A 67,496-nucleotide genomic window follows, 5' to 3' on the forward strand; every position below is an offset into this window, starting at 1 on the left:
GTGCAGAGGGAACCTGCCGGTCTCCGCGCAGGCACCGCGGCCGCATACACAGCCGCCCAGAGTTCATTACCTCTGCCTGGACTGAGGTGGTAGGGGCTCCAAAGGTGGGGAATACTGGCCGCCTGTTTGGCCCAGGGTTCCGGCCCAAATCCGGGAGCCCCAGCCCCAGAGGTGAGCATCGGACCTGGAGACCCTTCTGTGAAGCAGACAGGGGCCAGCACGGCATCCGGAAAAGGCACTGTGTTAGAGTGGCGGGCGTGGGACCCGTGTGCCCGTTCGTTCGTATTCCCGCCTCGCGGATCACGGTGCTGCCGTTTGGTCAGGTGCCCACAGAGGGACCGTGATTTCCGTGAAAAGGAGCAGAAAAGATGTGTGCGGTTCTAGGAATAAAAGTACAGATATAGTTACCAAGTAGACACCCAGGGAGATGTCAACAGAAAATCTCTCTCCAGCCCATGGGTGTTGTGACCAAGCGGGCACGCTAGCCGGACCTCTGTGGCGAGGTCTGGGGTGACTGGTGCCTTGGGAGCTGCGTGGGGAAAGGCTGGTTTGTGGGGAAAACCCACAATTATCAACTGTGTTTGACAATACATTATCAAATCAACAAAAAGGGATATTTTGGCAGCCTCGGGGATGAACTCTGGGGTAAAAGACCAGCTGGACCGGGTCCCAGAAGTCCTGGGTCTGGAAGGGACCCTAGGGTATAGCAGCACACGAGTGGTGGCCAGATATGTGGCCAATGGCGACGGCAGACCCTGACCCCAGGCAGGCGTCGGGACACACAGACCCTGCTGGGCGAAAACACAAAGCTGTGCGTGCCCTCTCCAGACCTGCTCCACCCATGGCCCCTGAGAACCATACCAGGCAAGGGGCAGGCAAGGTTACAGATGTCCAACTGGATTGCCAGGGACATTCATTTTGCAGGAGAGAAGAGGAGAGAAGAGATGTTCACGTGCACACACACAACTCCATAGGTTTGGAGGTCAGTCATTGTATGTGAGAGCCACAGACGTGGGCAAGTGCATAGCTCAAAAGGGAAATGCTAGTGAGTCCCTGTCTGGAATGCTGGGTGGTTGGAGGCCGGGTCTCCACGGGACAGCCCTGGGAGGGGGTCCAGCCACCGTCCAAAGACTCCAGATCCAGGCAGGGGGATATGCCTGCTGAAGCCGCCGATCCATTCGCCAGTTTCTGGACTGAGCCTGAACAGGCAGATGTAAGGGCCACGTCCCAGGTCGCTAACGTGGGACAGAGAAAGGCAAGCTGGGCCCCTGGGGCCGGCTGGCTGTCAGCCTCCTGGTCTGCCCTGCCTTTGACTAGCTCCTTGGTGCCTTTCTTGTAGGTGTTGGTCTCTGCCTCTCTGGGCTCCTCTCTCTGCTGGGTGTGTGTGTGTGTGTGTGTGTGTGTGTGTGTGTGTCTTTCTTTCAGTCCCTCTTCGGCTCCTTCACTGTTGTGTATTATACGCCAGAAGAGCAAACAGACCCAGGAGGACACACAGAGACAAATGCATTTCGTAGACGTGGAGGTCATTGGCCATAAAGCCCGTCCATCGTGCTGGTCTCTATATACTTGATGTGATCACACATTTTCGTGTTTGTGTAAAAATCTAAGTGCAGCCTCGACATCTTGTTTCCCTGCAGGCTTCTGGCTACTGTCTCTTTGGGTGTCTGTCTCTGCCCGCTTCTTTCAAAGATCCTTCCCCTTCTTCATTCCACCACAGCTTAGGTCATCTCCCCAGTATGGCCTTCTTTGAAGTCGGCCTCAGGTGGGCAAAGGTTCTGTTGAGACGGGGGGAGCTAGATGGCCACTTTAGCAGTACCTAGAGGGGGACATTTGGAATTGCTGGGGCTGCGGGTATCTCTGGGGACGTGAAAAGGCCTTTGTGGCCACTCAAATGGAGAAGTCCCCTTGATCCACTCGGGGGTGGAAGGGCTCTTCCGAGGGGAACGGAGGAAAGGACGTCGGTGAGGCTATGAAGTCCGTGGCTCCTGCCCGGCCAGGCAGAGGAAGGGGGACCCCGAGTCGGTGGGGCGAGTCCTGGGAACAATTGTAGAAAAAGGAGAAACCCCTCCGGTCCCGCTTCCCAGCCCGAGAGGCGGTGTACAGGAGGCCTGAGTGAGACAGGGCCGGAGCTGGGGAAGGGAGACACTGATGTGGGTCTTTAGAACCCGAGGCAGCAGGGGACATCTAGGTGGGGAGCCCCACGGAGGCCGGACACCCTGGGGGAGGGGAGGGGCTCCAGTGGGACTCTATCCTCCCCGTGGGCGCTCACCCAGCAGCTGGACCGAAGCAGGTGCCAACACCCCGTGCTTAGTGCCCTTGACTATTTACTAGGTGGGGCAAACAGGGCGGGCACAGGGCCTGGGAATGGGGTGGGCTTTGGCAGCAGCTGGGAGAGCGCCCAGCCCCAGGCCTACGACCAGAATGTCCGGGATGAGCCCATGCCCCCCCCCCTCCAGATAGGCAGGCCCTCGTTTTCTCCCCCAGTCAGGACGCCCCCTCCGTGTGCCCTCCCGAATGTGTCCCCGCTCCCCCACTCCCTTGAGCCGTGCGTCTGTCTCTCCACCTCTGTCACTCTTCACAGCTTCCCTGGCTTCGTCCGCCCCCCTCGGTCCCAGGTCTCTGTCTCTCCACCCTCACCCCACCCTACCTTTGTTAATTCAAAGACTTCTTCCCAGCCCCTCCCTACTCTTCCCAGAAGAAAGCTGAGCAAAATGTCCCCCTCCCTCAGCCCCCTCCTCCAGGCCTGCGGCCCCTCTCCCAGTGTCAGATAATTGCTGGCGTGCGGCTCTGATGCCAGAGCTGGAAGGAGAGGGGGGAGAGAAATAAATAATAATTTGCTTCCATTCAGCGTATATAGGTTACTTGATTTGCATATATGCTAATAATGCTATAATTACCCTGCTGTTCTGGCCTAGGATCAAGTTCTATAAATACATGGGTAGCAGAGTTGGGCCCAGCAACACCACCCCAAATTATAAAGTATGTGTCCCCTAAATCCACAAGCCTCTCTTTGTTACAACACAGCCCTCGGAGGTCCTGGCTCCCGGCCCCTCCTGTGTTCGGAGGAGGGGAGACCGGCCTGGATGAGAAAATATTCTAGATCACATGTGATTTGTATGTACTGATGTTATGAATCAGGTGTGACCAGTTTTAGGAATATCGAAGATCTCCCCCCCCACACCCAGTTGTTGAATTAGTCGTTATTACCCGGATGCCCTCACCTCCTGGGGGGGCGCCGTACTTTGGGGCGCAGGTTGGGGCACAGGAAGACGACACCTCCCTACCCTTGGGTCTGTTGAGATGTTTAGGAAAGTGCCGGCTACTGGGTGCCCCCGCACCTCAGCCCCCCCACCCCACCCCACCCCCCACCCCCATCCCCCCCCCCCCCCCCCGCACGTCAGGGGGACGGTGCTCACGGAGCCGTGCAGATGTTTGGGGGACGGCAGAGGTGGGAGGAGGCGTGGGGAACATAAACGACGAGATCCACAGCTGTCTGCTTTTAATTATAATTATCCCCTTTCGCTTCCTTTCTGGCTAATGAGGGGGGGGATTCGATCTTTTTCTCCCTTTTCTCCCCCTCCCTCCTGTTCCTGGAATTGAGGGGTGGAGTGAGTTCAGGGTCCTCCTCCCCGCCCCCCAGCCCCCCCCCCCCCTGCTTACTGGGAGAAAGGCAGACTCCAGAGCGTGGGGATAGTGTGAAGAGATTTGCGGAACAAAGGGAGGACAGGTTTGGATTGCTGGACACGTCCCTGAGTTGGAGAGACCCCCTCCGCCCCACTGGCACCCTCCCGCCAGCCCCCCAGCCCCCTAGACAAGGAACTCAATGTCTTCCAGCCGGTGAGAAAGGAGCTGAAGGGAGCCCAGGCCTGGAGGGAAGGAGGAGGGAAGGGGTGGGGAGCTGGGGGCGCAAAATTAGTCTCAAAGGATCTTTATTTCTGAGCTAGTGAAGCAGATGTAATCAAGGGGAGAGCAAAATAATCATAATGGGAGGAATGAGGGGAGGGGGGCCGAGGCTGGAGTGGGGGGCAGTCTGGCCTTCCCCCACCCGCCCGCTCGGTCTCCCTGCTCCCTGCTCGGGGCGCGGAAGGAAGCTCCGGGCCTGCGGACTCTGACCTGAGCCCTCGGAATCCCGCCTTCAGAGCTCAGGGACACAGGCCGGAAGGTGGCTGGGAAGGCACCGGGCAGGAGAGAGGCCCCCGCCCCGGCTCAGGGAGGCAGTGGGCAGGGGGGACACTGAAAGCAGTGGGGGAGGGTGAGAGAGGGGAGCGGGCAGGGACTCGAGTGGCCTCCAGGTCTGTGGGACAAAAGTTGGAGGGAGATTTGTGTATGAGAGAGGAGGGGAGGGGGCCTTGGGGAAGGGGGGGTTTTGACAATGAACTTGAGACAAACTTCATTAGCATGCAGGCCTGCTGTCTGTCACGTCGAGCTCAGACTGAGTTCCCAGGCCGGGCCGGGAGAGTGGGAGGGAGGGGGGGGAGGGGCGGGGTGGGGGTGACAGAGAAGACGCGGCCATTGTGCCATCCTGGGCGCCCCCCCTCCGCGTCCAGCAGATATTGGGACCCCGGCCCTGGAAACCAGCCCTCGAGTGGCTCTCCCTGCTCTGAGAACAAGATAATTTATCTCCCACTTTGAATCTGTGGTCCCACCCCTCCCGTCTCCCGTCTAGACTTCCGAGCGCTGGCCTTCGCCGCCCCCACCCTGCTCCCCCTCCCTCAGCCCCCAAGTGTCACTTTGTCCTTCACAACTAAGATGTGGACTTGTGATTCGTCCAGCTGACGGAGACGGGGGTCGGGGGACACCCTGAAACGGCAAAGTGTCCTTCTGCCGTCACTCCTCACCCCCCAATCCGGGACGCTCCCGAGTCCGGAGGTCAGTTCGACCTGGCGGGAGACTGGGGACCGCGCGCTCCTGTCCCAGCCTGTCTCTCTCTTCCTCTGGGGATGAGGGTGGCCGGGAGGAACAATAGCTTCCCTCGCCCCTTCTTCCTGCCTCAGGTTAGAAAAGGCGGCGGGAGGAGGTGGGGACGGACGAGTGACAAAGACCCCTTCCCACACAGGCATGGGAGCCGGAGAGGAAGGGGGCGTCCTCCGGGCGGGCTGTCATTTCGGTGGCCGTGGTGTCTCCAGACAGGGGCAGCACCCCCTCTTTGCTGCCTTCCAGGGAGAGCAGCAGGAGAAAGAAAGAGCGAGGCGAGCGGAATTCCTGAATGGACGGACCGATGCTACGTCACCGTCACCGGGCCGCACCCCCGCGCCACGGGAGGCTGGGAGCCGCGAGAGAGGCAGTCGGGCGGGCGGCAGGGGCCACCGAGCCGCCTCTCCTCCTCCCAGAAGCCGGGTGAGTGGCCATGGGAGAGGGTCCTTGCTGCCTCGGCCATGCGGGCTGGGGTGGGATGGGATCCCCTGAAATCAGTCGGGGAGCCCCACCTGGCCCAATGGCTAATGGAGGCGGGCGCGATCATCAGAGAAAGGAAAGGCTGATGAAAGATTTAAGGGGGGGACCAGAAGGGGTGGGGCGGGTGCGTGCAGGGGTGGTTGGCAGAGCGGGGTCTCCCCTCTTGGGTCCAGGGCGACCAGGGCAGCGAGCCGAGGCAGCGGCCCTGCCCCGCCTCCAGAGCCTGGGGTGGGGGGGCCCTCCTTCCGCTCGCCCCGGGCGACCACGAGACAGCTCACCAAGTTTGTCAATGGGATTCAGGGGAGCTTTAGGGTCACGGTGCTACTGATCCCATTAATCTGCCCCTCCCTCTCTCCAGCAGACGGCCAACATCTTAATGCTGGTACCAGAGGAGGGGCGGGAGGGGAGAGGAGTGCGGATGGGAGGGAAGAGAAAATGGTTCTGTATCTGGACTCCTGACCTTTCCTTTCCTGACTCTGGGCCTCTCCGCCCTTACAGACCTCAGCTCTTAGGAAAGGACAAAGTCTGAGGGGCTGGGGGCACGAGGGGGAAAAGGAGCCACGTTCCCACACAGGGGGAGACCAGAATTAGGAAAAAAATCCAAGAGCATTTTGTAGGATTTAGATTAATTCAATTCCCCCTTCGTCCCCGCTTTTCCCAAGAGCTGGCAGGTGGGAAAGGGGCTGAGGGGAGCTGAAAGGCAAGTGAGGTGTTGGGGCCCGAGCTGTGGGGAAGGAAGGGGTAGCAGCCCTCCCCATCCCCTCCCCTGCCCATCTGATGCTGTCCGTAATCTCTTGTTTTTTTCAGAAGGGCCAGGGGATGTAGACAGAAGGCACTGGTGTCCCCACCTGCACGGGGCTTCCTGGGGGCAGGCTGGGACCACTGTGTGGCAGTGGGGGCGGGAGGCCCCCAGACCACTTCTGGTCCCCCAGAGGCCAGATTTCTGGGAGAAGCCGAGGCTGTGGGTCACCAAACATACACACGCTCCATGACCCCCGAGCACGGACCTTGTCACCGTGTTTCCCTGGGCACTGTGTGTATGTTTTGGGGGTGGGGTGGGGTGCAGGGCAGGGCTCAGCAGGGAGAGGCACACACAGGGACCCCGCGACTCTCTCTGAAGAGGGCGGAAGGAGCCGGAGGCCCCCAGCTGTGTCTGTGTCCATTTTCCAGGGGGTCTGCAAGCTGGAGGGTTGGCGCCTCTTTGGCTTGAGGATCATTTCAGAGGAAACATCCCTTTATGCATGGGTGGGCTGGCAGAGCTGAGGCTGGGAGCAAGGGGGGGGGGGCATTCCAAGCACTCCTTCTAGAAATCAGGCTTGGAGGTAAGACTTACTCCTGACCCCTTGCCTTCCTTTTTATGGTTTCCTCTGCATTAAGGTAGATTATCTTCCTGATTAAAAAAAGGAAGGTGAGGAAGTTGTGGAATTGAGTTTGAGGCAGAAGGATTCACCACCTTACCCCCCCCCCTACACACACACACACACACACGCACACACAAATACACTTCCCTTAGTGTTTTAGGAGCCGGGTCACCCAAGTCATTCCCCTAAATAAAAATTCAGCCTGAAAGCAAAATACTGGGCCGGGAGAGTAGGTTCCACACCCAACATCGAAATGAAAAAGCTGCTTTGTATTCTCACCTCTTGTGTGTGTGAGCCGGGGGGGAGCAGAGGAGGAGAGGGGAGGCCAGCTCCAGGATCTGCTCCTGCGGATAGGAGCTCTAGAAAGCTCCCCCGCGATATCCTGAGGGCAGGGCGCTTTACAGCGGATCTGGATGGAAAAACAGAGGCTTGCCCCCGGGTCTTCCCTTCTGTCCTGAGCAGAGGGGGCTGCGAGGAGAGAGTGTCCGGCTGGGCGAGGGGCTCCTCCTCCGGGACGAGCGAGCAAGCGAGGGCCCTTGCTTCGCTTCGGACCGAGGCACAGCAGGCTGTGAGTGGGGGCTGAGGACACGGCGTCCAGGCAGCTTGGGGCTGGAGAGTCCCCGGGCTGCCCAGGGCCCTGCCCTCCTGCACATCTAGGCATTTCTCTCCCAGCTGCCGCCCTGTGCTGCCCGGAGGGCTGGTGATGGACGAGGGCAGGACTGTGGAGGAGGGAGAGATGGGAGGGGGGAGGGTGGCAGGGAGATGGGGGGGGGGGACGGAGAGAACCGAGCCACTCCGGGACTGTAACCTTCGCATTCTCCTCCTTGACAGGGCTGGGCGTCCGGAAGCAGCGGCCTCGGTCCTGTGTCATCGTCGTCGTGGGCGACCACCTTGGCTTTTAGGGTATTTATCTTATTTGTTTGCTTTCAATGGAGGGGCAGGCGGGGGAGCTGGCCCTGTATGGCCTCTGTGTCCTCTCGTTCTCCCCACCTCGTCAGGTCACCCTGCCTCTTCCAGCTGTGGGCTCTGACTTTGCTCCACTCTGATGGCAGTAAGACCTGTGGAGCCTTGATGATGGGCGGGAGCGAGGGCATGAGGGGCCCCCCTGCGCCCAGTTCCGGGGACCCCGGGGAGGCCCGGAGATGTCTGTACCTGGTGACAGGTGAGAGAGGAGAGCGGTGTGGGTTTTGCTGAGCGGGATCCGGGAAGCAGGCACGTGAGGGTGTAAGCCTCTGGGAGCATCCGACGCTCCTGCTGGGAGGGCCGAGGACATACCCTGGCATTTGCCTGTGCGTGTGCACAGGCTTCTGGGCGTGTGTGTGCAGGCACAGCGCCCTTACACACCCACACTTTTGCCCCTCAGGAGGCCATTTGCTGATGTTGGACCCTCTGCCACCTCTGTCTCCTTGTCCTCACCTCCCCGGCTCCATAGGGCTCGGAGCGCACCGCCTGTGGGTTTAAGGGGGGACCGGGGGCAGGAGGGGGCAGCCCTCACAGAGGCCGGAGGAATTCTCAGGCTGGCCTCTCACCACGAGAAAAACACTGTCTTGGGGGCAGGGAAGGGCGGCAGCCCCAGCGACAGGATCCTGCAGATTGTGTCCCCAAGCCCTCAAACCTCCTCTGCCCTTATGGAGGTAGACGGATTGGTGTCCCCCAGAGCATCAGCATTTCTTTTCGGGCCAATTCTTGCTTTCCGAGTCGCTATCCCACAGACAACGCAAATATTCCATAGCAAAAGGATAATGGGCGACAATGTTCATAATAAGGATGCACTTAAAAGGCAGAAATAAATACCTGGACCCACCTCCTCCAACCGCCGCTTCTATCTGTGTCCTCAAGGCAAACTCCTCTGGGGACCGAGACAAAGAAAAAATATGCTTTTTATTTAATTACCTGAATATTTCACGAGCGTGGCCTAACGCCAAAATGTATTCTGGACCCAAAGTACAAAAATCTGTCCCAAAGCTGCATCCAGAGAGCACAATTGAGGCCACGTTTTTCTCTACGTGGGCTCTTCAGGCACAGACAATGGGTGGGCATCGGGATGGGGACCGTGGCGATGGGGGTGGGGCAGGCACTGGCAAGGGACAGGCTCCAAGCTGACTGAGACACTTCCAGACTCAGATCAACGCCGGGGACTTGGGGGGCTCTCCCCGCAGCACCCCCAGAATCTCCCTGGAAGGACGGGGATGGGGTCTGCAGGCCATGGCTCTAGAGAACAGCGACCGCAGCGGAGAGAGCTGTGGGCTCGGGTGGAGGCCTTTTTGGGGACACTGAGGCTGACAGGCCAAGCAAAAGGGGACCTCAGGCCCCCTCTTGCCCTAGCGGCCGTCTCCCTCAGGCCTGCTGCATCCGGTCCGAGATGGCGGAAGGGTCCCCTGCGGCCAGAGGAGCCGACACACGCGGCGAGGTGGCCCCACCCCTCCCCTCCCACGCGGATCCCACTCGGGACACGCATTTTGGCAGCACCCTCCCTCTCCACCCACAGCGCGTGAGAGCAAACCCAGACTGGCAGGCGCACCCACAGGTGCAGGCCGTCACTCCTGGGCGCCCACCCCGTGTCAGACCCCCGAGACCCCAATGAATGGGTGTGACGTCGCCTCTGTCCCAGAGGGCGGTCTCCTCTGCTCCCCTTCAAGTGGTTTCCTTTCGGAAGCTGGAATGCGGGCGCTGGCTGTGCAAACCAAGCCTGGCTAAGGTGCCAGTGGAGGTGGGGGGGGGGTGTCTCTGCTTCCCTCAAGGCTTACAGCCCCGTGTCCCTGGGAATGAGCCCGAGGGGACCCCACTCGCCGCCACCCCTGAACGGGAGTCCTGGGAGTTCGAGTCTGCCCACACAAAACCGAACAGAACGTTGCTTCATCCGGAATCTGGACAGATAGGGTGATTCCGACTTAAACTAATCTCCATTTTCTTTTGTGGGGGACTCCTTAAATGTGGACGCTGTCGGGGTTGAGGTGCTTCTGTAGAACCCACGGCAAGAGGCAGAGGACCTAGCTCTTTATCTAGCTATTTGGGGGAGATTGGGAAACGTACCCATTTCTTCCCAGACCTCAGTTTTTCAGAAGGTCCAGCTGAGTCTGATGTTGGCCAGTAGGGGTGGGGGTGGGGGCTCTCCACGGGGCAAAGAAACCTTTCTGTGTCTACCTCCCCCATCCCCACAAAATTATAGCAGTGGCTGAAAGAGAAGGAAGGTTCGTGCTGATCCCCTCTCTGAGCTCACAGCGCTGCTGGGTGGCTCTGGGGTGGGGGGTGGGGTGGGGCTAAGCCTGGGCCCACGGAGGGGAGGGGCCCCGCTGGCATTGGTGATAGAAGAGAAGGGAGCAGAGCCTGTTGGCTAGCGGGAGAGCCAGCTCTTTCCCACCTGCCGCCCGGCCTCGCAGGCACTGGGCGAGGGGGCTGGGAGGCCGAGAAAGTTCGCCTAAGGTGCTTTTAAGGGACCTTGCGGGGAGGGTGGGGGCAAATGCGGAAATATCTGTAGGGCAAGCTGGTGTGTGTGTGCGAAGTGTAGGCCCTATTTAGGGTTACTGGAACGTCTGGAGGGTATTGGGTATCTTATAAGGGGGTGTGAGGTCGTGTACCTAGAAATATTGGGGGAGGTCTGTAGGTGGGAAGCTGGAAGGCTGGAGGGGCCTATAGTTTCTCTGGGGCCTGTTTTGGAGGGTGCATTGAAGGAGTGCGTCTAGCAGCACGCCAGTAGGGTAGGTTTATCTGTGAGTGTTTGGGGAAGGTTCCACTTTTCTGCCACTGAACTGAGGCAACAGAGACCCCAGTGCACGCCCCCCACCCCCATGCTCCATTTTGAGTTCGAGGGGCACCTGGGAGGGGCAGGTAGAAAGAAAGCAGGCAGTGGGCACTTGATCTCTTTTCTTCTTTCCCCACTGTTGGCTGCTGTGCTCCCAGTTCTGAGAGGGTAAAGAATTGATGCTGTGGAAGCTTCTAGAAAGCCTTTCCCTTAGGTAAGGGTCCTGAGACCCTCTGGAGGCTGACAGAGGGGGGAAAAAAAAAAAAAAAAAGCTGTGCCAAGCACAGTCCCGAGACCTGGGGAAGTCAGGCCGTCTGCTTCAGCCCCATACTGCCGCTTGGGTAGGGAAACTCAGGCCCCCGGCCTTTATCCTATTTCGAAATGTCCCCCACCTCACAGTAATGTAGTGATTATTCAGACATTCTCCAACCTTTGAGGGGTGCATAAAATGAAACCCATTGGCCACTGGCTTGCATCTAACCAAGGCGAAAGGTGTTCAGGCTCGGCTTTGTCCTAGACTGTGCAGAGAGGCGAGGCCTTAGAGTGGATAAAACAGTCTGGCTGGGCCTGCTGGGGAGACCCCAGGTCCCCTGGAGCGCTCCTCTGTTGGCATAGTGTTCAAGGACGGCAGGTGATAGGGATCGGCCCTTACCAAGCAGACACACAGGCTCTAGGTATGTAAGTCGTAGGAGTTTTTAGCAAAGGGACCGAGAGTAACGTGGTTGGAGGGGCGTGACAACTCCGGAAGGGAGTTCGCAGAGCCGAGGACCAACGCGACTCAGCTAGGGCCCCGCAGCTCTCCCAGAGAGCTCCGCCAGGCACGGAGAATCCGGACTCCCCCTGCGGGGAGACGAGAGGTGCCCGGGGTTGGGACGCTGCGTTTTCTGATTCTCTGGGCCAGATGGGGAGCCAGGTCAGGGAAGCCCGGAACTTCAAACCCCAGCTCTCCAGACACCCGGAGCTGGAGCGGAGGTGGGGGCGCAGGGCTCGCCGTTGGAGGCGCACCAGGAAGGGCAAGGGAGAGAAGGCGGTGGCAAGGGCCTCCGTGGCTGGGTCAGATCTGTGGGTGCTGCCAGGGTTAATGCCAGCTGGGTCCCTCCAGCCTCCTCCACCCGGAACCTTGGTGCAGCGAGCAGGTTCCGAGAGATGCCCGTCCCCGCACAGCAAAGAGGGAGGCCCGGTCTCGCTCAGACTAACTTCCAGAATCTCTCCCTCCCTGTTTGGGGTTGAAAACCAACAAGACAGGTTTCCGCCCATCCTAAAAGGTTAGGATCCCAGTCTGGAAGGGATCAGAACACAAGCACAAAGGATATCCTGAGCGGAGGCGGCAGGTGGGGGTAGAATCTCCAGTTATCTGGTTCCTTTTGACATTTCACCGATCTCTTTTCCCGTCTCTGCCCCCACCCCCACCCCCGGACCTGGTGCAACGTGTCTGGGGCCCGAGTGGAAAATGTAGGACCTCCAGAAAGAGGGAGGATTGAGATCAAAGCCCCAAATGGCAGCGGATGGGAGACGGCAGGCGGGTCTCGGGGTGGGTGAGGCCGCAGGAGGCTGGGAATCCGCACACAGAGGTAGTAGTTCCTCCCCCACCCCGTTCTGGGGGGGGAGGGGCGCCCCAATTGCGCGCTCCAGCTCTTCCAAGGCAGGGGAGGGGCGGGGCCGGCGGGGAGACGAGGTGGTGACGTCAGACGTGGCGGAGCCAATCGGAGGCTGGCCTGGGGAGGGAGCGTGAAAGGATGAATGAAAAGTCCGGAGCCGGAGCGCGCCCGGGCCAGAGCAGCGGCCGCCGAGGAGGCGGGAGCTGGGGAGGCGAGGCCCGCCCGGCCGTGCCGGCCGCGGCTCGGCGGAGGCTGAGACCCGCGGGAGCCTGCACCCCGCGCCCGATGAGCCCTGGCGCCCCGGACCCGGGCCGCGGCTCTCCGTGGCGGGAACGCGCCGGGAGGACGGCGCGGGAGAGCTCGATGGGCGCCCTGGGCTCCATGTAAGTGGCCTGGCCGGCTCGGGGCCGCAGGTGGGCGAGCGCCAGCGTCCAGCGTGCCGGCGCGCCCGCCCCGAGGGGCCGGCCGAGCCCCACACCCTCCTCCGGGCTGCCCGCCGGGACCTCCGTGACGATTCCCGTTCTCGATCGGAATCCCCGCCAAGCCCCAGGGGCACCTCCCGCCTCGGGCCCCCGGCCATTTTCACAGCCTTGGGGGCTTTGTGGACCTCTTTGTGCAAAGCCATTTCTGGGGGGGGGGGGGTGAGGTGGGGCCTGGGGCTCGCTCACCTGCACCGCCTGCCCCATCTCGTGGGTGCTCTCCCGGAACCCCTCCCGGGTGGGGTCTCTGCCCTTTTCTTCTCTCCCCGAGGCGCGCTTGGGAGGCTCTGGGGGCGCCCACCCCGCACCAGCCTGCCTCCCTCCCGGTTGCCGGGATTTCCTGTTCCCTGCCGGGACGCTGCCGGGGCTTCCCCCATGATTCGCTGCTCGCCCCCCCCTCCCCCCCGTTTCAGCGGGCAGCGGGGTTCCAGCCCTTGGCGAGCTGGGGGTCCCCGCGGCTCCCACGCAGAGGCTTGGGCTGTGGGGCGCGCCCCGCAGCCTCCAAGGGAGGGCGGCGGGGACCCCGTGGGCTGGCCGAGGCCTCCGCCGCGGTCCCTGCGGTCTTCCCGGGTGGCGCGAAAGCCCGCGAGTCCCTCTTCGTGCGGAAGGACCCGCCGAACTCGCGCTTCTGGCTCGGCTGGGGAAATCGGGCGTTCGAAGCTTCTCGGGTCCGGGGGCGATCCCTGGGCCTCCACGCCGCCGGCGCCGCGTCCTTCCCACGCCCTTTTCGGAGTCCGTGGTGCCTGTGTCCTGTACTCCGGGTCCCTTTCCGTCTTGGGCTCCGTTTCTCTCTCCGCCCCCACCTCCACCCCAGTGCCCTCTCCCACCTCCACCGGCGGGCGTCCGGGGGCGGGGGCGGCGGCGGCGGCGGCGGCGGCGGCCGGGAGGCTGCGTGGAAGAGGCGGCGGCAGCAGCCAGGAGGCGGGGTTGGTTGTTATCTTTGGTTATCTAGCTGTATGAGTGGTGTGGAGTCTTCATAAAGCTAGATAACCGAAAGTAAAAATAACCCCATACACTGCGCAGAGGGCCCCGGGAAAGCTGGCCGCACGGACGGGCGGGGGGCGGGCCAAACGAGGGGCTGGGGGCGCGAGGACCCCCGGGCCGCGCGGGCGAGAGGAGGAACCGGTGGCCCGCGGGCCTCAAGACCGCACCCCAACCCCGGGCGGCGCAGAGGCGCCGCGCGATCTCACGTTAGCAGGGTGCTCTGGGGGGGGGAAGGCGAGAAAGGGGCGGGGTGGTTACTCAGGATGGGGCGTCTCCCCCCCCACTCCCGGCCAGCCGTCTGCGGAGTGGGTCAGTGCGAGGGGAGGGGGTGGTGGGAGGGGGGAAGCCGCTCCAAGGGAGGGATCTGTTGAAATCTGGTTGCAGGGTTATTTGGGACAGTGCCTCAGGCTCCGGGCCCAGGCCTCTCCCGGGGGCGCTGGCTTATCCACAGCTCTTGCTGGGGTGGGAGCTTTGGGGGAGCGCCCCCCCTCAAGGAGAAAAGGAAAGAACAGGGTCTTTGCTTAAATCGGTTCCTTGAAGCCACATAGGTCTACCCAGCTGGGCTGGGAGCTGAGAATGGCGAGGTGGAGACCAGGGGAGGTTGAACGGGAGGTACAGCCTGGGTTCTGGTCCGGTGGGGTGCACGCTGTGTCTCAGCCTCCTCGTTTCTGCATTCGTTACTCCTTCCCACCCAGGACCTGAGTCTGGTGTCTTGAAAAGCTTCTCGTGCCAGCATTGTCTTCACTGACCAAATGGCTTGAGTTGGGGTCTTTCAGGACACCCCACCTTCCCACGCCATCCTGGCTCTTAGAAATCATCTCCAAGAGCACATAGCCTGGAGGAGCTCGAACACAAAGGAATTTGTAGCTTAGTATTTATGCTGCCCAGAGAAAGCAAAGAATTAGAGAGATTAATCAGGGCCTTTCCTCAAAGAATCCATTTATCTGGCCTGACCTAAATATTTTAAGCAAAAGTGTTTTGGTGCAGCTGAGAGGAGAGTGGTCCAGAGTGACTTGGTAGAACAAAAGTGAACAAACAAAACTAGATAAAACTAGATAAATGCCTTGCTGCATTTATCCCCCCCTTCCACCCCCCACCACCTGGCCTTCCAGAACGCGGGACAACTGGACAAAATGACCTTGTACTGTCCAGTTCCCGGTGTAAATTTACAGCTTCCTCCAGGAAATGATTTTACAGCTCGGAGATTATGATTCAATTACATATTATGTGGGAGAAATATTGGGGAATCCGAACGGAAACAGTCAGGCTTCAGAGAGCCTGGGCACACGTTTCCTCCCTTCAGAGATCTGGAGGAAGGAGAGATGAACCGCCTCTCGCCTCTCCCTTTTTCAGCTGTTTGAAATTTGGTGTTTTCGGAGGGGGGCAGCGGAGACAGGATTAGGGAGAAGAGAGCGGGTTCAGGCAGGGACCGGGAGTCCCTAACACCACACCGCACCCCCCGGTAACAGCCTCCGTCTACGAGCCTCTCTTGGATCCTCAGATGCCGTAAGGTAGCTGTCACTAACCCCATTTTACAGATGAGGAACCATAGACCCCCGTGCGTTGCTAATGTCGCTCCGTAGTTTCAAACCCCGGGGGAAGGACTGGAAGGTAAGGTGGGGATGTATCAGAAGAGAGGGGATTAGCGCGGCAGGGAAAGGGAAGGCCAGGGAGAGAGGAGAAAGGAGAGAGCCTCGGGCCTGGTTGTGACCGGGGGAGGAGGGGAAGGAGGAAGAGGAGGAAGGTGAAGCACGAGAAAGACAGGTGCTTTTTTTTTTTTTTTTTAAACTCTTCTTGCAGCTGGTTGGAAATGCGTATTTGGATCTGCTGAGACTCATGCGCACAAGACTTCCAACTTCTGTTCTAACCACAGTGGGTTTATATTGTTATCGTAGGGCCTCATTAGCACGTCTGACCACAGGGTCTCCGAAGGAGGACGGGAGGCCTGAGGAAGCTGGCGGGTGGAGGGCTTACACCCTGCAGAACAAGGATCTCCGGGGAGAGGGGACGGAGGCCGGGAGGGACGTGGGGGTGAGTGCGTGCTGCCTGCCTTACGGGTACATGTGGTGGTGCGCGTGGGTGTGTGGGCAGGGCTGCGGGAGAGGGGTGGGTGGCTGTGCTGGGGGCTGTGTCTGCTCATGAGGGTGACAAACTCAGTAAATGCTGTGAGGCTGGGTGTGTGCGACCCCCGTGGGCAGGAGGCTGGGCTGTCAGATCACGGATGCCTGGCTGCACATAGGTTTAAGTCCACCGGAGGAACAGACACTCTGGGATCCGGGAGGCTCCTCGAAATGCAGACATCGCTGTGACACCACGGAGTCCTGCTGCCTGCCTCCCCCAACCTTTATGGCAGCTGAACCCGCTAGGAGCACTGGTGGAGTGGGGGTGCAGGGGCCTCGCTTGAAAGGGGTTCACAAGGGCCTCACCGGTTACCGGTTAGAAAATTTCTTTCTGGCTATCAACACACTTCTGTCTGTGTCCATGAGTTTTTAGTTTTATTCTTCAGATCTTGCAACATCCACCCATTCCTACTGGGAACCAAGTTCTAGGCTGGTTTCTTTACCCATTTCGGTCCCCTGCCCTCATTCCAGCACCCTCCTATTGAATTCTGAGTCCCAGAGTTCAAAGGCAATTTTCTCCTCAGTATCTGACTCAAGTTTTACCTCATCACTCACACCCTCACCTGGGTCAATTTTTCCCCAACTCGAGGCATTGCAAGGTCTCTCCAGTCATAAGCATCATCACCATCAGCAAGCCTCGGGAGGGACAGAAATGGAAACAGCCTGTGTGACTGAATGGGGGTCTGTGCTTCTGTGTGTCATTCACCAGCTACGATATCTCTGAGCTTCAGTGGGATGTTCACAGAAGGGGGAGAAGAAGATGTGCGCTCGGGATTGTTACACGGAGCAGACAAGGAATTGTGTGTAAAAGATCTTGTAATATGTTATGGTGTCCATGCGCAGAGAGTAATTCTCAGGGTACAGCAGGGTTAAAGGCCACAGTTTGGAACAAGGATTGGAAAGCATACGGTTGATCTCAGAATGCAAACAGGGTAGCTCTTCAGTATGTTCTTGACCGAGGGTCTCACAACATTTAAACTTGAGGAAGTTCCTCCTTTTCCAGCTTCGGAGTTGAGGAGGGACTCCTGGGGACCTGGGTAGGCAGTGTCTGAAGCGTGGGGAGAAGGAACAGCCCTCGAGAAGCCTGTTAAGAGGCTAGAGTCCACAAGGGCAGAAGGGCCATTGTGTTTTCTGTTCTTTACGGATCTTACCACCTACTGGTGGAGAACTTACAACTGGTAAACTGAGTTATGGAGATAGAGAATGTGGCATGGGTAAATGATAACTCCAAGTGTATTCCATTAAGTTTCCAGAGTGACAAAAAACACAGGTGTTAAATTGAAGGACCGGTTAGGTAGTGGGTAGAATTAACCAACCAAATAGAGACCCGCCTACCAGCATACAGACTGAGCAACTTTAAGAAGAGGTGTTTTCTCTCCTCTTGCCTCCCAGCCCCCACCCCTACCCCAACCCCCAAGTCAATTCCCAAGGCTAGTAACCCACCAGAGAAGCATAGGCCCCTCTGCGTTCTTCTGGGTCTGGAAGTCCTTCTTGAAGTCTGCAATTCCCAAGGTTTGGGAATTGGAATATTCTGATATTTATTTCTTCCCCACCTTCCCACCCCAATGCTCTGGGGACAGATTGACCTTTCTGCCTTCCTTCCTTTGCCATCAAGACCTCAGAGATCATGGGGGGTTATGGCGCTGGCTCATCCAGGGGCAGGTGTGCCAACTTCCCTGCAGGATAAATGAATTTAGGTTAACGTTTTAAAAATCATTGGAGGGAAAGAGTAGACAAAAGTATGAAAACCATTCTTGGAGCTTTGAGGAAAATGAGAAGCAGGGTTATAGAAGGTAAAGGTGAGTAGCTGCATATTCAGGTGGGAGAGAGCTGGGAGAAACAGGGGAGCCCTTCATTGCCACCCAGGCTCTCCCAAGGCTCTGAGTGACACCCCCCTCCTCCTGCCCTAATCCCCCCATTAAGGCTGCTCTGAGTTTGTTATGACAGCGGCTGAAGGCAGCTGAATTGCTGTTTGCTGTGTCTGCTAATTGGACTGAAGGGTTGGAATCTGGACACTGAAAGAGACCATTGTTGCTGTTTACCTTCTACAACTGCCTCCCTGGGGACCTTCTGGGTGAAGGGGAGCAGCATGCCCCCAGGGTCATTGCACCCATGCCCTGTCTCTGCACAAGGGCCTGGGATGGGGACACAGTTCGTCTCCCTGCCTCGTCTCATTGGGACGGTTTGAGCTTCCACAGCACCAAAGAGACAAGCTCGATGCCTTAGTCGGTCTCCAATCCAGATCAGGCCTGGGGCCACCAGGAGGTCCCAGGAGATCTTTCCTTCCTGCTTATTTCCTTCCTCTTCAGGGGCCCTGGCTTTCCCTCTCCCTCCGGCTCATCAGGCTTAACCCCTGTACTTTTTCGTATGTGCTTTCTTCCAGGCCAGTGATTCTCAACTTGGTTATGCACTAAAACCACCTGGGGAGCGTTAGAAAAAAAAAACATGTTGGGGTCCACCTCCAGGCCAATGAAATCAGAGTTTCTGGGACTGAGGCCTAGACATTGGTATCATTTAAAAGTTCTCTCCGTGTTTCTAATGTGCAGCTAGGGTTAAGAACCACTGATGTAGGCTTACCTCTCTGCCCTGGGACACACACACACACACACATACACACACACACGCACACACGCACCTGTGCACACATACACAGGCACACACATGCCCTTTCCTATTTCCCTGCCTTTCCTCTCGAGCTCTTGATGGTTATAATACAACTGAGCAGATTGCGTATCTTCAACTATGCATCTTTCCCAACCTTATTTCTAAACTCCTTGTAGGAACCTTAGAATTTAGGATGGAATTTAGAGGTCGGTACCCTGTCAACTACCTCAACCCGAGCTCTTCCCCAAGAGCAGGAACGATGACTGTATCTCCCTGTGGATTTCCAAATAGGATCCAGATGGAGACTGAGTTAACCTATGACCCTTAAGTCGTTAGGGATGAAGGGGTGTGAGGTTCAGAGTTGCAGGGACCCTTGGGCTCCTCCTCCCCCCAAGCAGCACTGGCAATTTGGACATCTTCCCAGAGGAGAGACTTTCCTCGGGGGTGTCTGCGCCCTTGCTTACTGTTTCCCAATGTTTCCGCTTCTTCTCTTCCTTTTAGCTTCTCACCTGGGGCGGGTGGGTGCTCGTCACCCTCCCGCCCGCTTTCCTCCACTCCTGGGCCAGAGCCGCGTCCAGCACCACGGACAGCTCCCGGGCGGTGAGTAGCCGGCCTGCAGGCCCCCTTTGGGAGGCTTACGAGGGGGTCTTCTCTCGGTCTCTAGATTTTGTAATCTGTGGGGACTGTTTGCAGGCAGCTGCGGGGTCTCAGGAAGAGGGAAAAGCTGAGGGCAGTTGGCATTCCATCTCCAGGAAATTGGGTCTGTCCTCTTCGGGGAGTGGGAACTGAACGGTGTGGGGGTGGGGTGCTGTTGCAGCGGTGGGAAGGATGAGAGGTGGATGCGGGAAGTGTGTACCCTAACCTAAACTCATGTAAGGTCAGGCAGAGCCAGGATGAGCCTCCGCCCTATATCCCTCATTTTACAGATCCCAAGAGAGTGGAAGAGTCATGCCCAAGGTCACTCAGCTGGGTGGTGGAAATGCCAAGAGGCAGCCTCCTCAAGTCCAGCCCGGCCCTGCCCACTGTGTCTGATGTGTCCTGTAGGAACCTCCCTGCCTGACTCGCGTGCGTGCGCAGGCCTAATGCTGGTCGGGAGGGTCACAGGTTGTCCTTGCACGGAAGGGGACAGAGCACGTGTCTGGGCGTGTGAGGTGTCCACACAGGCCGGGAAGAGGTGGGCCCAACTGCTCTCTCTGTCAGAGGTTTGCAGGGGAGGCCTCAGAGAGAAGCACAGGGGAAGGCATACCTAGCAGTGGCTGGCAAGCCCACGGGGAAAGGGGCAGCCATCTGCCAGGGCACAGAGGCCAGCGGATGGCCACAAGGAGTCTCCAGAGGCCAGCAAGAGCCACGCAAACTGGAACGGGGCCTGGGAAAGGCCCTTCTGTGTGCCCAGGCCTGCTCCTCCGACACCGGGAGCCCAGAAACAAAGGGGCTATTCTCGCTAGGATGTGATGCCGCCATCTCTGGCTGGCAGTGCCAGGTGGTGGGGGCATCAGGGGGTGTCAGTCTATTATGCCCCCCCCCAACTCTTAGGTCCTCTGGGGCTGGATGTTGGGGAGGTGGGTGTTCCATGCTATGTTGCCATGGCAACCGCCCCAGCCCCCACCTTCCAAAGCACAAAGAGAGACAGCTTTCACCCCCACCCCCAGGAAGAACCTGGGTCTGGTTGGGAATCTTCCCTTGGGAATCCTCCTTTCTGAATCACAAGCCTTGGCATGCATGAGCATCAGCCTCCTTTCAGCACTGGAGCCGCACAGGCAGGGAGGCTGGTGCATCCAGAGACTCTGGGAAGGTTGTGCGAGGGAGCCGGAGTCCCCTGTACTTAACCCTCTCCACCCTCAAGCTCTCCTGTCCCTCACCTACAGCCGAGGCCATCCTCAGCCTTCTAAGGTGATGGGGCCTTGACCTTCTGCTCTTTCCCAGAAGCGAGGGACACCCTGCTACCCCCAGCCAGCCTCCAGGCTGTGGGAACGGGAGAAGAGGAGGGGGGGGTCATTCCTGCCACCCTCCACCATTACTCATTAGGCATTCTGCCCCCTCCTTCCGCTCGTTAAGCCTGATTTGCATACATTTGCATAATACAACTCATTTGCATTCCAGGAGGCTCATGGTAGGAGCCAGAAAAAAAGGGGAGGGGGTTGGAGAAGAGAGAAAAGGGGAGAGATTTTGTTTTCATCAAAGTGTGTGTGGGGGGGGAGGTGGCAGGAAGAGGACAGAAATAAAAACTCACACTACTTTCTTTCTTCCCTTCTGCCGTCCCTCCCTGAGCCGGACTCAGATGCCAAAGAGAGATGCCAAGGGGCCGGCTTTTCTGTCCTTTTTTGTCTTGCTTCCTCCGGCCTTGGCTCCCCAGCCTGGCCCCCCACCTTGTTGGGCTCGGGCTTCAGAGAGAGAGAGAGAGAGAGGCAGGGGTAGGAGGCAATGCTGTGGGAACGGAAGCGGAGGGCGGGTGAGGGCGCCATGTTAGGCAGCTGGCACCCCTACGATGGTGGCCTCTGACAGGTGGATGGACGTGGCAGGGGCTGAGGCCCCGGGAACCCAGGAAGGACTTGCTGGCTGGCCGGGAACATGGCTGAGTCTCCTTGCTAGTAGAACTGGGGAGAGCGGACGGGAGGGATGAGGCATGGCAGTCCCAGAGGAGAGTGAGGCTGGCACAGGAGCAGGGCTGACGGGGCGGCCTCCCGTTCACTCACAGACCCCGTGAGCACCCGGTGGTCAGAGGACTTGACGGGGATCTTATGGACTGTGGGTGATGCACAAAGACTGGGGGGGGGGGGTGAGAACTGGGAGGAGGGTAAGTTGTGGGCAGGCAGGACCGCCTGCCAGTTTGAGGGTCTCTCTGGGGCCTTGAAGGACTGTCGTGTCCTCGAGGTGGAGCTCCAGGTTTTCCCTGCTCAGCCTGGCGGTCTGGCTTCCCTCCTCACGGCCCTTGTGAAGCTTGGCCCTTGGGAGACCACCCACGGCCCCGCCAAGGGCCCACCGCCCACCCCCACCTCAGGCCAGGAGACCTCTGCAGAGCAGTCCCCGCTGGGCCCGGTCCTGCCTCCTCCTGTGGCCTTTGGCCCTCCTGTTACATCCTCGCTCATGCGTCCTGGGTTCTGCTCATTCAGTCTTCCAGGTCTTCATTTGTGAGTGCTCCCCAGGGCTCCACGGTCCTGCTACATTTATCGCGTCAGCCATCGTGGGCTCTAGACTTCTAGAAACCTGCCCGCTTCACAGGTTCTGGCCTCTCTGAACTCCAGATCTGTGTGTGCTCCTGCCCTTAGCTCCTGGGGCAGAGGCTGGAGAGGTGCCCCTGCTTGGGTTCCACCCAGGCCCGAGCAGCAAGGAGGGCGGGGAGCATCCTGTGCTTTTGGCTTCCCTGGTGGCGAAGAAGCCAGCCTCCCTCCCAAACCGCAAGGTGGCCACTCCCCAGATGCGGTACAGGGTCCCGGTGCTCACTGGCTCAGCATGTGCTCCCGCCTCCCCCCTCCACCTGCGGTGTCACCAAACTGCTAGGCCCTCGGGTCCCTCCCCCTCCACATCACCCACGTGAGGACCATCCCTTCCTCCCGGGCAGCGCCTCTCGCACCCACACCTTCCTTTCCCTTGGCTCCTGCCTCCGTGGCTCATTCCGTCAACAGGCGTGTGCCGAGTGCCGCTGGGTGAAGGCGGAGGTGGGGTTTGGGGCTGCTCTGCGGAACCAGCAGTCTGGCAGGGAGGGCAGACGGGCACCACGGGACACCGGGAGGACCGTTGTCCTGAAGACCTGAGCCAGGCTCCGGGGAGCATGGGGCTGGGCAGGCAGGGAGGGCCTCCTGGAGGGGCCAAGGGGCAAGTGGTACGGCAATCAATCGGATGGAAGTGGTGACAGGTGAGCAGGAGGTCGTCAAGTCCAAGGTGTGAGGGAGTGGGCAGTGGTGCGGGGCCAGCTGATGTGAGGGGAGGGAAGAAAGATAGGGGACGGGGCTGTCGTCACAGGGACTCTGGGCTGGGAGGAGATGGGGCACGGAGGCTGAAGTTGGTTACCGAGAGAGCCTCATGTGCCCCAGCAGGGGGGCTGGACTTGCAGAGTGCTTAGCTGACAGCCTCAGAGATGCCATGTATGGGGGGGGGAGGGTTGGACGGCGAGCAGCACACAGCCCCTCCCAGGAGGGACAAGGACACGGCATCCAGCTGCCTGCTTAGCCCAGTGCCCAGCCGGAGGTTTCACTGGCTCCTGCTTAGTTCTGCAAATGAGGGAACGGAGGCCTGGGAGCCCCCCAGGAAGAGTCTCTGCCCCTCCCCCAGACTCACCCCACCGTCCACATGCGTGCCCCCGCTTACACAGTGGGTAGGCCAGTGGGGGCTCCCTGGGAGAAGCACGGGTGCCCCGAGGGCAGCACAGGAGATGGGCAGCTGGGGACTGAAGATCAGAGAGGGGGCTCAGCCCTGGAAAGTCCCTGGGAGACTGGGTGAGGGAAGGGGTGCGGGCTATCAGGCGGGGAGATCCTTCCTGGGGAAGGTGGCGGAAGGCTGGAGAGGCATCTGAGGAGCTGCTGTGGCCACCGGGGGGAGGGGGAGAGGGAAGTGGGGGGGCCGCCCCCCGCCCCTCCCCCAGGCCCAGCCTTTGCACAAAGGCTTCTCTGTGAGTGGCCACGGAAGTGGCCTTGTCAGGTGAGGGGGCTTAGCTCCCGGGGCTAAGGGGTGGGTGGAAGGGGATTGGAGGAGGGGAGGGCTGAGGGGCAGCCTCAGGCTTTAACCAGATCTGGGAAGGAAATGGAGAAGCTGACACCTAGCCAGAGCCTCACAGTGAGGCCCTGTCCGAACCTTCCCAGGACAGGCTCCTCTCCACGGTCCTGTCAGGCCCCGCGGGCCCCCAGCAGCAGGGTCCTGCTGCCCGCCTCCTTCCTTGCTGTAACTCCCTCCACCCCGGCCCCTCTACCTCCCTTCCCGCCCTTTCACGGGGCTCCCCAGGTCCTGCACGGGGCTCCCCGCTCGCTGGCTCGGGGAGGGCTGTGTTGGGAAGGTAGAGAGAAGCCAGGGCCCAAAAAGAGGCTCGAGGCTGCCTTAGACTCCACACCCAGTCTCGTCCTCCCCCGGGAAGGTTTCTCTCGTTGCCTGACCTGAGTGCTGCCTGCTGTCAACCAGCATGTGGATAGACCCCTGCCCCACCCCCAACGCCTTGTTGCATACACTGTTCCTTGTAATAAGTGTGTGGCTTTGGGCCCCGGGAGCAGCAGACGGGCAGCGGGCACCTCGTCGGGCTGCAGGCTGCTCACAGATTGGATAGCGGGGCTCCGTCCACAGGACGGACAACAGAAGGAGGTTTTGGTTGTCGACTCTGAATCAGACAGGCCGGTCAGGAGACCCTGGCTTCCCTCCCTTGCCAGCTAGGTGACCTTAGGCAAGTCACTTACTGTCTTTGGACCCTAACTTCCTTCCACGGTTACTCCGAGGGATCAGTTGGGTCGGTGTGAATGAGGGTGAGGCCATGTGCAGGTGGACAGTGCTAATTCTAGAGGGACACAGAGTTAGAGGGGCCACTGAGGTGGGGACAGTCTGGAAGGGCTTCCGCGGCTTGGAAATGAGGGCACGGATCGCTGGGGAGGAGGGGGCCAGGAGGGACTCGGTGCAGTCCGTGATGAAGGCCTGTCTGAGGGCGGGGCTGGGCTCCGGGCGCTGCCCAGGGCTCTCGTGGGCTCAAGCAGGCAGGTGTCTTGGTGGCCATCCTCCTCAGGAAGAGCTTCCCCTTAGGGCCGGTGTAGACACCGTCCAGCAGCCCTGGGAAGAGCGAGGGTGGGGTGAGGGTCCCCCACAGTGTCCTAACCCTGCTTGCTCCCCGCAGCCCGCATCTCGTCGTTCTCCAGAGGGAGCGCTAGCCGGACATCGTGACGCTGCAGGGAATGAGCCCAAAGTGGTCCCTCCAAGCCCTGCCGTCCAGCCCAGGACTCTCTCAAGTCCCTGATGATCTTATGCTCCTCAGCATTGTCAGGAGTGAGCTGAATTCAGACTTACTGAGGTCCCTCAGCCTATGGGCCAGGGAGACTTTGAGCAACAGGGGCTTTTGTCTCCAAGCGGTCATTCCTTGTTGTACAAGCAAGAGCTGGGAGGAAGGATGGTTTGGGCATCATCCCCCACTGGTAGCAGTGGAGCCTGTAGGCCTGCAGGGAAGGACCAGGCTGAGGCTGGCATATGGAGGGAGAGCCCTGGGCACAGGGGCATGAGCCTCACCCGGCCAGGGCTACCTTCTGCCGGGTTTGTCCATCTGGCACCAGCTGGCTTTCCAGCGCGGCCCCCACAGCCAACCGGACTCCTTCTGCTTCTGTTGCCATAGCAACTGGCTGCCATCTTGTACTCAGGGCACTATCTCCTATCTGGATTTTCCCATGGGGTTCCTGGAGGATGGGACGTAGGTCTCCAGCGATGTATCCCTTCCTCCTGATAGCCATCCAATAAGAATGGCCACGATGGGGGCCAACGACATGTCAGGCTCTATGCTAAGTACTCCCTATGTGTTATTTAATACGGCAGAGAAAGCATCCATGTGATCAATTTAAAAGGTTCCCAGTTTCTTGTTTCCATGACAGACCTTTCCTCTCTCCAACCAGGAAACACCACGATCTTGCTTATTCTGTCTTGCAAGGTCCTTCCCAGTGTCTAACTGAGACCTGTTCTGCTGAAGTACCAGTTCTCTGACCCTGGGCTTGACATAGCTAATTTGAGAGGTAAGGAACGGACTGTCACCTGCTTTAGTCACTTTATTGGGCTTCGTGGACTCCAACTGATGGCCTAAGGAAACACACATGGGTACCTTGGTGAGGTCTGAGTGCCCCTTAAAGACTTGGGGACACAAGTCTGCAATCTTTTGTTCAGAGGGGCACCTGGCTGGCCCAGTCAGTAGAGCATGCGACTCTTGATCTCAGGGTCATGAGTTCAAGCCCCACATTGGGTGTGGAGGCTACTTAACAATAAAACAATGATAATAATACTTAATGAATGAACAAAATCTTGTTGAGAGAAGGGGAGTCAGTGTCACAAAACGCTTTGAAATTTCCCTTCCTTGCCCCCATCCCCACCCAAAGAGAAAAGCCAGAACCAGAGGCCATCGGAAACGGCTGGTCTCTCAGGCCCTCAGCAGGGGGGGAGTCCCCTAGGAAGGCAGGCTCCCTGCTCCTGCCACTGGGGAGGTTCCAACAGGGTCCCTGAGAGATCCTGAGATGGTGAGAATTCCCTCCCTCTGGAGCTCCAGCACAAGGCAGAGAATGGTCACCTTGACCTAGAGGGGCATCTCTAAGGGGCACTGAGCAGGGCCAGCTTTGCTGAGGGAATCTCCAATGAGGGGCAGGTGGGGAGAGAAAGGAGGCCATTCTCAACTGAGGCAGGGTGGGCTGGCAGGGAGGGGCTGGGGATAATTTATGATATCATTGTTTCCCCGCCCCGCTTTCCCAGCCCCCCTTCCCAGCCCCCTGCTACTGTACTGTTGCTAGGAGATGCTGGCTGTCCGTGTCTGGGCTGGGAGGGCGGAGCCGACAGACCCTGCTCCGTCTGGACTCCTCCTCCCCCCCTGCGGGGGAGGGCCTGCTCTGAGCTTCGCCCACCACCCCTCCCCAGGCCCCCACACGCACCTTCTCTTCTGTTGTCCCCCAAATCTAGCCAGCCTGGGGCTCGTGGGGCTCGTGGGGCCCCCCGGGCGGCCTGAGGATCTGGGGCAAGGAATGGGACAGTGAGCAGTGGAGGGGGAGGCTGGTAGACTCAGCGGGGGTGCTTAGGACTGGCCGGCTCACGTCAGGGCCTCTGGGAGCCAGCCCGGGTCAGGACGAGCGCCAGGAGAAGTCGGAGGCCTCGAGGAGCCCAAGTTCGAGGGAGACAAGTCTTTCCCTTTGGGGAGCTACCAGTACAATGGGTGAGGCAGACCCCATCCACACCCCTCCACGGTACCGCCCCAGTCAAGGTCGGGGGCCTGTAAAGACCATGTTTAGGGGCAGGGGTGGGAGCGAGAATGGAGGTAGGGCAGGCAGGGACGTAAGGCTGGGCCTTCTGGTCTGAGCGGAGCTGGGCAGCGCAGGGGCTCGGACCCCCCTCCTCTTCCGGAGATTCTCTTTTCAGATTTTAAAGCCCTTGGAGAAGTCAGATGGGGTGCACCCCAGGGACTCCCGAAGCTGCTGGCTCCTGACTCCGGCCGGGGCAGGGGAGGGAGGCCGTGGCCACGGTTGTGCCCCTAACGCAGGTTTCTGTGTGGCCCCTGCTCGTCCTGTTCATTCCTAGGTGCTGAGGCTCCTAGGTCTCCCCACCCCAGGAAGGAAGGGGCTGACCTCGATTCCACAACCACTTGCTCACGCGAGCCCTCTCGCAGCCGTCTTCTCTGTCAATCTGCTGACAGGCCTGGAGTGGCTCTGTCCCCCGCTTGGCAAAGCTGCAGTCAGGGCCCCACGAAGGATGTGTGGGTCACCCCGTGTCACGGGGCTGGTAAGTTGGGCTTCAGATGGGGCCTGGTGGGTCCCCCGCACAGGCTGCGTCCCTCCCCTGTGCCTCCAGCAGAACACCTCCTAACACACTCTGAGTGACTGAGGGGCAGAGCCCGTGGGCAGGGACCCCGCGGCAGGTGGGAAGCCGCAGGATGCTACGGCCGTCTTTGGGGGTGAAGACGGGACTGGAGAAGAGACCACAGTTGCTGCAGAAATCACCCAAACCTTCCCAGGTTTGTTCTTGGCCAACGGAAGCATGTTCCCCACCTGGTGCCGAGTCTCTTGGGCCTTTACCTCTCCCCTGCTGGGGACCTGAGTCCCTCGCCCTGTCATGGCCTTGGGCAGAGCTCCTGGAAGACATGCCCAGGCTCAGCCCTCCCCAGCCCCCTGCCTTTCTGGTGGAGGGGAGCCCCGAGGGCCGCTGGACACTCTCCCTGGAATTCTGTCCTCTGCTTCCTGCTAAGGTCTCCATCCAAAGAGAACCTTTTTCACTCTTGCCATTTTTTTCTTTTCAGACCGAAAAGAAGGACTTATTGTGCCCGGCTGGCATGGGTTCCCTCTGAGAAGCCCTCCTGGATTGATCGAAGTGGCAAGACCCCAGCTCCAGCCTGGGCTGCCCGTTACACCCGGAGCCACCCGGGAGAGCACTTCGTCCCACCCTTGCTCCCGTGGCCACCGCTCTCCACCCTGGTCCATCCCAGTTCCTGTGGCGTCCGAGCTGAGAGTCCTCTGAGATGGCGGTCCCGTCTCAGATCTAATAAAGACTCCTGAATGTTGAACCAGTCCGGGTGGTGGTGATGTACCTGGGCAGGGTTGGGAGGGGAGGGCTCCCTCGGAGAGACCCTTGCTGGGGGAGCCCCTGTTGCAGCAGAAGGGGGAGGGGAGCCTCACTAAGACAGAACTCCCCGCTGTGGGTGTGGGCGGGGGGAGTGAAGACCTCCTCAGGTCCTTCCACCTCTCTCAGCCGTCCCAGGGCTCCTGGCAATGCCATCGAGGCTCTGGTCAGTCCCAGCTCAGAGTGCTGGGCAGATGCTCCCAGCAGCTCTCCAAATTGCAGTTTGAAACCTGGATTTTTTTTAAAAGCTTATTTATTTATTTTTTGGGGAGGGAGGGACAGAGAGAGAGGGAGAGAGAGAATCCCAAGCGGGCTCCGTGCTGTGAGCGGAGTCCTACGTGTGGCCCGAATTCACAAACCGTAAGATCATGATCTGAGCCAGAATCAGGAGTTGAATGCTTAACCGACTGAGCCAGGCAGGCGCCCCCAAACCTGGAATTTTTCTAAATAAAAAGGCTTAAGACCGTGTGCATGGCACACTCTCAACAGCACAAAAGGGAAAGTATGTCTCCTTCCCACCCCCGTCCCCGGCCACCCACCTCCTGTCCCCAGAAGCAACCACTGGTCCCCTGTCCTCCCGGAGACAGTCCATATGCATCTAAGCACATATGTCTACAACCTCCCCCACCGCTTTCATTTAAACACTGACCACAGCATTTTTAGCCCCCTAGGCCAGGACTCCTAGCCTGAGGTCAAGGTGAACCTCAGAGGAGGCTGGCATCTGCTGAAATTGCATCCAGAATGCTGGCTAGGCACCTGTACCCTGTTTCTTGGAAGAAGGGACACATTAAAGCCACCTGGTCTAGTCCAGCTCTCCATTTTACAGAGGAAACTGACGTCGGGGAGGAGAAGGGCTACGTCCAGGGTCCTCAGCATGGTGGGGGCCCGTCGGAAGAATGCCAGGCTCCCTGCACCTGCGCACCAAAGAGCCCCAGGGTCTCCTGCCAGGACAGGGTCTCTGAGGGCTGACTCAGGCCCAGGATGCAGCCAGGAAGAGGCATTTCCATTTGTATCATAAATGTGGCTTATTTAAGAGACTGAGCTTGGGCCCCCCAGGCCTGGCTAGTGCTTCTGAGGCTCCCAACCCTCCCTTTGAGACCCTCCATGCTGTCCAGCCTTGCAAGGACCCCCTGCAGCCCCCCACCCCCACCCCGCACCGGGTCAGTCTCTGGGGAGGAGGGGTGAACAGGGACAGAGTCTGGCCTGGGGTCAGCATGATGTGCCCAGTTCTGGCCTGAGCACCAGTCTTCACAGCCTCCTTCTCCTCTGGGTATTGGGGACCCTGTGCGGGGAGAGGCAGCCAGTGGCCTCCCGGCTCACAAAGGAGGTTCCCGGTGAAGGCAAGGCGCTGGGACAGACCGGGTGGGCTGCCTTTTGGAAACAGAAAGACCCAGACCCAGACAGGGGCAGAGCGGGTGGGGGCTCTCCTTCGACAGGGATGCCAGCACTGGGGTGGGAGGGTCCAGGCGGGACACTTCGGAATGTGCTCTCAGAGTCCCACCGAGCTATGCAGATGAGGCCTGTCTGTATGCAGATGAGACCGTCTGTATGCAGATGAGGAGAAAGGGCATTCTCTTCTCAGGGTTACCATAGAGCCCAGCCCACCCCCGGCCCTCCGGGCCCCAGCTGCAGGGCAGCCTGGGAAGAGGCCAGGCTGGGGAGAGACAACCTGTGGTAGGTTAGACTTCGGGAAGGACTGACCCAAGGAAAATGGGCTGTTCTGGGGAAGGAGCTGGTGATAGAACTGAGAAGGCAAGAGGGACGGCTGGGAGAGCCGGGCCGAGATGATGGGGCGAGCCATGACAGAACCCGGCAGACAGCTGCGAGCAGGACAGGAAGGAAGGACCCTGGGCTGATCTTCCACTCCACGCCAGGTCCGCTGGGTCTCCTGGGGTCCTGGCGATGCTCCTGTGAGCCTTTCACAGACAGAGAGGCCCCGACAGGCTGACGGACGCGTCTAGGACACAGTTTGCAATGGCGGGGCCCTGGCCCGTCCAGCTCCGTGGCGGGCAGCCACAGCCTGGAACCCTCCTACTCCTTCCGGGCTGGCAGGCAGGCACTCGGACGGTTCCCTCTGCCCCAGGGGAAGGGGACAGTGCTTAGGGTTAGGGGGCTGTGCCCGGCCCAGCCCAGGGGCGCTGGCTGGGTCTCGGGCCCAGGGAGGGCCTGTGGGGGGCTGGAGGGGGTAGCTGAGGGCAGATACCAGGAAGGGGACAGCAGGTTGAAGAAAGATGCCAGGGATAACCCAGTGGGGGAAACTGAGGCCAGAGAGATTGGGAGGGTTGCCGTCCTCACTGAGCAAGCAGATCCAAGCCCGAGCTGGGCCTGGACCCAGGGCCCCTTCCTGGGGGTGCAGAGGCCCAGAGTGGGGGTGTCTTTGAGAACGGCCTCTCCTCTTCCTCCGGCGGCCCCCGGCCCCTCCACTCCCACCCAACAGGGTAGCCAAGGCCTTTGTGGGGAAGCGGCAGGGAAGAGAGGCCCCTTGTCGGCCCTTCATCTCGCCGGAGGTTCCGCCGATGCCAGCCCCCCGGCACCGCTGGGCTCTCCTTCCTGGGGGTGCCAGCTGCCCCCCGCCCGCTGCCACTGCCCGCTCCCCAGCCCTGCCGTTTCCTGGAGCCTCAGGGCTTTGGCCCCGGGCCCGGCTGAAGGATGGCGGGTGCCCCGGCCCCAGCGCCTCCCGCGTCTCCCCTTTCACACGCTGGCACCAGAGCCGTGGGAACGCCGGGCAGCAGCTGGGCACCGGTGCCCAGCTCTGCCCACCCCCAGCCCAGCCGACCTCGGAGAGGGGAGAGCAGAGCGGCAGGCAGGCTGCCCCAAACAGCCCCTTCAGGACGGGCCCTAGAAATCCTTCGCACTAATTATGAATCTGGGGACAAACAAGGCATTTGCAAGTCAATTAGTGACAGAACTTTCCCAGGAAAGAGTTTCGTCCAGGCTCAGCTTCAGACAGGGCCACATGCTGGGTCATCTTGTCCCTCCTCCTGTCTCTGCCCTGCTCAAAGCTCAGGGAGAGAGGCCGCCCCTCTGCGGCCGAGGGTGCCAGAGCCCAAGTGGGCAGGAGGCTGGAGGGCAGCTGGAGGTCACTCGAGGGCTGCCGCAGGGAGGTGTCCTGTCAGGGTCCACCTGCCTGGACAGGGTGACGTGGGTGGGTTGACAGGAAAGTGGACGTCATTGTGAAAAGGCGGGGGGGGTGGGGGGGGGATCTTCCCTGAGCACAGAGACACCAGGACAAGAGGAGGCTGAAGCAGGAGGCACGCAGCCCAAGGGGGCTCAGCTGCATCCATGGGAACTTCAGGTGGGCCTAGGGCCATCTGGGGCCACTTGTCACAGAGAGGGAGGTAGGGCGTGGTGTTGCTCTCCGAGGCCTGGGAAAGGCGCTCTCTCTGCCTACGGGACCCCTTAATTGGGGGACGAGGGGGAGGGAAGGGCTGCTGGGGCAAACGCCCCTAGAGCCGCCCGCTAGCCATCTGAGGGAGATTAAGGGATTACAATTAAAAGGCGTTTGCAGACGAGCAGGTGGGTTGGGGCTGTGCTAACGATCTAATTGCGCAATTGCTGTGCCTGGGCTCTAATGAGTGGGGGTGGGCTTTTCGGGGAGGGGAGGGCGGGGCCTGGGGGGGTGGGGCCTCACCTCGAACACACCTCGGCTCACGGGGGTCACGCCCACAGGCTCCCCTGCTGCCCTCCCTGAGGACTCAAGAGGAAGCAGCCTGACGGGGCTTCCCGGGCTGGAGAAGGGTTTTCGGGCCAGAAATGAGCAAAGAGGGTGCTGAGCTCCCGACCAGAGGCGCCCTTAACACGGGGGATGGTTAGGGCGGACTCTGTCAAGCACTGTGCTAAATACTCTGTAAGCGTAGGTAATCCCCGGCGACCACAGTAGAGCCTGTCTGCGCCTCTGCGGGGGTCCCGCTGACCAGGGGCGGCTCCCTTCACACCCACCCTTGCCAGGAAGGGACAGATGGACAAACCCTCCCTAGACTCTGAAAGGCCCCGGGCTGAGGCTCCAAGCACGCCGGGTTCCGCGAGGGCCACCCCTTCCGCTCCTGTCCTGCCCCTCGGAGAAGCCTTCTGCTCCCCGCCATCCCGGGCTCCCCGCTCTTGAGGGTTATCTCTGGCGAGGGGGTGCCTAGCACGCATTTAGGAATTACATGAGTGGCCCGCAGGCCGGCGGCCCTTCACGTTTAGACACTAAAGGCCCTGATGGAGAGCAGCTTGGGGATCCCCCCAAAGCTCTCTCCATCAGGGCCTTTAGTGTCTGGGGGGGATCCCCAAGCAACCGGGATGTGAACTGTCTCTGGCAGGGACCTGGACCCTGAGGCACGAGGGGGGACTGCCTACTGTGCGCCGTGGCTCCCGAGTGTGGTGAAGGGATTACTTATTCAGAAACAATTACATTTAATTTAAAATAGTAATGATTGCAGCTTTTTAAAAGGTTTATTTATTTTGAGACAGAGAGAGAGCACAAGAGGGGAGGGGCAGAGAGGAGGAGAGACAGGATCCCAAGCACACGCCGCGCCATCAGTGTGGAGCCCCACGCGGGGCTCGAACTCACGGAACCTCGAGATCATGACCCGAGCCACACTCAGGAGCCGGACCCTTAGCCGACTGAGCCACCAGGCACCCCAACTATTGCATCGTTTTTCAAGGCTGGGGAAAAACGTTTTGGCGTCTTTTACCCCAAAGGCCAGGGCAAGAGCAAACCTCAAGACTCCTCATTTGGCAGGAAAGACTGGGATTTCAGTTCCTCCTGTCCCCCTCTTCCTTCCTTTGGCCCACCCTTGCTTCCCCACCCAGGCCATCTGGGTCTGGTCCTTGTGCCCCACGCTCTGCCCAGGCCTTTCAAGACCGGCCCGGAGCAGAAGCAGCGTCTCCGCGCACGCGGGCCGGCTGCCGCCCCTGTGAGGGGCCAGTGGTGGCCTGGTCGCTCCCCTACTGAGGGCACGTGCCCAAGGGACTCTTGCTGCCCGGCCCGCGTGGGTCTGCCAACCTGCTGTGTGCCCACTTGCCCTCTCTGTGCATCGGGCCCCGGGTGCCTCCCTGCCCGTCCTCCCCCTGCACGGCCGCGCTGAGCTTAAAGGAGGTCTGGCGGTGGGGTCTTAGCATCTCACCTGGGACATGGGGCTACAAACGGTAACGATTTGCTGGAGCTGCGGGGGGGATCGGCTGCGATGTCTGTGGGGTGCCTGGCACCCCACGGGCGTGAAGCGGGGCTCATAAATGGTAGCTGTTCTTACAGTTATTAAATGGGAGGGCCCCGCAAACGGCCCGAGCCTGCGGCAAGGGCTCCTCATTACTGCTCTGGCTGGGGGTAATGAGGCCTGTGGTAATGGCCCCTCACACTCCCAGGCCCACTGACAAAAGGCCCAACAAAGTGGGAAGTGAATGCCTAATGGGACCCTTGGGGGCTCCGCCCAGGGCTGGGGGGCGTCGGGAAGGACCCTCTGGCTGCACCTCCAGGTGCCGAAGAACCCCGCAGGCCAGAGACCCTGCCGACAGGCCGCCCCTTCTCTGACCCAGGTCGGCTCACCATCGGGGCCTTGGCTGAGCGGGGTGTGCACCCCAGCACCCCTGACCTCTCGAGGCTAGCCTGGGAGACCGACAAGAACCCAAACGAATAAGTGAAGTGCACCTGAGGTCAGCTGGTCACGAGTGATCTGGAGAGAAATAGAACAGGAAAAGCAGACAGGAAGGGCAGGGGTCAGAAGGTGAGTTGCAGGGGCGCCTGGGTGGCTCAGTCGGTGGAGCATCTGACTTCGGCTCAGGTCACGATCTCACGGTTCATGAGTTCGAGCCCCGCGTCGGGCTCTGTGCCGACAGCTCGGAGCCTGGAGCCTGCTTCACAGTCTGTGTCTCCCTTTCTCTCTGCTTCCCGCATCCCCCCCACCCCTGCTCACACTCTGTCTCTCAAAAATAAATAAATGTTAAAAAAATTAAAAAAAAAAAGTGAGTTGCAGTATCAGATAAGGTGCTTAGGGACAGCCAGATTTTGTTCAACGGCTTCTTGTGAAAAATTGTAAATAGACACAACACCGGTCAGGACAGTAGAGCGAGCCTTGGCCTCCATGGCTCCTGGAGGCTCCTGGCCACAGCCTCCCCTACTCCCTCCCCGCCACCTGCCTCCTTTGGTAGGCCCAGAGTTGTTTTCAGCAAATCCCACACCTCTCCTTTGGCAGAGGGTGCGGTCTGAGCAGGGACAGAGGGACAGACGGGCAAGGCAGCACTTGGTCACTTGGGAGGCGGGCTCCCAGGCAGACAGACTGCTACGGTATGTGGACGGGTGGCCTCCAGTCTCATCTTTATAACTGGCCGTGTGACATTTCATGAGTCTCCTAACTGCTCTGAACCTCAGGCTTGCCGTCTGTGAAATGAGGCTGATCCTTTATCCCACAGGGAGTTTGTAGGAGGGGAATGAGTATCCCCGTGTGTGTTTCATAAAAGTACAGCAACACGGCAGAGCCAGGGTCTGGCCCCAGAGAGACTCAGTGACTTGGAGGTGAGACAAGGCCCCAGGGTACCCAAGACCAGGTGGGGGCTGGGAAGTCTTCTGCAGGAGGTTACCCCTGAAGGGAACTCAGTTCAGCAGGCCTCCTCGAAGGGTGAAGGGGAGGGGGCTGAGCCCAAGCTTGGCCATGTGTGCTGGTCTGCCTTTCAGCCCCACCCCCCATGGATGGGCCACAGGATTCCAGGCTGCTGGAGACAAGGAGGGCCGGAAGGCCTGAATGGCCACTGTTCTCTGAAGAGGCTTCGTCCCCTTTAAAGACCCTTATCACCACCTCCACCTCCCTCCCAGGGTGATTATCACCCAGAGGGGCCTTTCCTAGGGGACATAAAGAGACCCTCAACTCCCATCAGTTAGGCAGGATAATGGGCCATTCACTCAGAGGGGACCCCAGCCCCACACCTGGCCCTCTCGGGCAGCCCTCCTCGACCGCCCCATTGTCCCCGGCTGCCTCGCACGCACACATGGGCGTCAGTGGCAGGGGGAGCCCGAGTCCCCAGCTGGAGCCACCCTGGCCCTTCCCCCACCTCTCCAGCCGCCTGGACTCTGGGCTCGATTTGGGGGAGGTGGGCCTGCCATTCATCACACCCCCCCCACTCGGAATTTCACTGCTCTCGAAAGCCCTTACAGAGTGATGGGAAAATGGGAGGGAATAATTAGGAAAATCATTAGCGTCTCAAGGCCCATCTGAGAGGGATTAAGGGATTAAAAGCCTTGCAGCCAATCTCTCCTACTTTAAGGTTGTTGTAGGGGTTTTGTTTTCAGGACTTTCTTTTTCCTCTTTTCTTCTGAGTTGGGGCAGACTGGAGTCTCGGTGGACCCTTCCTTCAAAAGCCATAGGAAAAAGTCAAGACATTGAAGTCCCGGTGGGGAAGAATGGGGGAGGCAGGTGTCTGGGGAAGGGTCCTCCCCAAGCTCTCCTGGGCCGCCTTGGGCCCCTTCTCAGGGCCTGAGTGGTCGGGGAGGGGGTGCTGAGGTCATGTTTGCGGGTCTGCCTCTCAGCGCCACCCCCCATGGAGGAGCGCCCAGCCCTGCCTGTGGGCCACCTTCCACCTGCCCCGAGTGCTGGCTGAGGGTTCAGCAGGCCCCCCTGCCCCCCACTGGGTCCGTCCTGCTCTGGTGGCCTGAGGCTGGAGGTCCAGGGGGAGACAGTGAGGCAGGAAGATCGGGCTGTAAGCACCACGCAGCGCTATCCTCGGGCGGCCCACGATCCAGTTGGGGCCAGCAGATAGACGGCTCCTTACAGCACGCTGTGAGGGGGACTGAGATGTAAAGGGGGGCGGGGGGTCTACAGAGGAGGCAGACCCCGTGCAGTCTGGAGGGGTTAGGGACAATCCCCTGGAAGAGGTGGCTGTATTTATTTATGGGCATTCGGTCATTGTGAGGTAGGTGTTCTACTCGAACACATCATCCGCTTTCACCGTGTGTCACTGTCTGCCTGAAAGGGTCCCTGTGTCCCCCGGCCACAGGAGGAGGAATTCAAATCCCACACCACCTGGCTTAAGGCAAACAGGGACGCTGAGGCCTAAGGGTTGCTGGGGTGCGGAGGCACGCGTCAGGTGGACACCCAAGCTCGCTAGAGTCTTTCTGCCTCCAACCCAAGCCATCCCCCCCCCCAGAATGTTCCAGAGAAGAAAGATACAGGCCTCACGTGGCTCCCACAGCTCCCTCCCCCGATACACACAGCGGCCTCCCTGGTTCCAGTTCTAGGGCTCCCTCCACTTCTCAGGAAGCTACCCGCCCTCCCCCCCCACCCCCAGCCTCTGTGCCCACTGACACTTGCCTGGAAGGGCCTGGGGCCAGGCAGGGCGGCCGCGAAGCCGAGCGGCCCAAGACGGGGGCGGCCAGAAGCCTCCCGCAGCCAGCGCCTTGCCAGGGGTGAGGGGGGTAGACGCTGGCGGCTGTAGCCTGCCGCAACATCAATAATCGCGTTTATTAATGGTCTTAATTAGCAACTGCCGACAAGAAGCCCGGTGCTAATTCCACCAATAATCTAGGCTCGCGGGGCGTGGACAGAAGGGCGGGTGCAGGATGGATGGCAGGCGGCCACCGCGTACGGTCGGTCCGGCTACGGCGGAGCCTGCCTGAGAGGCGAGAGGGACGGGGAGGAAGGGGGACCCTGCCCCCCACCACCTCCCACACCAGGGGTCCGTAGCCCCCCGTGGCGGAGCCTCCTCAGATGGTGTTGGGACAAAATGAAGCGTGAGGAATGGGGGTGGGGGGAGGGGAGACCTCTGTCTGTGCCTCCAGGGCCAGAACCAGACAACAGCCCGTGGGATGAAGGCAAGTCTATAAAAGCCTGAGTGAAATGAGCTAGAAGGCGATTGGGAACAAGCCCCACAGTGTCCTGGAGCCACATTCCTCTCTCTGGGGAGGCGGAGATGGTTGATGCGAGCAGGGACACTGGGGGGGCCGCCTCTCCAGCTGAGCCCTCTCCTGCCAAGAGGAGCAGGGTGGGAAAGGCGAGTTGAAGAATCTAGACGATGTCCTGGCACAACAAGGCCACTTCCTCTCTCAGCCCCCGAGCCAAGCTGGGCCCGCTTGGGGCCCCAAAGACCAGCGAGCGGCCCCGAGAGCCCTGGAGGCCCAAGCCAAAGAGAGAGGGCCGCTTGGGGGGGCGAGGAGCTCTGGTCACGCCTCTTCCGGGGACCGCCCGCCCCAAGGGTGCCTCCTGCAGGTGCCCACGCGGAGGGAGGGTGTACCCGGGGTTCGGGGGGTGGACGCTCCGGCCACGTGTGGACTTGTGTTGAGGATGTGGGGCCAGAGGAGTTTCCCTGGGGCTGGGCAGCCCGGGTCAGAATGTTCTAGAGGGGTTCTGGGGGGGGGGGCGCCGGAGGCCTGGACGGAAGAGCGGCTGGCTGAGGAGTTGCAGCAGGGCCCATGTCCAGAGGTGGGGGTCTGGGGGCAGGCACCTCGGCTCCCAGCCCTGGTCCCCCGAGCCTGACTTTCCAGAGGCCAGGCTCCCTCCCTCCCCCCTCACGACGGGGTTACTGCACCTGCATCCCCAGGGGAGCCAGGGGGCTGGAAGGGAAGAGCTCCATCTGAGATGGGGGGCCGCCCCCACCCCCAGAGGAACAGGCCTATGACGTGGCGGTAGGACCCCCCCCCCTCCAGGAATACCAGCGTTTCCACCAGCCTCCTCTCCCTCCTCCTCCTTACTGGGACGGGGATCTGGGCTTCCTGGGACAGTTCTTTTGGGTGTTGCCCGATAGATCGTGCCCTGAGAACATGATGAGTCGCGGAAGCGTCACTGTTTCAAGGGCCCAAACACCATCTCTATACAGCTTCTCACCTGAGCGGCGTCAGCCCCTGGTCAGGAATCTTCGTAGAAGTTTGGGGAAGACGAACTCAGGAGGCCCTGCACCTTGCCAGGCTCAAGCCCAGGTACTGCGCGCGCCCAAGAGCAGGGCTCCAGGCTCCTCGCCAGGATGGACTCTGCTCCTAACAGAGCTCCCGTGCCCACTATTTTTTTTTTTTTTTAAGTGAACTCTGTACCCATCATGGGGCTCGAACGCAGGACCCTGTGATCAGGAGTCACATGCTCTACCGTCAAAGCCAGCCAGCCATCCTCACTGAGCATTTCAGTCCAGGGTTTGACCGGTTCCATCTGTTAGCCCGACACAGGCCCCTGGGCTGGGGTGGAGGGTCGTACCGCTTTCACTTGTGGGAGGGGACTTTATGTGGGACCCCTATGCCTACATCCCTGGAGAAGCTATTTTAGTCCTGCCTTGGTGAGCCCTTCTCCCAGGCAGAGGCGGGGCCCCTAACTGTGGCGACAGACAGCAGAAAGAGGCAGGAAGGGAGGCCTGCACTAGGCCTGGGGCTCCCTGGGCAGAGAGGATCCCTTGGGGCGTCTCTGTCCAGTAAGCTGCTTTGGGGAAACCATGAGCACTTCCCCCATGGCTCTGGACGGGAACGGGCTCCAGGAACACCTGTAAGAGTCCACTGGGTCAATTCATTGTGAGGAAATGGATGCAGATGGGGACTGGGGTTTGGCTAACACGTAGGGAGGGTAGGAAGGACAGCGACCGCAGCCAGTTTAACCCCCCAGAGACAGGTTCAGAGACAGGGACGGACTCCTGCAGACCGCGGAGCTAGTGAGAGGGGGAGGTCAGCTAGGTGCCCACCGCGGTCTGACCCCTAAGTCAAGCCTCTTTGGGGCAAGGGGTAGGTATGGACGGGACCGTTTTGGCCAAGGCTGGTGATCAGACAGCGCCGTGGAGACAATGGCGCTCTGTCCCAGGGCGCTGGGGACGCCAGCTCATCCCTATGCAGTGACTGCCGGCCCCTTTCAGGCGGTGGAAGCCGGCGGCGGAGGGGAATTCTCACAGGCCGGTGGCATTTGCATAGCCGGCTCGCCCGCCTGCCGGAGACATTGGCCCGCATTGTTCCCACCGGCGGTGGTGGCGCACGGGCCCGGGACGCGCAGGGCGCGGGCGGCAGGGCCAGACAAAGGGGCCGGGGCGCAGAGCCGGGAGGCGGCGGGTAGGGGTCCTGACGGTGGGAGAGAAATATCGGGGTGAGGCGGGGCGCCCGCCGAGCCCATCTGCCCCGGTACGGCCACCGGCCCCCACTTTGGACACCCAGGCCGTGTCTAATTCCTCCCTGAGCCGGTGCCTCGCGCCGTGATGTGAATCCCAATGGCGCAGCTCAGGCCTTTCCCAGGCTGCGTGGTTCAGGCCAGGTCCTCCAGAGGTCAGAGGAGCCACTGTGGCCAAAGGGTTCCAGCCCCACAGACACAGAAGCATGGGGCAGAGGGGGATCTTGCAGACCCCTTTGTCACAGACACACAGTTACCCGAAGCCAGAACAGTGGCCACTTCCCAAAGCCCGTCCCTCAATGCCCCGGCTCTGCTGTCTTCCACGCTGACCCCAGTGTGGCCCGTCTCTCCCATCAGTGGGGCCCTGGAGGAGAGCGAGGCCCCAGTGTCCTCGTCCATCATTGTCCCCAGAGCTCAGGCACTGGGGCCGGACAGAGTTCATGAGTGGACAAGTGTCTGATTGTCCTGCATTGAGAGTAATAATGATGGTGATCAGAGGGGCTGTCCCTGAGGGGCAGGGGCCTCATTGTCCTCAAGGGGTAAGGAAGGTGCCCCCTTGGCCCCTGTCCCTGCCATCTCCTTGACCTGCTCATTGTCACCCTGTTGACCCAGCCTGAATGGATGGGCCACCGTGCAGAGGACCAATGGGGCTGAGCCGGCTGTAGGGAAGATGGGGGAGGGGCTCCATGTTGGTTCAGCAGAGGGGCTCCAGGGACACCTGTATTTCCTGCCCTCTGAGCTCCCTCCCTGAAAGCAGTGATGAGACCGTGATCCCCGTCCCCCCATCCCCAAACCACAAGGGACGGCTTGCTTCAATCAGGGCGCGGTCTCTGGGGTGCCCACCAGCTTGCTGGCACCCAGGCACCGGTGGGGAAGGGAGAGGAGGGAATGTGTGACAAACCAGGCAGCGGGTTCAGGAAATCTCGGCCCCGGACAGAGTCCCCTGAGCCCAGGTGTTGGGTCCTGTAGCAGAGCTCAGCACCGTCTCCAGGCCACAGGGGACTTTGTGGGGATGATGGAGCTTGGAACGAGTTGCAGGACCTGTAAGGCCGTGTGTTGTGGGGCAGCCCACGCCCTGCCCTCCTTTCTCAGGGGCCTGGGGTGGGCGTCCCACGTCTCCTCCCTTGGAAGCATGTCCCTTCTCCGCTGAGGTGGGAGCAGTGGCCAGCCTGGGCTGGAGCTGTTCATGTGCTCGCGCCGGGAGGAGATCTGGCTGTGGTCAGTCAAGGAGGAACAGGAAGCAGAGGAGAGGAGCCGGCATCAATGACTCCCCAGACCGGGCCAGGGCAGGGAGGGTCTCCTCCCACCGCGGGGTCTCCCTTTCCTGGCAGCCTTTCAGATCCCTGTAAGGACTGCTGGGGACTCTAGTTCAGCACAGGGGCTGGGAGCTGAGGCCCCAGAGGGGGCGGGGGAGGTAGCCTCGGCTCTCCCAAGCCCCCTCCCTCCCCACAGGGGCTGACAGGACAGGGGGCCCTGTTGCAATCTGGGCGGTCATCCTCTGCTGGGCACAGGGTCTCCCCATAGCACTCCCGTCCCAGCCAGCAATGGGGGGGCGCCGCAGCAGGAGGAGGAAGCCGATGGGCTGGGGCATAGTGGGGCCCTAGGGGCAGGGATGGGTCCCAGGGAGCGCCTGTGCCTCAGTGGCCCTCTTCGTTCCTCCCCTTCCCCTCAGCTCCGTGCTTGGCCTCCTTCCCCAGCCAAACTCAGGGCCTCCAAACACAGTGAGGATAAAGCCTGTTCCAGGGTCAGGCCCCAGGAACCTCTCCCCAGTGGCTGGCTCCCTAGGTCCCAACGGGCTTGGTCTTGAGGGAGAGGTCCGTGGACAGACAGGCCCGGCTCCCACCAGAAGCCTGGAGGGAGGGCAGGACAGGGCCACGGGGTCCCAGCTCTTCCGGGAGGGGAGAGGCCCTCCGGTCTGCTGCAGGGGTGGTGTCTCTGATGCGTGAGATCGGAAAGCCCTAGAACCAGCCTGACATATAGTGGGGACTAAGAACTGGGAAGCAGTGTCTCCCAGAACGGTGAGGAACAGAGCAGAAGCAGACAGGAAGGCAGGAAGGCAGGAAGGCCGTCAGGCTGCAGGAAGGACGTGGGATCCGTGGAGGGTGGAGGGTGGAGGGTGCAGGGTGGAGGCTGGGAGGCCACAGAGGCCTGTGCTGGGTCTGGAGCGCCCTCTGGTGGCCAGAAGACCTCAGGCGGCCGAGGCGCGGCCTGCTTTCCCTGTTCTCTGCAGCCCCTCTCCTGAGACTCTGGGGGGGGCGGGGTGGGAGTGGGGGAAGAAGGGGTTCCTGGGTGCTGGCTGCTTCCAGCTTCTGAAGACTCGGTGGCAAAGAAGTCCCTGTTTGCCTTCGTTCAGAGACCGCCCAAGTCAGGATGGGAGTGGCGGCCGTTCAGCAGGAAGACCTCTCCAGCCCGATTTTCTGGGAGAGAACGAGCTGCCTGTCCCTGCCGGCAGGCAAGCCCAGGCTGGGCACCCACCTCGTAGAAGCTGGCATCCTAGAGGGGGCTCCGTGGGCCCAGGGGGACAGGACCTTGCTGGCACTGAGGTCCTCCCCACCCGAGTCTCCAACATGGTGCGTTAGAGCGAGAGAGCGAGAGACGAGCTCCCCACATTCCCAGCGCACAAAAACAAGGCGTCTGAATCCTTGGTGCCAGTGGTGTTTATCACCAGGTCAGCCGGGCTGGCGCACACCTCTCTGTGACCGTGTGGCCTTGGGCGGTGGGCTGGCAGTGGGTTGGGCACCTCGCTCACGGGCCACGGGGTGGGGCTGGGGGTGCTGAGGGGTCTCCCCCCGCCGGGTGCAGCAGGCTCCCCCATACCCCCACCTTCCGCGGCCCTGTCCCCAGTGCCAGCTTCGTTCCTGCAGCAGGAGAATGGACCCAGAAAAGACCTTCCCTGCGGTCACCATCTTCTAAAAGGAGAGTGTCCTCTCATGGGCTGGAAGCAAGTTAGGCCCGGGTGTCTGTCTCCTCTGCCCTCAGAGATCCCTGGGCTTCGTCCTCGCGTTCCCCAGGCACCTGGAAGGTTGGGGGGGGGAGCAGGTGAAGGGGAAGCTCCAGGGGGTTGGAGACCGGAGCTGGGGGGAGGGTGTCCCCCAGCAGAGAAGAGCCAGCCAAGAAGGAAAGAGGCAGGTGGGATCATAGGAGGTGCGGCAGGGTGGGAGCTTTGGAGGATGAGATGGCCATCGGTCCAAGGGGCTGGGGACACGCTCACCTCCCAGTAAATCCGGTCCTCGTAGCACTGGGAGTCTGGAGGGGGGTCCAGGAAGGGCAGCCTCAGCAGGAGCCCTGGTGGTGGGAGGGGAGGGTGGGTGGGGCTCCTGGCACTCCTGTGGGGGAGGTGGCCACCCCAGGCCCGAAGGCACGGGGGGGGGGGGGGGGGGGCTGAGCGGCCTGACACGCCTGTCCCAGACGAACTGCAGCTGTATTTGGGGAGCCCCTACTGTAGCCAGGCCCCCACGGGTGCTCGTCACCACAGCAGCTCTGCTGGGCGCGACCCTCACGGTACAGTGAAGGCAGCGAGCCTCAGAGAAGTCCTGGGCACCTCACTCGTTCGGACAGTTGGCAATGGGCCGGATCGTGATTCTGTCCCGAACACGGCTCCTGAGCTTCCTGGGGCCCCCAGTCCGGGAGGGGTGCTGCACGAGTTTATTGAGCAAATAAGTAAATAAACGAGGGGACGGAATCGAACCAGTTCGAGAATGAAAATCTCAAGATGATACTGAATCAGAAGGAGTAAAGCCAGACATCAGGGAGGACTGTCTGATGGGCATCGGCGGGCAGTCGGTCTCTGTGGAGGTTTGGTGTTCCGGCCCTCCCTGCCCCTGCCTCTGCTCCAGGACCTGCCCCTGCCCCTGCCCCTGCCCCTGCCCGGGAAAGACTGCTCAGCTTCCCCCTTCAGGGCCTCAGCCTGAGGTCGGGCTGCCCTCTGGTGGGTAGAATAAGCAGTACAGGGAAGCCAGAAAACTGGAGAGGGACCTCACTCTGCCCCTAGCCCACTCCCCATCTTCTCTTAGCCCCAGGAGGGAGCAAGTACCCACTTCTGGGGAAGGTTACCCTTGAATTCTGCAACCACACCCCCCACCCCCAGCCAAGGTCACTCACCTCCAAGGCCCCCGCCCACAGAGGCAAACGTCAGTGTGACAAGCAGCCCGAAGAGTTGGTACATGGCCTGAGACGTGGCGGAGCGCTGGCCCTCGGCTACGAGCGGAAACACACTGCCTAGGCTGCAGGGAGAGGAGGTCGGGGGGAGACAGGGCTCCTCAGTGCGTCACGCAGCGGCCAAAAGGGCCTCGCGGGAGCCTGGGACACCCACACACTTTTCAAGACTCAGTTTAGGATCACTTTTGCTTGCTCTGTCCTCTGACCCCTGACGGTGCAAGAATTGAGCCTAAGGGTCATTACATCCTTCTGTCGTTATTCACGAATGAATGCATGAAAATAGACACAGCTTTTTGTGCTGGTCCACAGGAGGAGGAAGAGAGTGAGGGAGGTCACCCCAGGGGGGTAATGACCTGGGTGAGGGTCAGGGGTGGGGAGGACTCACCCATCTCCATAAGCTTCGTGGGTGGCCAGCTGGGCCACAAGGACCCCCAGGAGGGCTCCCAGGACCCCAGGCATCCCGTGGAGGTTGTGGACGCCACACGTGTCTTGGAGTTTGAATTTCGCCTCGAGGACGGGCTGGAGGATGGGACACCAATAATGAGTCCTGTGCACCACCCCCCCGCCAGGCTGCTGGAGACACGGGGGAACAGGTGCTGGGGGACCCCCTGTTCTGCCCGGGGCCCGAGAAGCATCTATACCGTGAAGAACTTGTACCCCAGCGTGGAGACCGTCCCAGCCAGGAAGCCGGCTGCCAGGGCCCCAAAGGGCGTCAGCATCATTTCACCTGATGTCCCCACTACGACCCCTCCGGCCAGCGCTGCGTTCTGGATGTGAACCTGGGGAAGCACAGGGGAGCGGGGCATCGGGGGCCGGTCCAGGTCGACGCCCCCATCCAACCCCACCCCGTCCACCGCAGTGGCATCTAGGGCTTCTGGAAGTCCCTCTGCCGTCTGATCGCAAACTCTCCTGCTGTTGTGTGGTCGCCTCTTGCCCCTGCCCCGTGCCTGAGCCCTGTCCTGTTCCCCTGCAGACCGGGCCTCGCAGGGTCTCGGCCCCTTCCTCCCCCCGCCCGTCCCTCTGCCCCCCCAGCGCCCTCTCCCGCACCATGTCCAGCCGGCCGTGCTCCCCGACGAGGGCTGACAAGGCAAAGGTGCTGAGGGTGCTCGCGGTCAGGGAGTAGTACGTGTTCAGGGTTGTTCGGTGCTGCCCATCCCCCAGCATCGTGGGCGCAGAGTTGAAGCTGGGCCAGAAGGTCCACAGGAAGATGGTCCCTAAATGACGGGCAGGCCGGCAGAGTGAGAGGAAGCAAGTAGCCCCTGGGTAGCCTGGGTGTCCTCGCTCACAAAGCGGGGGCCAGAGCACCTCCAGAGCGCGGGCCGTGCGTGGTGGCTCGGAAGGAGCGGGCAGCCCAGGCCTAGCAGCCACTGGGTGGTGCACAGCCAAGGGCCGGCTACCAAAGGGCACGGACACAGAGCCACTCGACTGAGAACCACAGACGGTTCAGATCGGGGTATTTTTAAGCATCAGAAAAGGAAAGAAAAACAGGCAAAGGGCCCTGCATGTCAGGCACTGAACTGAGCTCGGTATTTGCATCAGGGAAACAATATGCTTTAAAACCTCAACCGCCTCCTGGAGACCTGGGCCCTGCAAGGTGCAGGTGAGGCCTCCGCCTCCCGGGCACCTGATGGGCTCTCCCGGCCAGTCCTGGAGGGTGGGGAGGGGCAGAGGGACAAGGTGAGGGGAAGGCTGGGGACCCTGTAGGCTCGGGCCACCAAGGCAAGGAGGCTTGAGGGACTGCCCCTCGTCCTGAGCGGTCTCAGGGTGCGTTGTGACTTCTCCCTGCAACCCCGCAGTCTGCTGTGGAACCCGGCACGCTCACACGTGTGTCCTCAGAGGGCAGAGCAGGGGGACCCAGGAAGAGGCAGGGCTCCCTGCCTGGAAGGAGGGGACAGAGGAGAGCTGGTGTGTCAGGCTCCCGGGGAAGCACGCCTTCTTGGGGAAGCCCCTGGACTTCTAGCCAAAGCATCCACCTCATTTCACAACAATCACAGAGGTGAGCAATACAAATACAATACAAAGCCAGCCTCTCTTTTTAGCGTGGGAAGAGGCATGGACCCACGGCAAAAGAAGGTATCAATCTCCTTTCCTGCCTCATTTGCGAAGGCAGAGAGAGGAGCTGAGGCCAAGGTAGAGGTAGGTGCTTGGAGGAAACAGGTGGTGGTGATGGTGCTCGAAGGTCAGACCCTACGGCACCCAGGGCTGACCCGCTACCTCTCCCCCTGCTCCTGGGCGTGCAGGGGCCTCTGGGAAATCGCCTGGGAGGCATGTGAAGGGCAGAGTCTTGGAGGCAGCAGGTGGAGAGACTGCAGGGGGGCAAGACCTTGCTGTCCCAGGCTGGCCTGGCTTCTGAAGGGGGAAGGGGGCGGCCCCAGAGTTTTAAGCAGGGATCCGTGCAGTCAGACTCGATTTAGAAAGGCCCCCGGGAATGGGTCTGGGGCAGGCGCGTACTCCGGGGCTGAGTTCTAAGAACCTGTCAAAGAAACTGTTGGGAATGATGAGCCCAGATCCCGGGCTCTCGCCAGGGACTTCCCAGCAGGGACCCCAAGGACCGTAGGCGGCCCGACATCTTGCCCGGGGTCCTCCCTGGCCCCCCACCCCGGCCCACCCCGGCAGACCTCACCAATCATGGCAAAGAGGTCCGAATGGTAGACGGAGCCCAGACGATGCTGGCTCTTCTCCAGCTGGGGCCTGTAGAGGACCCGGGACAGGACCAGCCCGAAGTAGGCCCCAAAGGTGTGGATGGTCATGGACCCTCCTGCATCCTTCACCTGGGGAGGGGACGCGGAGGTGGGCGGCCGGCCCTCTGCGCCCCCCGCCCCCCCCACTGACCCGTGCTCTCCCTGCCCGGGGCCTGGCCCTGGCCCTCGCCACCCCTCACCCCTGCCCCACCCGACTCACCCCCAGGAGACTAAGGAGCACAAACTCGTTGACACCAAATAGCAGCACCTCCAGCAGGGCCATGAGCAGCAGCTGGGCCGGCCCCGTCTTGCCCAGGACGGCACCGAAGGAGATGAGCACGGCAGCGGCACAGAAGTCCGCGTTGATCATGCTGGGGACCGGGGGTGTGATGCAAGGGTGAGAGGGGTGGGGAGGGCAGCCCCACGGCCGGGGCGGGGTGTGGGGGGTGGGGAAGGGGTCTCGACGCAGCCTGGGGAGGTTCTGTGCCGCGGACCGCACGGCCCGCGAGGGGTGCAAGAACCAGATCCCGAGCCCTGCCCTGGGGGTGGCCGTGCGGACGGGCAGGGCGCTGGACGCGAGTCTACTGCGGGTCAGGCAGCAGACGGGAGGCAGGCCCGGGGCTGGAGGGCTGGCTCCCCCGGGGGCAGGGGATGGGGCGGGGAGGGGGGAGCGGGGAGGCCGCCGCTGCCCACCTCTGCACGCCAACATGGATGTGGCCGCCGTGCAAGGAGTGAAAGAAGCCCTGGATGAGTGTGGACCACTGCAGGGCAAAGGCGGCCAGGAGGAAGGTGAAGCCGACGCTGCTGAAGCCGTACCGCTGCAGGAAGGCCATGAGGAAGCCAAAGCCCACACACACCATGACGTGCACGTCCTGGAAACCTGCGGGGGCATCCGGGCCGCTCGGCTACCGCCGTCCAAGCAGCCGTCCGGCCGGTGCCCCTGGTTCTCGCCAGCCAGGGCCGCCGCCTCCGGGCTGGAGCCGGGCCTGGGAAACTCCCCAGGCGTGGCGGGGCCCCCCAGCCTGGGGCGCCCGGGCAGAGCTGGCCGGCTGGGGGCAGCGGGACCCACGCCGGTCCCGCTGTCCCCGTGTCTCCCGCCCTGTCCTTGGGTCTCCTACAACAGACCGGCGGGACGTCCTGCCCGCGCTCCCTCCGGCTGCAGTCCCTGCCCCTCCGTGCTCAAAATCATCTTCTTCGGGCTCCTTTCAAGTTTCCCTTTCTGCTGGGAAGTCCTTCCTGATGTCTAACCTCCATCCCTCATACTTCAGAATCTATACCTCTCCGTTTTGAGGATTTTAAGGGTTTGGGGGTTTTTTTGTTATGTTTATTTTTGAGAGAGAAAGAAACAGTGCATGAGCAGGAGAGGGGCAGGGAAAGAGAGAGAGGGAGAGAGAGAGACAGAGAGAGAGAGGGAGAATCCAAAGCAGACTCCAGGCTCCAAGCTGTCAGCACAGAGTCTGATGTGGGGCTCGAACTCACGAACCGCGAGATCATGAGCTAAGCGGAAGTCAGACGCTTAACCAATTGAGCCGCCCAGGTGCCCCGAGAATTTTAAGGTTTTTAAAAATAATTTATGAAATAGCCTTAATTTTTTTATCAAAACTTTTTCTTTATTTTTAGAAAGGGAGAGAGAGTGAGCACACAAACTAGGAGAGGGGTAGAAGGAGAGAGAATCTTTTTTTTTTTTTAACATTTATTTATTTTTGAGAGAGAGAGACAGAGACAGAGAGACAGAGCATGAGCAGGGGAGGGGCAAAGAGAGAGGGAGACACAGAATCCGAAGCAGGATCCAGGCTCTGAGCTGTCAGCACAGAGCTGGATGCGGGGCTCGAACCCACGAACCGGGAGATCATGACCTGAGCAGAAGTCAGAAGTTTAACCGACTGAGCCACCCAGGAGTCCCGAGAGACAGAATCTTAAGCAGGCTCCACGCCCAGCACAAGGCCCAATGTGGGGCTCCATCCCATGATCCTGGGATCATGACCCGAGCCTAAATCAAGAGTCGGCCATTCAACCCACTGAGCCACCCAGACGCCCCTAATTTTGTCTTAAATAGCTTTAATTGTTAACAGAGATTACCTCCGGGAAAGGAGCCGAAGGGAGGCGCAGGGCTGCAGGGGCACAGCTGAGCCGCAAACCACGCCCCCTGGAGTTGCGCGCTAAGGCGGCTCTGGGAAGGGGGATTTCGCTTTTGCATTTGTTTCTTTCTATAATTTGAATATGTTAATTTTATAGATGCATTATTTGAAGTTTTTTGTGTGTCAGTGAGGTTTCTGGGCAGGGAGATTGGAGCCTTTCTGTTTGCTTTCTATTGTGTATGCATAAAAGACCAAGCTAATGCTCATACAAACGATACATAGTAATATTGAGAGTGAGACACATACAAATACCTGCTTCAGTATCAGTTTGTTCCACACGCCTCCCCGCCTCCCCCGATCTTGCAAAAAAGGCTTGAAACATAACCTAGTGTGACAATTCAGCCAGCGCATCTGGCCCTGTTCTCTCAGCCTCGGGTCTATGTATAGAGTAAGTCCATGCTCTGTCTTTGGCTTTAATTCAGAAATGCTGGAGAAAGAGTATCGTGAGTGCTGTCAGAAATCGGGCAGGGCAAATAAGTTATTGGGAAACAGGGTCAACTCTGACCCTAAATTCACTCCCCTTTTACAGCTCCACGTGAGAAATTTCTCTCGGAGCTTAATGCTAGCATGTGTCACTTCTCCCAGGGAACCCATCTGAGGTTTACTAAGAGCTCAGGCACCAGGCTCTGGGGAGGGTGCCGGCACCACAGCAGCCACACGCCTGCCCTCACGGAGCCTGGCGGGCAGACGGCAAAGAATCGGAGAATCACTCATGTGAGCCTTCCTTGCCTCTGATGAGAACATGTCACCGGCCGCATTTCCCTTTTCTTCTTGGCTGCCTGGAAGCTCAGAGCTACCCTGGCATCGCAACCGAAACAACTGGGGAGGCACTCCCAGTGTCCATTATCTCTATCCCGCCCTCCTGCTTTTATTTTTGCAGACTCATGTTCTTGTTGCACACACACACCTCAAATCTCTTGTAGAAAGGGGCAGATCATAAAGAAAAAGGTCATGGTGCCTTTTTTGTTTAATCTGAAGAAGCACCTAGCAAGCCAAAAATTTATTCTTGAACTTTAGAATGCCGTCAGTAATTTTGAGAGGACCAAACGTTTTTTGCCCTTTTTGTGCTGGGTACTGGCTGACAGGAGGTGAGTTTGCAAGCCCCTGGCAGAGGCTTGGGTGGGTACTGGGACTGCGGGTCGGCACCTCAGCTGCCGGCCCCAGCTGCCAAAGGGGGGTAAGGGTCTAAAGGTCCACTGGCTTTGCTCAGTGTCCCGACACTGTGCCATTTCTCCAGCCCTGGGCACTCCCAAATCACCCAGATCTCCCTTCCCTCAGATCCTAACACCCAACAGAAAAGGAGGAGGAGCACTTCTAACTCAGCCCGCGGCCTCAGTTCTTCGAGACCTCTCTGCCTGGCTTCTTTCCTCCTCGTGCCAACAGTAAAGGGGATGCCGCGTCTGTCCTTTTGTCCAAGGGCAGCAGGGTGGCAGAGGGGGCTGGGTGGCAGGGCTCCCTGTCCCGGACATGCACAACTGCTCCAGAGCTGGTCATAACTGGCAGTAACATTTACGTCTCCCACCCCGGGTTTGTTTGGCATCACAACTCAGTCCCTTGACCTTTCAAATGGAGGCTAAACATTAAGAAATCTCCTTCACTGGGGAGCATTCCACAGACTCTCCATTGGCTGTGGCCACCGACCATGCAGCCTCGGTTGAAGAGAAGACAACGGCCCTCTAGCGACGCCTACTGCCTCCCCAACCCCCCTGGCTAGCTCCCGAACAAGATAACACGGGGCAAGCGGACAGTTAAGGCTGGATTGTGTGACGGCTGACAAGCCATTTCGCCTCTGTGAGCCTCGGTTTCCTCATCTGTAAAGTGGGTCTATAAAACGTAAGGAGCAGAGAGTGGTGAGCTGAGGAGGCCCCCTCCCCCCTCCCCCCTCCCCCACCACACTCTACCCACCCCCGCCTTATGAGGGAGGTGGGCCACATTCTCCCAGAGGAGGTCACGGACCACTCTGGTCCCTGTCACGTCCCCCTTCCCTGCTTCTTCCAAGAAGATCCTGATTCCAGCTATCCTAAATCCCTCTCACCAAAAGTAAGGTCTCAGAGGTATGTGACCCAGGACCTGTCCACACTGTTTTCTTAGAACCCTTTCTCATGCTTGCTTCTGTGTCCCCTGTCACCCTGTCTTTTCTCCTCTTTCTTTCTTTCCATGACTTGCCTCGGGAGGCTTGTAGTGTGGGGAAAGGCCACAGCTGGGCAGCCAAGAGACCTGGCTAACTTGCTGTGTGCTCTTGGGCAGCCCCGTGGCCCCTCTGGCTCTCTCTCTCTCCACATCTGAGGGGCTCTGAGGGCCCTGCCTGCAGCGACGACAGACCGACCCCGGGAGCAGCCGTGTCCCGGGCACCAGCTGCGCTCCCTTTCATCTCCCGAACCAAAGGGCAGTGGCTACGCCTCCCTCTGACCCTGACCCCTTCCCTGGACACAAGGGCAGGGGAAGACCCGGCTCATCAAAGCCCCAGACTCCAGAGACCTCATGCTTCCCTCCACCCCAACCTTCCCCCACACCAGGGTCCCAAGTCCACGGGGATAGAAACCTAGGGCAGCGGAGAGGCAGGATCCCCACTCCCCTCCCCTTACCACAGCCCAGGGAGAGCTGAATGCCCAAGGAGAGCCCCCCCCCTGCAGCAGAGGGGCGACAGGTGGGGGCGTTGCGGGGAGACGAGCAGGGCGCGGAGGCTTGAGTGGGGCCCTTGGAAGAAGCAAACGGAGGACGTGGCAGGCAGCCAGGTCACACCGTGGACAAGAGCTTGCTTCCCTCAGCCTCTGGGCTATTCCCTCTCAACTCCCTGGCTCTCTGGGCAAATGCAGGACCCGGGGGCCTGCTGTCCCAGCTCCCGGGGCTCACCTTGTGCAGACAGGGCTGAGGTGGAACACAAGAGGGAGGAGCTGGAGCCCCTCTGCTGAGGACAGCTGGGGGGCTGGGGGTCGAGCATTTCTTGCTCGGGCCCAAGCCTGCATCTCACTCCCTGTGTCCTCAGCACTGTGTTGGAGTTGGGACTGGGAGACGGTCGGTTGGGGACAGCCTGCTGCCAGCTCGGTATAGGAAAAGCAGGGTAATAACAGCCTGGGATTTTATAGGAGACTCTCACACTGTAGGTCTTGTTGGAATGTGCATCCTTCAGACTGAAGCATCCTTCTCCCCATTGCCCAGATGGGAAAAACTGAGGCTGACATAAGCCCTACCCAAGCCGTGGTGATGAAATGAGGAGCTGTAGTATCCTGGGTCCCAGCTGCTCAGGGCCTGAGTACCAAGGTAGGCCCCCAACCTCAGAGGGAGAGCCTAAGGTCCCCCAGCAGGCGGCAGGGGCTCGGCCCTCTCCTTCCTGGGCCTCACCAGCAGACAGGAGAGCTGTGTTGCTTGGGATGTCTGAGTCCTAGTTCCTTCTCTGCCACTTACCCGATGGGCGATCGTGAGCAAGTCACAAGCGTTCTGAGCCTCAGCTTCCTCCCCTATGAAATGGGCCAATGACCCTGCCATGCTTCCTGCTCAGAGCTGGGGGCAGCTGCTCTGGGCTGTGGTGGGTGGTTGTGTGATCCTCTCTCAGACTCTGGAAGGGCCAGTTTTGAGTGACTGGGGCAGGAATGCCTGAGCCCCACCCGCCTTGGCTGCCTTCATAGCTGATACCTGCACTACCACTCCTGCACAGCCCTCCCTACCTCCCCTGCCCAGGAGGACTGTCTTTGCCGTGATCAGGGTGGAGCCCCTAGGAAAGGCAGTCGCCCTACGAAGCCCAATGAGGCCAACTGGGGGGGTGAGACAAAGGAAGCAATTAAAGCTCAGATCTGGGCTTGAGTCCCAGCTCCCTCGATTCTGACAGCTCGAACCTTAACCAGCCACTTCGAGTCTCAGTTTCCCCATCTTTGTCTGCCTGATAGACGAGATGAGACCTGGGACACCGCGGACACCAGCGACAGGGTGTTATTATAAATCTGGGGCACCTTCCTCTCAAAGCCAGAGGGTTGCTCTCCTAGGAGTAAACGTGGACACCCAAGACACCGCGGAGCCTGGGCTCTTCGCTCCCCGCGCCCTCACCCGCACTCACTTGGGTAGCGAAAGTAAAATTCATTGTCCGAGCTACTGCGGTTGCCCGAGTGCCAGACGGCGGCGTCGGTTTCGGGGTTGTAGCGGACAAAGACCGCAAAGAGGATGGCGGTGGCGCCCTGGAGGAGGAGGCACAGCAGGGGCAGCTGCAGTCGCCGGCCCGCGGCGCGGCGGGGAGACCCGGCCATGGACGAGGGCTTCGATTCCCTGGCTCCGTCCGGCTCCGGCTCCGGGCGCGCGGGACACACGCCCCCGGGCGGGGTCGGCAGGTTCCACCGGCGCCAGGGCCCGCCCACCGGCGCCAGGGCCCGCCCACCGGCGCCAGGGCCCGCCCACCGGCGCCAGGGCCCGCCCACCGGCGCCAGGGCCCGCCCACGCCGAGGCTCAACCCCCCCAGCCCCTCAGCCCCGCGCAGCTGGGAGCCTCAACCCGGTCCCGAGGGTGTGGAACAGGGGCGCCGAGGGCGTGGGCCCATGGCCTGAGGCGGGGCAAGAGCCGGCGGAGAGGGGGCGTCCGGACCCCCTTGTCCTGTCTCCCTTCACCTGGCTGCCCTGGCTGTCTTCGGGTTGGGACAGGTCCGTGGAAATGGCCCTGGAAAGTCTCCCTGTGTTCTGCCCTGATGGGGCACAACCGAGGGACCCGGGGTGGCGGGGTTGGGGAAAGGAGAGGCCCCCTCCCCCTCAAACGTAGTGTTAGTTTACAGAATGTGTCCCAAGAAATAAGAGGCTCTTTAAGACCCCCGGCCTGGCCGTCCAGCGTAAACACCAGAGACAGAGAGTTGAGCGGTTACTCAATCTTTTCCCAAGCCAGATGCAAAACGGAGGTGCCGTCCAGGCATCGATGATTAACCTGACTGGGGGGAGGGGGGTTCTGAGCCCCTCACCTCGCCCCAAGCCTCCTGAGCCTCCCAGCTGGGTCGGCACCCCAGCCAAGCAGCAGCTGGCCACGCTGACAGCTAGGTTCCCTGCACACTTGCACGGGGATAAGGGGCCCGGGGCAGCCTGAACAGCTAGATGGAGGAGGGTCTTCTCCCCCAGGAGTCAGGAGCCACTGGTAACACAAGCAAGGCCTACATCCACGGAGGGGGTGGGGGTCCTGGGAGACAGTAAGGAGACAGACTCACTGACATCTACTGTGAGCCAGGCTTTGGAGATGAACCACACAACCCCTCCCTCCAGGAGCCACCGTCCTGTGGGGAGACAGACACCTGGGAGGAAACTGAACGCCCACCGGAGTGAATGTGTGACCCTAGCAGTTGCAGAGGCCCTAGGGGCCCAGGAGGAGAGCCCACTGTGGTGAGGGTGAGCGCAGGCACAGACGTGGAGAACTGCTTCCTGGGAGGTATGTCTGCAGGTAGTCTAGAAGGACCGCCTAGAAATGGGGCAAGTGAAGAAGAAAGAGGGGATATTTCTAGAAGGGACCTGTGGAGACAGAAGCCTGGCCCTGTGAGTGTCCAGTGTGTTCAGGGACTGGAGCTGGGGGTGGGGAGTCTAGAAAGGCCTCAAAGGCCCTGCTGAGGCACGCGGCCTCTACCCCGTGGGGGCCGGGGGGCTGGAGGACTCTCACAGGGGGGTGACCCCACTGCTATGAGTTCTGACACCTGCGTGCCACAGGGGCTTCAAGGAAGAAAAGCCGAAGGCCGGTCTCTGTGGAGCTGGTGGAAGGGGAGGCTCTCCGTCCACCCTGCTGCCCAGCCCAGTCTGAGGGGGCTACTGTGTGGGAGGGGCTTGTCTGTGTTAGCAAAGGAGTCCCGGACCCCTGCCGTTCCCAGAAGACGTGGTCTAGGCTCAGAGGGGCCAGCCTCTCCCCCAGAGCAGATTCGAAGTGAGCTCCTCCTGGGAATGGCGCTTGCCGGGTCTCACGAAGGGGCGGGGGGTGGGGGGTGATGGTGGAATCCCTGACCCTCCTCCTTGCTTCCCCGGCTGCTCTTTCTGCAGCCCCTCCCCTCCTCCTCCCCTCCCGCAGTCGGCTGGAGCCTCCAGCCCAGTGCGAACCCTGCGGGACAGCTGGATTCTAGGTGTCCAGCTTCCTGACTTAAGTAAGCGACCAGCCAAGCGGGCCCGGGAGGGCAGGGGTCACCTCGATAGCACTGCTCCCAGCCGACGAAGCAGGCTCTCTGGCCCTCAGTGGCCCCTGGCCCCTGGCCCAGAGGCTGTCACTACTTGGTCAGCAAGAAGGCTGTTTTTTAGCTCCTTCTGCAGGGGCAGGGGGTGGGGGTGGGAGATGTCTGGTCAGCAGCCTCTGGATAATGATTCTTGGACAATTCATCTGGGGTATCCTAGGCCCAGCCTTCTGCCCCAGGACACAGCTTGCTTCCGGGGCCCTGTCTGGGAGGGGGAGGCAGGGTCTGGACAGGCTCTGCCAGGGGAAGAGCCTTCACGAGCTGCAGAACCAGAGAGAGCGTCTTCTGGGAGCCTCCTCGCTGATGCCAGCCTCTTTGACCTCTGTCTCACCTGTTGTCTCTCTTAGTCTCTGAATGCCTCTGGATCTCTGATTTCTCGCTCCTCTGTTGTTCATTCATTCATTCAACAACTGTTTGTTTAGTACCAACTCTGGGCCAGGTCCTGGGGCCGTGATGTGACCCGAGATTCTCATCAAAATGTGTAACACAGTTGGGTCCTGGAGGCCCCTGGGCCAGGCAGGGGTTAACCCTTTATCTACTGGATGTCAAGAAGTCAAGAGGGGGCCCCTGGAAAGGCCAGAATACCTGGGCCAGTTTGTGGAGGGTAGGTACTTGGGCAACATCTATTTACCAACCTGCATGGAAAGATCGTTCTATTTCAACAACTTCGTGGTACCAGCTCATGTCACCCCTCGTCTGGCAGAGGGCATGACCCTGACAGTCCTCCCCTTCTGAAGGTACCCCCCCAGCCCACCCCCTCTTCCAAGGGCTCTCCTGGCGGGCCTCCACCTGTGAGGACTCCTCTGGCCCACCACCTAGAATGAAGAGGCTCCATCCATGGTTTTCTTCTGGAACTCCAAGTGATGTCAGGGCCCTTGTCTGTTCCCTCTTCCTCCTCTGGCCCTGACTCTGGTGGAATGGGGTGCTTTCTTCCTCCTCCCTCTGCCCCAGACTCCCCCAAGAGGCTCCTGACTCTGTTACCAGCTCCCATCCTGCTGGCTTGGGGTCTGCCCAATCCCTGACCTTCCTTGTCCAGTCTCCAGCTGGGATCAGCAGGCCGCCTGAAGGGTGGCCACGGGGAACGGCAGTCTGCCGCCTGCACTGGCCCGGCATGGTCAGGCTGTCCGTGGGGACCGGGGTTCGGGTTACTGAGTAACTCAGGGTTGCTGGAAGCTGCTCGGCCCTGGGTCACCTCCTCCCTACTCCCTGCTCTCTTGCCTCAGGAATCCCCAAAAGAGCCACCTGGTTCCTTTAGTTCCACTGAGCTATCCCCAGGGTTATGGGAACAAAGGAGAGAAGTGACAAAGCGCCAGAGTCTTTAAGACTCTCGTTCGTTCGTGCGTTCGTTCATTCACTACATCTTCATGGAGGGACTTCGGGCAAGTTACTGAGCCCTCTTTGAGTTCGTTTCCTCACCTCTATGAACTGTTTTAAGGATTCTGCACAGTGAATGTAGAGATTGCTGGGAGCTTCTAAGCCGTCAACAGATGTGATGATTGTTATGGTTCTGAGTGGCTGAGCACAGAGAAGAAATGACCGTGTCTGGCACACTGTGGGGCACGTGGTGCCTCTGAGGACAGGACCAGGCAGAGGGGCAGATAGTCTCCATGCATTCTCCTGTCATAGCTGGAGGGGCCAGGGGCCTGGGACAAGCACACCGGGGAAGGGCCATGAGACCAGCAGCCCCAGCGACACAACAGCTCTCGAACCGAGGAGATTTGGGGAAAGGCAGAGCCTTCCTTCATTCAGCAGACATGCCGAGCACCTGCTGCCTACCGGGCACTGTGCTTGGGCCAGACAGCCAGCGGAACAAGACAGCCCCTGCCCTCAGGAGGATGTATATGCATAGGTGGTCAGGCTGCAGAGGGCTGTGATGGGGACAGAGCCTGGGCTCACCGGTGGTGGCGGTGGTCAGAGAGGGCTTCCTGGAGGAAGCAATGCTCTGAGATTTGGCCTGATTTCACAGCTTGGGTGGAGGAGGATCCCTTTCTGGCCAGCACTCTGGTGCGAAGAGAAAAGGGGCTGTGCTAGAGGGCCCCCCGATGCCCTTGTTCTGGGGCTGCGCAAGCCCCAGGCCTCAGTCTCTCCTGAAGCCACAGGCGCCGTGGGCACCATGCAGAACACTGTGCTCACAGTCAGGGCTTTCTCCCCCCGGGACTTTGCCGTGTTGGTGTCCACGCGAAAGATGGTCAGATCACTCGTGTTTAAGGTTACTTCGTTTGTAAAATAAACATCAGGGGCGCCTGGTGGCTCAGTCTCCCACTCTTGATTTTGGCTCAGGTCATGACCTCATAGTTAGTGGGTTTGAGCCCGGAGTCTGGCTCTGCCCTATCAGCACAGAGCCTGCATGGGATTTGCCCTCTCCTCTCTCTCTGCCCCTGCCCTGCTCTCACGTGTGCACGCTCTCTCTCTCTCTCTCTCTCTCAAAATAAGTAAGCTTTACAAAATGTGTACTTAAGACAGATTTTTTAGGGACACCTGGGTGGCTCAGTCAGTTAAGTGACCGACTCTGGATTTTGGCTCAGGTCGTGATCTCACAGTTTGTGAGTTCGTGCCCCACGTGGGGCTCTGCGCTGACAGCGTGGAGCCTGCTTGGGCTTCTCACTCTCCCTCTCTCTCTGTGCCCCTCCCCCTGCTCATGCACATGTGCGCTCTCTATCAAAATAAATACAGAAGCATTAAAAATATAAAAAAAATTAAAGCGACAGTACTTAGAAGTTTGTCAAGAGGCAACGATCTCAAACCCCCAGTTTTTTTCATTCACGAAACTCTCTCCGCGTTCCTGCTGTGTGCCAGGGGCTGTGCCGGGCTCCAGGGACTGTCCTCCACACTCCATCGCCACCGCATGGGACAGAACAGCACTCTGTTCTCCGCCAAGTCAGAGGAGATGCTGTCCCAGCTGCTAAGGCCTCACGGCAGCCCTGATTCTGAAGTTTAATCCTTGCCTGTGCTGTTGCAGGTCTGTAGGTCAACCCCCCATCAGTGAAAGTTCTGGAAGACAACAAAATGCAGAAGGTAAGGGCTCTGTCCGAGCTGCTTACCAAGCCTCGAACCTCCGCGTCCTCCCCTGTTACAGGGAGAGGACTCACCTCACCGGGGTTATGGTGAGGATTGACGTCCACAAAGCACGTGACACCCAGTATGTCTGCAGCAGCGGGAGTCGTGTCCTTACCGCTGTTACTAAGGAAACGTAAATAAACCATTTGGCCATTTCTTTTCCTCGGGCTAGCGGCCTAGGGGAGATTTGTTTACGGGAAACCAGCCCTCAGTCCCGTTACAAAGGACAGGATGAACATAAAAGGAGGGCTGTTCTGTGAACTCTCACGTGCCTGGGTGGGGCCTCTTAAGAGAAAAGCCAGAAGGAACGTGGGGTGCAGGGGGCTCACTCGGGGCGGCGGCTCACGGGGATGTGACCGCAGCGAAAGGGGGCGGGGGGCAGAACATCATCCCCACCCCAGCTGCTCTTCCTCAGTTGGCCCAAGGACTCCACCAGCGCCACGGAACCAACCAGAACCGCACTCCACCCTGGACCAGCCAGGAAAGCTGGCTCGGGTCCCACCGCTTCCCTCTGCCAGGAGCCGTTCCGGGGACCGTATCCTCGCTCCCCACTCCTGGGCCGGCCCCATCCTCCCGGCCTGTCTTCCCCAACGTGAGGCTGTCGGATGAACACCTCTCTTCTCTGGATAGGGAGCAACTGAGTAGAAATATTCTTTGCATATGGCCCAGGAAAGAACAGTAATAAAGCAGGTTTCTGCCCCGGGCCTGGTGAGACGCCTGACCCAGGGCAGGGGGCAGCCTGGAGAACGTGGGGAGGTGGGCGCTACAGTCCCGACAAGGGCTCGTGGCCAGAGAGGGGCTGGATGGGGCCGGGGGCACAGGAGAACTTGGCCCCATCTAGGACACATTGAGGACGAGGGCTGCGTGCTCTGGGTCTCCCTCCTGCAGCCCCAGCCACGTACTGAGCCCCTGACTCACAGGGGGGCCGTGAAATCTGCGGCTCTTACTGTTGCTAAGCAAAGTCATAGCCACTCAGCCCCTCATTTCATAGTTGTTGATTGAGCCGCACATTGCAAAGTCAAGCAGGCCCTGCTTTGACCCTGAGGACACTGGCAGTGAACAAATAGACACCGACTTTGCCCTCAAGGAGATGCTTTTCTAGTGGGGGCGTCTCAATAAACACACACACACGTAGCTATATAGAATGCCGTGAGAGGTTTGATGTAAACAAGGCTGAGAGAGAGGACAGAGTGACGGAAGGGGGTGGGGTGGGCATGAGACTGGCTGGCTGGGGTACGCCTCAGGAGACTCGCATTCCTCCGAGGTGGAACAGCATGGAGGGCAGGGTGGGTAGGGTGGTGAGCAAGGGGGCAGGGCAGGGAAGGGCGGGCGGCACACGTAGGGATCAAGGCCCTGGGAAGGAGTGTGGCTTTGTTGTGAGGATAATGGGGAAAAGCTGAGGAGTTAAAAACAGAGAAGTAATATGATCTGATTTATTATTTTAAAGGATCCTTCTGGCTGCCTGGGAGGCATGAGCTGTAGGGATCAGTGGAAGCAGGTAGCCAGTTGAGAGGCCACCACAACAATCCAGGCAAGAGCCGGTGGTAGTGGTCCCAGAGGAGAAGGCAGAAGCAATCGGGCTCTGGATCTGTCTGGAAGCTAGAACTGATTGGGTTTACTGAAGGATTGGACAGGGGGTGAGAAAGAAAGGAGCCTAGATTCACATTTTTGCTTGTGAATGTCCGGTTGTCCCAACACTGTCGAAAAGACTATCCTTGGGGCGCCTGGGTGGCTCAGTCAGTTGACTTCGGCCCAGGTCATGATCTCATGGCTCATGAGTTCGAGCCCCATGTCAGGCTCCTGTGCTGACAGCTTGGAGCCTGGAGCCTGGAGTCTGCTTTGGATTCTGTGTCTCCTTCTCTCTCTGCCCCTCCCCTGCTCGTGCTCTGTTTCCCTCTCTGTCAAAAATAAATAAACATTAAAAAAGAAAAAAAAAAAGGAAAGACTATCCTTTCTCCGTTGGATTGCCTTTACTCCTTTGTCAAAGAGGAGTTGCCTATGTTTATATGGGTCTATTTCTGGGCTCTCCATTCTGTTCCATCGGTCTATTTGTCTAGCCTTTCACGGATACCACACTGTCTTGACTAGTGTAGCTTTATATTAGTAAGTCTTGAAGTCAGGGAGCATCAGTCCTCCAACTCCGTTCTTCAATATCGTGTTGATTATTCTGGGTCCATGGAAACTTTAGAATCAGTCTGTCAATATCAACAAAATAATTTGCTGGGATTTTGACTGACATTACATTTAACCTCTAGATCAGGTTGGTGACATCTTACCAATATTGAGTCTTCCTATCCATGGACCTGGAATATCTTCCATCGAGCATGACCTAAAAACAAATTTATTGAATATATTAGACAAATAATATTGTCTAAATTTAAGGCGAACAATGTTACTTTGGTACATTTATATACTGCATTATGAGTGTCTTTGTAACTATGTCTCATTACAAACTTATAGTGTGATATTATTGTCTATATTCATTACACTGTGATTAGATAACTGTGGCTTATTTAACACTCGTTTGCCCCCAACTCCCCGTCCGCTGGTAACCACTATCTTACTGTCTTGTTTTGTTTTTTTAGGTTCTGCATTAAGTGATAATATATAGTACTTGTCTTTCTCTGACTTACCTCACTTGGCATAATGTGCTCAAAGTCCATCCATGTCTTTGCAAATGGCCTGATATCCTTCCTCCTCGTGGCTAAACTCCACCGTGTATATGTACCATAACTTTTTTATCCATTTGTCATTTGAGGCGCGCTTAGGTTGTTTCCCTGCACTAGCTACAGTGAATGTGCTGCAGTCAACATGGGAGTGTAGATCTGTCTTCAAAATCTTGTTTTCATTTCCTTTGGGTAAGTGAACTTCTGCGTGCCCCGCTCCTATCTGAAAGCTTCCAATGGCTCTCTAGTGCCTCAAATAAAATCAGGGCTTCTAATGGCTGACATTTGTACAACTGCCCAGGGAAAACTGTCTTGTGAGTTCTCAGCTGCTCTATATTCAACCTCACATCCTATTTGGGGAGGGGGGAGTCTCTTCTCTCAATTTCTTTTTTTTTTTTTTTTTTAATAATTTTATTTATTTTTGAGACAGAGACAGAGCATGAGCAGGGGAGGGGCAGAGAGAGAGGGAGACAAAGAATCTGAAGCAGGCTCCAGGCTCTGAGCTATCAGCACAGAGCCCGACGCGGGGCTCGAACTCACAGACTGTGAGATCATGACCTGAGCTGAAGTCGGACGCTCAACGGAATGAGCCACTCAGGCGCCCCTCTTCTCTCAATTTCTTTTTTTTTTTTTTTTTTTTAATTTTTTTTTCAACGTTTTTTATTTATTTTTGGGACAGAGAGAGACAGAGCATGAACGGGGGAGGGGCAGAGAGAGAGGTAGACACAGAATCGGAAACAAGCTCCAGGCTCCGAGCCATCAGCCCAGAGCCCGACGCGGGGCTCGAACTCACGGACCACGAGATCGTGACCTGGCTGAAGTCGGACGCTTAACCGACTGCGCCACCCAGGCGCCCCTCTTCTCTCAATTTCTAATGACTTATTCTCCTACGCCTAGGTCTTTGTCCAAGCCTCCCAAGTGACATGAAACCAGCTGACTTCATCTATCTATGGCACCCACCCCGCCCCTCCATCGCAGGCCATCATAAGCTCACCTCCTGCAGCCAGAGTCCAAGGATGACCCAGCGGCATCCTCCTCGAGGCCTCACCCCACTTCCAGTCCCCGTTTCGGTACCACTACATTTTGCAATGGATTACCTGTCTTCATTGCTTTGTTGGATAGTAAATCCCCCGAGACTGACTCTTCTGTGAGATGTATCCCCAAGTGCCTTGTCCAGCACTTTGTACCCGGTGAGCCCTTATTGTGAACATGTGAACTAACCAACCGTGGACGGGATGCATATGCCCAGGTTCCACCAGGAGTTTGCTGGGGATAAAGGAAAAAACATGCACAAGAACTTTGTTCCACAAGTCATTTACTGGATGGGGGCAAGCGATTTTGCAACAGATTACGGGGTAAGGCCGGGAGGGCAGAGTTCTTTCTTCCCCTCCCAGGAGCCAGATGTGTCATAGATGCTTGTAAATTTTCCAAAATAGCCATCTGTTGTTGGGCGAGCTGGGTCTGAAGATGGAGATTGGCATACATACGTTCCAGAAGTCCCAGGCATTCCTTGGGCTTGGGGTCGACTCCTGAAGGGAGAGCAACAGAGGTGCAAGGGGCACAGAAGAGATCCTGTAATTGTACGAGGTAGGAAGGGCTCTAGCAGGATGACCATCTAATCTTTCCAGGCACAACTCGACCCACACACACCTTTGCTTGGCTGTCACCTTCTCAGGGCTGGGGGTGGGGGGTGTGTGTGGCTACCTGGCTACCCTATTTTAATTTGCAGACAATCACAGGACTTTGTTAACCTTCTCCCTTGCCTTATTTTTTCCATAATATTTAGGATCATACAGCATATTTGGTAATTACTTATTTAATTGCTAAGTTCCCCTCTAGAATGTAAGCTCCGGGAAGGCAGGGGTTTTTGTCCTGATTTGCTCACTATCGTATCCCCAGCACCTGGTGCATAAGTATGAAAAAATATTTGATGGGTGAATGAAATGACCTGAGAGTGAGGCCTAACTCCCCTTTCAGCCTCCTTCTCTTGCCTGACACAGCATCTCATCAGCAGTGACCTGCGGTCCTCCTGTGGTATCATTTCCTCCAGCCTTGCTGCATTGGCCCAGTTTTTTCTAATGTTTTCAACTATGTTACATGCAGTCGGCTCCTAGGTAACCTTGGTGGTTATTTACCTATTGTTCATGTATTTATTGGTCTTGACTTCTTTGCTAAACTCTGAGGTCCTCAAAAATTGGTGTCATGACTGTCTAGTGCCCGGGTAGGCTCCCCACAGGCACCCTAAGTACCCACCAATCTCCCCCATGGGAGGATGAATATAACTGAAATTCAAGAAACGGGCGCCTGGGTGGTTCAGTCGGTTGAGTGTCTGACTTTGGCTCAGGTCATGATCTCATGGTTTGTGGGTTCGAGCCCCACGTCAGGCTCTGTGCTGACAGCCTGGATCCTGCATCGGATTCCGTGTCTCCCTCTCTCAGCCCCTCCCCTTCTTGTGTATGTGCTCTCTCTCTCTCTCTCTCTCACTGTCTCTCAAAAATAAACATTTAAAAAGAGAGAGAGAAAGAAACTGAGCTAATAACTACCATTTCCTTCCCTGGCCCCTTTTGAACGAACATTCCTAGCAAGCAATAACATTTTCCTCTCGGTCCTCCCTAGCCCTAGTAAAGGTGCCCGTATGCAAGGAAACCACACAACTTGTAGAATCGGGAAGAAAATGACACCAGTAGACAAGCTACGGGCAAAAAACCTAGAAGCGGCTTGAGCCAGAGCTGGCACCAGATCCAGGGGAGAAGGCTGGGGCCCCTTCCTCCGTGCAACCCCTCCCGCACTGAGCCCACTTGGGAAGCCTGGCCTGTAGCCTTACCTGAGGGCAGCTTTGCTGTCCGGACGTTCAGGAATGTGGCCAGTGGGGAACTTGCTTGAAGATTAATAAAGCTAGGGGAGGGTTTGGCTCGACAAAGAGGCACAGCATTACTTTCCTCTTTGGCTGAAACAAAATCAGAGGGAACTAATCAGAGCTATTTCCAACAAGGGATGGCCTTTCTAGCTAGATCCCTGCAGTTGGTCTATGAACACAAGTGCCGAGGCCCTGCCCTGAATAGCTCTGGAGAAAGTCAGGTGAGACAAACAAAAAAGAAACCACAGTGGACTAAGGGAAAGCAAGCAGGGATGGGTTCAGCTAAAATCTAGTTTGCTTCCATTTGACAAGTTCTCATGGCCCCGTGCCGCACGCTTACTAGTGTGCTAGGCGACAGGGCATCACGAGATACCTAACACACGGTTTCTCGGGTACTTACTACCTCGTTGGGAGACAACTGGGGCACTGATGAAATGTGACATAACAACCGAAGGACATAAACAATGCGTCAGACAGTCTGGGTGAAAATGAGGCCTTTCATCTCGTGGCTATACCGAGTGTGTGATTAATGTTGAAATGGATGTTTCTGGAAAAGTGCAAGAGCTCAGTAGGAGCACTGTAGTCAGAGAAAACTCCAGGCAGGTAGAGGATGCTTATTGGACCTTGAACACAGGATGCTTTCGGTGAGTGGAAAAGATGCTTCGAATGGGAAAAAAGAGGGCAGGAGCGCAGGAGCACACGGTGGGCCACAGAAGACCCTTCACACTAGCGAATCTGAGACTTTAGGCTTTCTCTTGAATGTGACAATGCCATTGAGCCTTTTAGGATTAGAAAACTGTATAAAAACTGTATCTTATTAATGCATAGGTATTAAAATGGGCTGGACGTGAAAGAAGGTTCTGAATGGGAAAATAAATAAATAAGCTTTGGCAAAAACAGTTAAGTTAGAAGGAAAAATTGATTTGTAGGGAGAAGGTAATGAGTCCTATACGGACGGACGTTATCTTTGTCTAGTGAGCAACACTTCCTCTGGGAAACTATTCCTTCCCCAGACCCCAGGCCACACAGGTGGGACCACATCAGGCCCTGTTGCCCAATGGAAAACGGTGTGACCCAATCCAGGCCAACCACGGTATCTCATCCTCCGTGGCAACTGTGATTGATCCCGGGGGTAAGTGCAATGGGCAAGTTGGGCCAGGCTCATTCTCTGGGGTCGACATATGCATTCTGTAGTCAAAGAAGCTTGCTTTCTTGTGATTTGCTACGCTGGGAAAATGCAAAGCTGGGGCAGGTGAGAGCTACTGAATTCGGCCGGCATGCCGTAAGGAGCAGACACAAGCAAGACAGGAGAAAAGAGTACAGGAGGGAGGTGGATGGACGGACACCGCTCGGCACAGAATTCCGCAGTTCGGTCCCTGAGGCTCTGGCTTTTACAGGCCGTCTTCCTATTCTGTGACCATCTCGACACCCCTCCCAACTGCACGAGCCTCTGAATTTCCTTTTTTACTCAAGGGAGTCTGAGTTGGGTCCCATCCGACTAACACAACCCACACTGTGGACACACAGTCCAGACAGAAACGCCTGGAGAAACAGTCGGAGGTGGCACCGAGCCCAGGTGAAAGGTGAAACTGCCAAGCTAGCCACAAAGCGGCGATAAAGCAGCTGCAAAACTAAATTAGCTCTCCAAAGTAAAAGACTGAGAGGGAAAACTGGACGCTGGGGAGCCCCTCCTCAGCAGTTTGGGAGATGAGAAGGAAATGGCAAAGCAGAGAAGCGACAGGCGGAGGCGAGCGGCCAGCCCTCCAAAGGAGCCCAGGATTCACTGCCAGACTGAGGTCAAAAAGGACAGAGAAAGTTCACCCACTTGCTCATTTATACTTACGAGACAGCCGAGTGCCTGTGAAGCGCCCACCGCTGACCCCACAGCAAGCTAAACACACACGTGCTCGCGACCCTCACGCAACTGACGGTATTGCAGCGTAGACAGTCACTAAGTGATCGAGCACGCACCTTATCGCATCCCGTAAGTGCTAGAAGGGCGCCTAACCTATAACCTCGTCTGTGCAGCTGGGGAACGTGTTCCCCAGAGGCGATCCTGTCTAGGCTGGGATCCGAAGGAGGAGGGTACGGGACCTCTTCATGGACAACAGGCCTGGGGGCAGAGGTGTGGCAAGCAGGTCGTATGAAGGAAGATGTATTCTTGTCCTGAACTCTGACTGCAACAGAGCAATGGCCTGCTAAGGGGAAGAGGTAGTCACACATGTGGGGGCCGGGCCGAGGCTTTCTATTTGGAAGCTCACTGAGCCTATCGAAATTGAAATCTGTTTTATTCCCGATTACTCCTGGCGAGGGAAATCGGGGTTTGTTTTTGTTTTTGATGCTGGGTTTGTGGATTTTCCAAGCCCCACTGAAGGTCCTCTTTCTCCTCCTTTTTTTTAAGAGAAGTAAAAATATGCAACAATGAATTCATGTGTCATCTCATGCAGGGGCCATGCTAGTCTGTATCATTCCAGCTGTAGAGTATGTGCTGCCTGAGGAGCACGACCCTCCACTTCCTTTTCCCTTGGTCTCCTCAGCCCTTTGACGGCTCATGCAGAACGGTAAGGAGACAGAAGCTGAAATTCAGGTCTCAAAATTATTCTCACCACGGGGCACCTGGTGGCTCAGTCGGGTTAAACGTCTGACTTTGGCTCAGGTCACGATCTCACGGTTCTGAGTTAGAGCCCCGCGTCGGGCTTGTCAGCACAGTGCTCATTTCCGATCCTTTGTCCTCCTCTCTCTCTGCCTGCCCCCTGCTCATGCCCTCAAAAATGAGTAAACATTAAAAAAAAATAGTTTAGGGGTGCCTGGGTGGCTCAGTCGGTTAAGCATCTGACTCTTGACTTTGGCTCAGGTGTTGATTTCACAGTTCATGGGTTTGAGCCCCACATCGGGCTCTGCATTGACAGTGCAGAGCCTGCTTGGGATTCTCTCTCCTCTCTGTCTCTCTCTCAAAATAAATAAATAAAAACTAAAAAAAAAAAAAAGTTAAAAAAAAGATTATTCTCACCATTGGAAAAATATAACTTCAGCTTCCATGCAAATACACTTCCCAATAATTCAGGCCCTTCCTAGGTACATGAGGACAAATTTTCTACCAGGCTGTGAGGTTTGGAGAGCACTTACAATCCATACCACAGGAACCAGATTTCTGACTACACAGTAACGGAGAATGAGGTTGGGGAGCAGTAAAAGGAAGCAGAACATAGAAAATCATAGTAAAAAGTGTTACCTACATTGTGTCGTTCTCACAATGACCCTAAGAAGCAGGTAGCGTTAGCCACATTTTATTTGAGAAAACCTAAGTTAGGAAATTTGCTTAACATCCCACAACTAGCCGTGTGGCAGTGCTGGGGTTAAATCCAGGCCTGTGGGCTCAAAGTCGTGCTCTTCACCAATGCACAACATACTCTGTGAAAAGAGCTGGTCCGTTACATGTAAGCTATGACATAGTAGGCCTCTCGGATAGGGTCATCTACTCCACTCACAGCCAAGTGGATGGGCTCTGGAGTCAGATGGCCCCAGGCCATTTCCCTGGCCACTAGTTGGACCGTCCCACTTAAACAGAGTATCTGTTTACTCTAGTTAACACGATGTCTCCTGGGATCCCTGCACTTCAAGTCCTGTTCTAAGTATTAAGAGGGGAAACAAAGGAAGAATAATACATTCATTCAGCATACAGTCACTGAGCATCTATTATCTAACAGACCCGGTTCTTGGCACTGGGAACACAGCAATGTTCCCATTTATTTTTTATGCAAGCTCAACTCTGAACATGGGGCTCGAACTCACGACCCTGAGATGGAGAGTCACATGCTCCACCGACTGAGCCAGCCGGGCACCGTCCCAGCAATGTTTCCATTTGATGGGCAAGTGCAGGACAGATACAAATCTTTTCCAATTAACCGAGAAAAAGGAAAAAACAAAACAAAACCATACATACAACTAGAATCACTTCCCAAATTTCTGAGTAATTTAGGAGGTCTGCTGTTTAAGGGAAGGGGAGCAAGGCCTCCGACACACACCTTTTCTGTTAGGGTGACTAGCACGCTTCTCCATCTGAACAGGTGTGGCGCCTGGGGAAGAATCATAGCGTTACATGATCAACAACCCATGCTGTTATGTTACTATTGACGGCACGTCTCCGGCTGTTCCAGTTTGGGGAGGAAAAAGTGTGAAAAATGTATGGTTCCAGTTCACGGCCCAACATAAGCGCTTGGGTTACAGGTCCCTTCAGTAGTGTGGAAATCAGTTCTATTATTATCACTGCTTCCTTTTTTTTTTTTTTTTCTGGACAAAATAGTAATTTAACCAAACCCAGACCTTAAAAGAGTCCCGCACTAACGGGCGACTCCTGTCTGCGTCCTCTCCACGGGTCTCCTTCGGCAGCATCAGCCCCTATCCTGTCCTACGAGGCAGGTTGGAAACCTGACTCCCATCACCTCTAAAGGGCCACCGTGTCCTAGACGGAGGGCGGGGACAGAAGTCGCAAGGCTCCACGGGGAGCCCCTGGGACCACGCTTTGGGTGGGAGACCCGGAAGCCGCAGCCTGCCTCAGCAGAAAGCACCTGCGTGAGAAGGGAGAGGGCACGCTCGGCCAGGAGCCCAGGGGCAGCTAAGCACGACTCGCAGTGCGCCCCAAGGAGGGCTCGGCCAGCCGGCCAGCTCCTGGGACCAAGCTCCCGAGTCGGCCCGCGCCGCTATTCCTCCCGCAGCTCAGGCTGGAAAGGGTGGAGACGGTCACGCTTCTCCTGACCTTCGCGGCCCCAGAAGACCCGAGGCGCCGGCCAGCTCAGCGACCTCACCCTCTCTGTTACTCGAACGCCTGCTGGCCGGCACCTACCCGTCTAGTTGATACACATGCGCAGTGGCGGGCCGGCCAACCGCCCCAGCCTCCGCGCTTGCGCCGACGTGCGCGCCGCACGCGGCCGGGAGCGGCCTCTCTACTGCGCAAGCGCCGGCGCCCTCCCATTGCCAACATCGCGCGCTCTCTATCTAGCTTGCCCTGCCGTTCCTGCGTAGGGAGCGGGGCTAAGAATGTCGATTGGCCAGTTTTGGTGCCGGTCACTGAGCTGGGTGCGGTGATTGGCGGCGACCCGGAGGGTAGCGGGTTAAGGTGTCAGCCCTGAGGAGGCAGCGTTTTCTGGGCTTCTCTCTGGTTCTCTCTCTCCAGAAGGTTCTGCCG

The 67,496-nt window shown here is 58.7% G+C and overlaps 3 protein-coding genes, 1 long non-coding RNA gene and 1 pseudogene across 15 annotated transcripts in view; 2 read left to right on the plus strand and 3 right to left on the minus strand.

Annotated features, from left to right (window-relative positions):
• Window positions 1-4,527: 4,527 nt before the first annotated feature.
• LOC132686748 (uncharacterized) lies at window positions 4,528-27,487 on the plus strand. 11 transcript variants are annotated; one of them, XR_013553272.2, is made up of 10 exons: window positions 4,566-4,869; window positions 5,127-5,337; window positions 7,587-7,658; window positions 18,784-18,882; window positions 19,209-19,347; window positions 23,551-23,726; window positions 24,089-24,237; window positions 24,852-24,968; window positions 26,509-26,709; window positions 27,224-27,487. It is a non-coding gene; the product is annotated as an uncharacterized LOC132686748 (long non-coding RNA). The 11 variants fall into 11 exon arrangements; XR_014136459.1 differs by having other exon boundaries at window positions 4,528-4,869; window positions 19,209-23,726; XR_013553269.2 differs by lacking the exon at window positions 23,551-23,726 and having other exon boundaries at window positions 4,550-4,869; window positions 19,209-20,784.
• Window positions 27,488-41,227: 13,740 nt separating this feature from the next.
• On the minus strand, window positions 41,228-51,894 carry RHBG (Rh family B glycoprotein). The gene is made up of 10 exons (XM_078440866.1): window positions 51,611-51,894; window positions 46,115-46,301; window positions 45,642-45,792; window positions 45,364-45,511; window positions 43,788-43,954; window positions 43,382-43,519; window positions 43,126-43,259; window positions 42,684-42,805; window positions 41,794-41,867; window positions 41,228-41,597 (listed from the first exon to the last, which is right to left on the minus strand). The coding sequence occupies exons 1-10, from the start codon at window positions 51,795-51,797 to the stop codon at window positions 41,529-41,531; spliced, it is 1,377 nt and encodes a 458-aa protein (XP_078296992.1). The 5' UTR covers window positions 51,798-51,894; the 3' UTR covers window positions 41,228-41,528.
• An 8,858-nt stretch (window positions 51,895-60,752) lies between these two features.
• On the minus strand, window positions 60,753-67,168 carry TSACC (TSSK6 activating cochaperone). Of its 2 annotated transcripts, none has more exons than XM_078440869.2 (4): window positions 67,068-67,168; window positions 66,337-66,387; window positions 62,279-62,401; window positions 60,753-60,983 (listed from the first exon to the last, which is right to left on the minus strand). In XM_078440869.2, exons 2-4 carry the CDS (start codon window positions 66,368-66,370, stop codon window positions 60,766-60,768), a joined length of 375 nt encoding a protein of 124 aa, XP_078296995.2. In that variant the 5' UTR covers window positions 66,371-66,387; window positions 67,068-67,168; the 3' UTR covers window positions 60,753-60,765. The 2 variants fall into 2 exon arrangements, with proteins under 2 accessions (XP_078296995.2, XP_078296996.2); XM_078440870.2 differs by having other exon boundaries at window positions 60,753-61,026.
• Window positions 64,719-64,814, minus strand: LOC132686967 (U6 spliceosomal RNA; annotated as a pseudogene).
• Window positions 67,169-67,408: 240 nt separating the features above from the next.
• CCT3 (chaperonin containing TCP1 subunit 3) overlaps window positions 67,409-67,496 on the plus strand; it is a 15,334-nt gene continuing 15,246 nt past the window's right edge. Inside the window, exon 1 of the mRNA XM_060644650.3 lies at window positions 67,409-67,496. This exon is cut by the window's right edge and continues 72 nt beyond it. The gene's annotated coding sequence lies outside the window, so the exon portion shown is untranslated.

This window comes from Panthera onca, chromosome F1, assembly GCF_046562875.1.
Source record: "Panthera onca isolate mPanOnc1 chromosome F1, mPanOnc1 haplotype 2, whole genome shotgun sequence".
NCBI classification, from domain to species: Eukaryota; Metazoa; Chordata; class Mammalia; order Carnivora; family Felidae; genus Panthera; species Panthera onca.

Bases quoted from the DNA above. Each gene is read 5' to 3' on its own strand.
- RHBG (XM_078440866.1), bottom strand. From the start codon at position 51,797: ATGGCCGGGTCTCCCCGCCGCGCCGCGGGCCGGCGACTGCAGCTGCCC. The intron at 46,302-51,610 runs GTGAGTGCGGGT...ATGCCCCCGCAG, and splicing joins ATTTTACTTTCGCTACCCAA to GTTTCCAGGACGTGCACGTC. The intron at 43,520-43,787 runs GTGCGGGAGAGG...GTGCTTCCCCAG, and splicing joins AGCACGGCCGGCTGGACATG to GTTCACATCCAGAACGCAGC.
- TSACC (XM_078440870.2), bottom strand. From the start codon at position 66,370: ATGGAGAAGCGTGCTAGTCACCCTAACAGAAAAG. The intron at 62,402-66,336 runs GTGTGTGTCGGA...ATTTTGTTTCAG, and splicing joins TAGTCACCCTAACAGAAAAG to CCAAAGAGGAAAGTAATGCT. The intron at 61,027-62,278 runs GTAAGGCTACAG...GTACAATTACAG, and splicing joins GACAGCAAAGCTGCCCTCAG to GATCTCTTCTGTGCCCCTTG.